This window comes from Neolamprologus brichardi, chromosome 3 (genome assembly GCF_056152115.1).
Source record: "Neolamprologus brichardi isolate AB-2024 chromosome 3, ASM5615211v1, whole genome shotgun sequence".
NCBI lineage: Eukaryota > Metazoa > Chordata > Actinopteri > Cichliformes > Cichlidae > Neolamprologus > Neolamprologus brichardi.
Window position 1 is genome coordinate 21,670,426 of NC_142106.1, and position 51,253 is coordinate 21,721,678.

General features: G+C 40.5%; 8 protein-coding genes and 1 pseudogene across 9 annotated transcripts; 3 read left to right on the forward strand and 6 right to left on the reverse strand.

Annotated features, from left to right (window-relative positions):
* Positions 1 to 4,939: 4,939 nt before the first annotated feature.
* Positions 4,940 to 6,662, reverse strand: LOC148103875 (uncharacterized). Its single transcript, XM_087834565.1, has 4 exons — positions 6,610 to 6,662; positions 5,819 to 5,874; positions 5,363 to 5,722; positions 4,940 to 5,183 (listed from the first exon to the last, which is right to left on the reverse strand). Exons 1-4 carry the CDS (start codon positions 6,660 to 6,662, stop codon positions 4,975 to 4,977), a joined length of 678 nt encoding a protein of 225 aa, XP_087690691.1. The 3' UTR covers positions 4,940 to 4,974.
* A 3,745-nt stretch (positions 6,663 to 10,407) lies between these two features.
* Positions 10,408 to 10,837, forward strand: LOC148103876 (histone H4). Its single transcript, XM_087834818.1, has one exon. The coding sequence runs from the start codon at positions 10,442 to 10,444 to the stop codon at positions 10,751 to 10,753; it is 312 nt and encodes a 103-aa protein (XP_087690944.1). The 5' UTR covers positions 10,408 to 10,441; the 3' UTR covers positions 10,754 to 10,837.
* A 2,769-nt stretch (positions 10,838 to 13,606) lies between these two features.
* Positions 13,607 to 14,111, reverse strand: LOC148103877 (histone H3). Its single transcript, XM_087834752.1, has one exon. The coding sequence runs from the start codon at positions 14,030 to 14,032 to the stop codon at positions 13,622 to 13,624; it is 411 nt and encodes a 136-aa protein (XP_087690878.1). The 5' UTR covers positions 14,033 to 14,111; the 3' UTR covers positions 13,607 to 13,621.
* Positions 14,112 to 14,334: 223 nt separating this feature from the next.
* LOC148103878 (histone H2A) lies at positions 14,335 to 14,849 on the forward strand. Its single transcript, XM_087834776.1, has one exon. It carries the CDS (start codon positions 14,357 to 14,359, stop codon positions 14,741 to 14,743), a length of 387 nt encoding a protein of 128 aa, XP_087690902.1. The 5' UTR covers positions 14,335 to 14,356; the 3' UTR covers positions 14,744 to 14,849.
* Positions 14,850 to 16,317: 1,468 nt separating this feature from the next.
* On the reverse strand, positions 16,318 to 16,982 carry LOC148103879 (histone H1 pseudogene; annotated as a pseudogene).
* A 4,749-nt stretch (positions 16,983 to 21,731) lies between these two features.
* LOC148103880 (histone H2B 1/2) lies at positions 21,732 to 22,112 on the reverse strand. Its single transcript, XM_087834800.1, has one exon. It carries the CDS (start codon positions 22,104 to 22,106, stop codon positions 21,732 to 21,734), a length of 375 nt encoding a protein of 124 aa, XP_087690926.1. The 5' UTR covers positions 22,107 to 22,112.
* A 3,375-nt stretch (positions 22,113 to 25,487) lies between these two features.
* On the reverse strand, positions 25,488 to 27,410 carry LOC148103881 (tripartite motif-containing protein 16-like). The gene has a single exon (XM_087834168.1). The coding sequence runs from the start codon at positions 27,330 to 27,332 to the stop codon at positions 25,659 to 25,661; it is 1,674 nt and encodes a 557-aa protein (XP_087690294.1). The 5' UTR covers positions 27,333 to 27,410; the 3' UTR covers positions 25,488 to 25,658.
* A 7,037-nt stretch (positions 27,411 to 34,447) lies between these two features.
* Positions 34,448 to 35,728, reverse strand: LOC148103882 (programmed cell death 1 ligand 1-like). 2 transcript variants are annotated; one of them, XM_087834549.1, is made up of 4 exons: positions 35,680 to 35,728; positions 35,274 to 35,572; positions 35,222 to 35,242; positions 34,924 to 35,101 (listed from the first exon to the last, which is right to left on the reverse strand). In XM_087834549.1, the coding sequence occupies exons 1-4, from the start codon at positions 35,726 to 35,728 to the stop codon at positions 35,063 to 35,065; spliced, it is 408 nt and encodes a 135-aa protein (XP_087690675.1). In that variant the 3' UTR covers positions 34,924 to 35,062. The 2 variants fall into 2 exon arrangements, with proteins under 2 accessions (XP_087690673.1, XP_087690675.1); XM_087834547.1 differs by having other exon boundaries at positions 34,448 to 35,101; positions 35,222 to 35,572.
* Positions 35,729 to 45,555: 9,827 nt separating this feature from the next.
* LOC118455937 (programmed cell death 1 ligand 1-like) lies at positions 45,556 to 48,745 on the forward strand. The gene is made up of 4 exons (XM_087834877.1): positions 45,556 to 45,731; positions 46,601 to 46,690; positions 47,313 to 47,672; positions 48,358 to 48,745. Exons 2-4 carry the CDS (start codon positions 46,627 to 46,629, stop codon positions 48,495 to 48,497), a joined length of 564 nt encoding a protein of 187 aa, XP_087691003.1. The 5' UTR covers positions 45,556 to 45,731; positions 46,601 to 46,626; the 3' UTR covers positions 48,498 to 48,745.
* The last annotated feature ends 2,508 nt before the right edge of the window (positions 48,746 to 51,253 follow it).

Genomic DNA, 51,253 nt, shown 5'->3' on the forward strand with positions numbered 1-51,253 from the left:
TGTTGTGTTATACTGTTTACCTGCCTGTATGCTTGGCTTCCTTGACTTCCTGGATTTGTGTTAATTTTATAATTTGCACTCTGATTTAGATTTATATCAGCCAATGAAATGGCTCGTGCTTTCTTTGTGAACTCTGCAGCTTTGCATTTGGCTCCTAACCTTCTCCCTCCACAGTATGACAGTTTTATAGCTGCAGTGTAACAGACCATAACAGACTGAGAGCCTCGCTGCTTTTAAATGCTTTAAACAGACAAAGGTGTCAAAAAGGTTGTGCACAAATAAAGAACAGAAGTGGACACAATGATACAGTAAAATATAAAATTCTTATTCCTGCCGCCTCCTCTTGTTTCAGCTGGTAAATGTTTATTCTTTTCAAACATTCGCTGCATCCTTGTTGTCCATGCCTGTCCTGCAGCTGATGGAAACACCACTCTGTGGTTTCAAGTTTAAATGTTGTAAGCGATCAGGTAACCAGCACAACAAAGTCCAGTGTTCCCACTTTCACTTTGTTCAGATTTCCCTGCTCTGACTTGGCCTCAGGACGTCTAGGGAAAAGAATCATTTTGCATCAGCGGCCAGTCCTAGTGGATTTCCCCAAAGGAACAGTTTCATAGGACTGAGATGATTTTATGTCTCAGTACTTTGATGTTATGTTGGTAAGATTGTTTAGCACTAATTACCTCCAGCTATATTAGGACTTAAGTTAAACGACGTTTCTATTGTTTTTACTATTAGCAAACTTTGTGATGCGCTATGAAGCAAATTGTTGGTTGACAGTGACCCCTTGTGGACATTTTGAGATATTATTCGTGTCAAGTAAATAATGTTATTACGATTGTTTTTCTAGTTATCTATGACCATAATCATAGTCACACGTATACCGTAAAGCAATAAGTTCATGTACCGTTCCTGGACTGCTGCCATCTTTCTGACAGAAGACTTTGTCCAGACCTGTAACCCCAACATCCCAAATTATCTTCTTTAACTTCTCTTTTGTTATTGTCGTGTTTGCGTTTTCTGCACAGACAAATGTTTGCAGCCACAGCAGCTAAACTGTTTCTGATCACCTGAGAAACAAAAAATAGATTTCATGTATAAATCAGATTGTTTTTATTGATTATGACTTGAAAAAGGAAATTTGCAAAAATTCGATAACAGCCTTGATGAGCTGTAGTTTAGTTTGTACCAGTGCCAGAGTCTCCATCAGTCATTCAGTTTTAGAGGGTACATTTGGATCGATTCAAACTATTAAAGGTTTTATTGGATCTAGAAGCTGTTTAAAGAGCAGAATTTGTGTTTAACTAAACTTTGAACTTTAAATTCTCAGAAATGAAACTGAGGACATGAAGCTGAGTTGAACCGTTTGATTTATTCTGACTTATTTCAACAAATCACCATTAATCACACTCAGTGATGGACTGCTCAGTGAGCTCAGGAACATTATCTGATGTCCTGATCGCTGAACTTGATCAGTGATGTTAAAACAAACAGGTGTGATCAGGTGCAGCTGTCAGGATGTCTGGAGTCGGAATCATTTTCAGTTATTTCTCACATTTCTTTCCTTAAATCAGGAGTCATTGTCTTCACCAGTGATCATGGACTCATTATTAGGTAAACTGATGCTCACCATGAAAAAAGTGACTTCTATAAACATCTGGAACTACCAAAACATATCATTAGGTATTCTTGTGAACAATTATTTGGGGGAATATTATTGTGTCGTTGGACTTTTGACTTCACTAAAGTCACAGTTCCTCCCAAATCCACAGGGCTGCATCTATTTCTTAACTATTTAAATAACCAGCTCATCAAATTTACCAACACTGACTGTATACTAAGGACTGACAGGCCTGTAGTGACAAATGGAGATTTTAGTATTTTCAAACAACATAAACACTTGAAAAAAATTCCAAGCACAGTTAAGAACACAGATTTCCTTCACCTCTCTTCACTCATTTTTGGAAATGTCTTCCAAAAATACCAAAAAACCAAATCAAAACTGAAAACACGGGGATCTCTCAAAGACTACTACTGGTTTTCTGTGCTTGTGCTTCTGCATTTAATGAAGCAAAAACATTTTTTCTTATAGCAAACACACAGTAGATTTGTTAAATGCAGCTCAACATGACTTCAGAGTGATTACTGTGAGGACTCCTGAATCTCTTTCTCACACAGGAACAGTTTCAGGCTGCACTTTAATAAAGATTTAAGTCGACATGGTGGTTACCTTTGGAAAATGTCTGTTTTCTTGTTCTCTGCTCTACAGCGGGTTTGATGTGACTCAGAGGATCAGTTTGATCAGCAGGTGTTTGATCTTTTTCCGCCCAGTGGAAGCTTTTAATAGCTAAAGAGGTGAAGTTGGAAGAGGTGATTCATTCTGATAAATGGCTTGAAATGGTGCCGGATCATGACCATCTATGGACCCGGTGTTAAGTGGCACAGTGGTTCAGAGGTAAGTATGTATCCTGATTCTATACTGCTCAAAAAAAAGAAAAGAAAAAAGAAATAAATACAGAAACTGTGAGGGTGACGAGTAGAGACAGAAATACATTGTACAGAAGTTTGACAGTCCAATATTTTATTTTTTCCTTTACAACTGATATAATGTGTCGACATATACAGTGGAGCCAAGTAAAAACAAATCTTACAAGATGAAAACAGAAACTGTGAGATCTTCACTATTGCTCAAAGTGAGAATAGGGAACAAAGCAGTGTAAACACGTAAGAACAGAAGGGAGCTACAGCAATATCTATTTGACTCTGAGCTGCTCTCCATTTTAAGTAATGCTCTGTTTTGGTCCATCTTCCAATTTTTCTGGGATCTCCAGAAAATAGAACATTGTGTTCTGGTTGTATTTGTGTTGTTAGTTGTGTTACTGACTCACAGTTTTCCCTGCAGAGCTCACAGACAGATGAGAGATTTTCACAGATTAAATACAGAAATGTATTCACAAACAAAGAAACATTTCTTGTCATTTTTCCAAACTTAAAGAAAATGTTTGATTCCAGATGAATCGACTCTTGTGTTTCCTCCTTTTACTGATCGTGAATCAAAGCTGCTCATCTTTTGTGTTCTTGTGTTTCTGATCAGAATATAAGATCATGTCTGTAACAGAGCAGTAAAAGTGAGTTTAGAGCGCCACCATCTGGACAGACAGGCTCATTTAAGCTCTAACTGTAGCTGAGTGTTCGTGTTCAAACTGCAGCATTTCTGTGAGATTCTTTGAATGTTACTTTGTACATTTGGTGAAGCTGTTGCTGCTGTGATGCTCCTCCTCTATAACACTCATAAGTCAGTATATTACTGTGATTTATACACTGTTTGTACCTGTTCTATTTATTTCCTGTATTTAACTTATTTAAATCTGTTCTGAGGTCAGCTAACCGGTAGAAAACAGATGTGACGACAGAGCTCATATAAGATGCTAAAATACAACCGAAACATTCATGCCACTGTTTTACATCTCAAATGAGTAGACCAGGAAATAGATGAGTCAGTAAAAATATAAAATACAAATAAAAGGTTCAGTTCTCTTAAAAAGAAAATGAACTGGAAGTGATTTTCAAAACTGATAAAGAAGTGCTGCCATGTTTAGTAACAATAACTAACGTTACCTGTCATAATGTTTTTAACCAGCTGTTGTTGTTGACTCAGCTGTCTGGAGACACCAGGGTCACATGTTTAATCCGCTTATTGCCACAATAAGTAATTGTGATAATACTGAAACCTTTGTTAGAGAACTTACACTCACACATTTCTGATCATGAACAACTATCAGTAAATAAAGATGTCCAGTATTGGTGTTATTGAAGCTCCTCTCAGCTACAGTCTGATCCAAAGTGTAGATTTTTACAGCAGAGTTCTTGAACTGGATGAATTTCACGTTTGTTCCTCATGTTTCACTTTTATTTTTGTTTTAAATCCAGGCTGAACTTTGAACTACATGATGCCACAACTCTGAGACCTGCTGCCTGCAGGACACAAATCATCTGTGGAGATTCTGAGGTCAACGAAATAAAAATGGAGGCTGGGGGATGTTCCTGAATAAAGATAAAACATCCACAGTTTCATGTGTATTATGGAAGAGGATGACCACAGCAGCAACAGCTTCACCAAATGGAGAAAATTACAGTATTTATTGGAACTTCAATACACATGTTACATTTTTTCCGTGTTCCTTTGAGGCATCAGTGCTCACAACATCCTGCTCTTTTTCTCTGTTACTGATGTATAATGTAGGTGTTTGTAGGTAAATGTTGAAAACATCAGATCACATTTTTATCACTTCAAATTTATACTGACATATTTTAAATTTGTTTGTGAATGCCTCGTCAAAGGGGTCAAAGGTCATCAGCCAGGCTGGTCAGACACAGATGGAGATCGTTCGCATTAACACCTGAGACCATCCTCGAGCAGAGATCCAGGTCACCATCAAACTCCATTACATTTGTGACTCACGGACCAGAAATCACCATGACGACAAGTCGCTGAGCTGAGCTTTTCAACATCTGAACATGAAGTAAAAATATTCTGATCATTTCCAGCTCTGAGTTTTTATTCTGTGAGTCTACAAGAGTAACTCTGAATGATTCACATGCTTCTTTATATTTGTCTGTGTCTTTGTGAGGAAATGAAAAGAAAAACAGCCTGAATGGAGGAAGTGAGCCGAGGAGCAGAGATGTAAAAATGGTTTGAGATCACGTCTGAGGAAGTCATGTGAAAGAAAGTCCTGTGATGTGATGTGTTCGCAAAGTATGACAAGCATGTGTGTCCTACAGGTCCAGCTAACCCAAACACTACACCACCCTGTGTGGGGAAAGATTTTATCACTATGTGGAAATTATCAAAAGCGATTTAAGAAACTTTTTTATGAACAATTATTACAAAAGAAATGTTATTTATAAGATTGCAGATTATTTCAGCTGCATTAACTTAAATTCAGCAAAAGGAAATTTTACATTTTATTCTACAAGTTATTTTCCGCCACTAGTCAAAGGAAGTTGTTGTTTTTTGATTTTGCTCTTTGATTTCCTTCCTACAATAAACCAAATGAAAGCAGCCAGCATGGCAGACAGAGGAGCTGTTAGTGCTGTTAGACCCTGTATAGTGCTCAGCATGGTTTTTCCCCAACTCTTTACTTCTCCACTCAGAGTTGATCTCTGAGGTTGGACTTGATCAGCAGCTGTTAAAGACCAGAATGAAAATGTCAGCAATCTGGACTTTAATAATATTAAATATTACAGTTATAAATGAATCATACAGTCAAAGCTTCATTAAATCTGTTGTTCAACAGCTCAGTCAGTACAGCAGTGATAAAGATGTACAAAGAATTACTATTATTTTTCTACTTAATCATCTCACCAGTGATGTTGAGTCGACATCTTCCAACGCTGAAGCCATAATCAGTGTTGACCTCACACAGGTACAGACCCGAGTCATCAGTCCTGAGTCTGGACAGTTGAAGTCTGATTCGTCCTTCTCTGAGGGCGTCTTTGTCACTCTGGACTCGTCCTGAAAACTTTGCATCCTGAGACTCTGACACCTCAACACCTTCATGAACCTGATACAGGACTGAGAGTTTATCACTGATGAAGAGTTCACAGAGGATGTTGAGAGTTTTGTTGTATCTGTCAGGTTTGGTGGTGAACGTCCACTCCAGTGTGATGTTGTGGTTCTCCTCTGCCTGATAGCAGGTCTGTGTCACATTGACTACAAATGATCCTGTTGAGGAGACAGAGAGGGAAAGAGAGGAGCAGACACACTGAGAACTGGAACAAATCTGTTGTTGAGCTTCATAAAGTGAAGCTGTAAACTAACCAGAGACACATGAGGTGAGGATGATGAGCAGCAGGATCCTGCAGATCATCTTCTCCCTGTGAGAGGAGACAGAGGTGAAGAGTCATCAACACGTGAGGTCAAAGGTCAGGCAGTACAGGTAGAAGAAGGAAAATCTGTTAAATTAGATTTAAACAATTTTTTTGAAACAGTTTTGTAGTTACAGAGGTTTTTTATTCTCTAGAGGGAAAAACAAGATTTGTTTCATGTGAATGTTCAGAAAATAATCAAGGAAAATATCATCAGATTAAGGCAGCACAATTTTCAATATAGTTTCAAAGATAAAAGAGACTTTATGAAAATTTGACCTTGAAGAAGAGGTCAGAGGTCCAAAGTAACATGATATTTAGAATATTTATAAATATATATTTGCTGTCTATACAAACAATGGAAATAAGAAACAGTTGTACACACACACACACACACACAAAGTTTGAGACCAGCTGTAACGACCTGAAAGCGGTTGAGTGACATCACTCTCTGAACTCCCCCTTGAGGTCTGTCCTATGATAATATTTTAATTCAAAAAGAAAAAAAGTTCTCATTGAAAAAGTCAGATTTTTCCCCACTTGAACTTTTCAGATGAAGAAATTTTCTCAGATTGTCATAATTACCAACAGAGACACTGACACAAAGTTTCTTCTGACTGTAAAACTAAAACTTTTCTTCTTCTTGAACTCAGTCTGAGTAAATGTGCCAGAGACCGTTTGAGTTTGCTTACAAACACAGAGCATCAAGAAGGACACAAAAAGAGATAAAGATGAAATACTTACTGTTGTTGGTTCATTCTCTCTAGGATGATGTTCGGTGGGGCTGCTTTCCTCATAGTGTGAACACAAACTTCAGATACGATACAGACCTGTCAATGAGTTTAACTCAGTGTGCTGCATCTCTGACGTTTCATGCATTTCTTCCTCTTTCAAGATGTGTTTAACAGCTGAGCTGTTATGTAATCTCAAAACTGTACAGTTAATAGCGTAAAGTATAAATGTGGAGTTCACAGTCTGGCTGATGCTGAGACCATTTAGCCCAAACTGCTCATGAAGACTTTCACAGTTCAGTAATATCCTGTTACAGTCTCTCACACAGAAACACTCCCATTACAGAGACGTTTACAGCCAGAACAACATGGCAGAAGCTGTTTCAGGGCAAACCACAGAACAAAAACAGTGACGGCATGCGGCATGTTTTATACCTCTGCAACACTTTGCATTTCACTTTGTGATGACTTTGACAAAGTTATAATTTGTTCCTTTAAAATGATTTAGAGATTAAACTTTACTGACTTTTAATCTTTTCATTCTTTAATGGACATATCATATATCCTGGACAAGCAAACAGATGTTTCGTCTGCCGAGCACTAGATCATCAAGCAAGAGACTGCCCTACCTTTAAGTGCTGCAAGTGCGGGGAGTTGGGTCACAAAGCTAAAGAATGCCAAAATGACAGCGAGTGTTCCATGTGTGGACCGAAGGGACACACCTTCTTTAAATGTCCCAAATCCTTTGCAAATATAATTAAAGCCCCCCAGCAGCCCTCCACGAGTGCTGTTTATACAATTTTTCCATCCACCTCAGCGCTGCCAGAAGCCTTAAATTCAACCTCGTTACAAAAAATGCTCACATTTGGAAATTAATCCTTAACAAATCCACTTATGGTCTCTGAAGCTATTTCAGGACAAGAACCTAGCAATCATACCTCAACAAATCTTCCTGGTGTAACAGAGCCGCAGACAGACAATAACAACATAGAGGAGGAATTGACGCCCCCAACACAACTTAAAGAGATAACAGGACGAAGTAGAGAAGAGCCAGAGGATCAATTCTTCTCAGAAACCTCTGAGGTGGAATGTGAGAGTGATGACGAGGAATACGTTTTATCGGAAAGCTACATAAGCGCAAGTGGTAGTGAAGAATCACCTATTTTTACTCCAGTGGAGATTTTTCCTACGGATGGCCCAGCAAGGCGAGATGAAGCGGATCCAAAAACAGGTATTTTTCTAAACAAACATCATCCCACAATGGAGGAATTGGTCAATGAAACAACGAAAGGAGGTAGGGAAAAAAAAAAGTGTCTAGATGACATGTTATGGCAGAGACAAGAGAAAAGACGATAGCTCCAGCCCTCCACAAGGTAATGTTGAATTTACAATTTTCCCCCTCTCTACTGAGCAACCTCCTACTACATAAATATGAGTACTTCTTAAAATAATAACATGGAATGTTAGAGGGTTACAATCAGAAAGACTAAGAAGAAAGAAAGTGCTTTTTCTGCGACTACTACTACTTTCTGAGACTTCTGACTGGGTCCAAGCCAGTCAGTAGTCTCAATAGGGCTTTGGAGTTGACGTCACGCCGCAATGCATTGTGGGAGCGCGGCACCATTTTCGGGGTCTACAAATCAAAACAAACACACTGTGCTGGAACGACGATTACAAGATGCTTAAAAGCAGCTCAAAAGAGAGCTGCTTTTCGGTCTCGGTATAGAGACCGATTTTGTTCAGAGGCGAAGCAGCAGTACTTGCAGAAAATAGCGTGCATTGGAAATGTGGACCCGTATGAAATACGGCCGTGGAGTAGAAACCCTGAAGACCAACCGCTACTGACGTAGCCTGACATATTTTCGTACCTTATCTGTGGAGTCAGCGCGTACAAATCGTCATTCAAACAAAGGTAAGTCAGCTCGAGTACTGCGAGTGAAATGCGTTTGATTTCCCTGCAAACATTTAAATTAGTGCAGCATAAATTCATTCATGAGGGAAATTATAGTGAGAACATGTGGAGGCTGTTAGAGGGATAACATAGTGAGTTCAGTGCATTGATGTGACATTGTCCTGAAGGATTTAGTTATTCTTTATGGTTAAAGAAATTGCAATGATTTATTCATATTTATTATAAATAATTCTAATTATACATCTTGCTTCCATATTTGTATCCTGTGTCACTTAAAATACATTTTATTTTAGTTTTATACATTGATTAATGACCTGGAGAATCTCCTTATCATATTAAGTGATTCATAATTGTCACTTTATGCTTTCTCCATCTCTAAAGTGATGACATCCTTGCATTACATACTTTAGGTTCATTTTCTGTAGGCAAGTTTCTGACAGAGAACAGGCAGATTTAGAATATAACATGCAGCGTTCTATAGATGGACACATAAAAAAATGAAATGTATGTGCTAACTTTCTAAACACTTTGTTACATTTATGATAAAGTAGTTTGTTACATTTATGATAAAGTAGATAAAACACATTTATGTCGGCCTTGGCTCATTAGTTCTTGTCTTTAAATTAACTTTGTATGTGTTTCAGGTACTGCACTCTCAAAGACTGAATGAACCTGTATTGCAGCCATGGGTCACTGTGAGCATCACAGGGGAGGTTGAAGCTGCCCACTGCACCTGTAAGGCCGGAGTCGTGGAGACCTGCACCCATGTCACTGCTCTTCTGTTTAATGTAGAAGCAACAGTGTTGATCATGGCACAAGGACTGTTACAGATGAACCTGCATGCTGGGTTTTGCTGGGTAATGTGACCAGGATGCAGTCAGTGGTTGGCCATAAGATAGACTTCTCCTCTTCAGCTTCCCAAAAAAAGGCTCTTGATCAAAACATAAACAGACCATCTATATTGAAAGGTAAAAGGAGCCATCCTCAAAAAAAGAAAAACCCCACCTGCTACTGTGGAGGAGTTGTCACTGCTTTAATGCCATAATGTTTTATCTAGGGGTCTAGATTTATGCCTGAAGTGCACTGCCATGTAAATAATTTGCATTCACTGAATATGTACTGACTGAGTATCACTGTTCAAAAATTGAATAAAGAAACAAACTAATTTTTGCCTCTTTTATTTTTTATTAAAACCACTTTATAGAACATCACATCAGTTACAGTGTAGAATCCATATAATTTATAGTTTACAAATGACAAAATGTTTACATAAATCATGACAGTGTTTACATGATATCGCCCACTACTAACATTACTTTATTTACTGTATCTTTAAAGACTTAAGAATATTTAACAGGAGCAAGTTTCATTTTCCCTGGTTTTATTATCACACTGTTCAACAAACGCAGCAAACCTTCACCATCTTATCCAGAAGGGTCACCTCTTCACCCTCACATGGAAGAAGTAATCTGATGTGTTTGGGAGTGCATGTAGCCACTCCCATAAGACACGGCTATTTCCATCTCATGTAAAAGAAGACATAAAAGAAAACAGGAGCGGCTGAAACTACCGCCATCTACTGGCCTTTGGCGGAAATGAGGAAGAGCATGACTGTGACTGCGGGTGGAGTAGCTCTGGTTGTCTCCATCGCAGTTTACTGTACACTGAATAAATACACTTGTAGATTTCCCAGAAATAACACTGACATGACATTGTGGGTGCGATTTGGTTCGGTTAGATTTAATTTGTCATTACCAGAAGACATTGGTTCCACAATAAGAATAGAAGAGTGGGCGGAGCCACTGAGCTTCGAGTCGTCCAGTGAACCTCGCACCGTCTGTTTTCTTTTACGTCCGCCGAGCACACATAATAAAACGGCTCTGTGAGGTAGAACTCTATTCGGCTTTGCTCGTTCAAAGAAGAAACTGTAACCATGAGTGGAAGAGGCAAGGGTGGCAAAGGACTCGGTAAAGGAGGCGCCAAGCGTCACCGTAAAGTTCTCCGTGATAACATCCAGGGTATCACCAAACCCGCCATCCGCCGTTTGGCTCGCCGTGGCGGAGTGAAGCGTATCTCCGGTCTCATCTACGAGGAGACCCGCGGTGTGCTCAAGGTGTTCCTGGAGAACGTCATCCGTGACGCCGTCACCTACACTGAGCACGCAAAGAGGAAGACTGTGACCGCCATGGATGTGGTGTACGCTCTCAAGAGGCAGGGCCGCACTCTGTACGGCTTCGGCGGTTAAACTCATTGACCCCAATCAACAAACGGCTCTTTTAAGAGCCACACACCTCACTTTGAGAGCTTTGTTCTGTTAGTGTTATATTTGTTTTTTTCCTCAACTCTTGAATGAAGTCCTGAAAATATTAGTGAAATACCTGCCAGTATTTCCCTACCGACTGAGTGTGTTAGAACCGACCGACTTTCCAAACATATTATATTGACTCTTTGTTTTGCTAAAGGCTTATTCAGCGGTTTATAATGCATGCTTTTCTTCACCATGTTACAATAACTGAAATGACCACAAACTGAACTTCAGAGGTTACACACTGATTCAATACCACTGTTAATACTCACTGAACAGTCACAGACCAAACAAAAGAAAAATGAAAGATTTCAATGATTCATCAGTTTATTTGTAAATGTCTTCCTGCCACAAATCTGCTTGAAGCAGAAGTGCTTGCTAAAGTTTATATTTTTTTAGGTAACTAACCCACCTTTGATCTAGTAAAAGGTGGACATGAGTCGATGAAGCCCTATGAAGCTTTTGAAACCTTCCTGATGTATGCCTGAAATATCATTTTCACCAATCATCAATATAACAATTTTGATGTGTGATCTTCCGTTCTGAAAGGCTTACTCACTCCCACAATCCTGACATAACCTTCATACAAGCAACATTATCTAAGATATGTTTTAGTACCCAGATTTTATGCACTTGAAATGCAACATGTCTGTTTAAACTGCAAACAAAGTATCAAAGGCAACTGTAAATGATCTGTGATGAAATAACCCACCTCGACCCACAACAAGAAGTTTTGCCAGGTTGTCTACATTTAGTTGGCGTGCTTCCAGGTAAAAATAATAATAATAATACTAATTTTAAAAAAGCTTCTTTGAAGGAGCAGATCAGAATTACAGAAAATACACCACACACAAAGTATGTTTGCATGTAACACACAACTGTGGTTCGCTGTCGGTCTAAATGAATCTCAGACCTAAATGAGAGTTTGTAGTGATTTATAATTATTGTAAGTCTGAACCTCTTTAATCTGTTCAGCTGTCTTGTTTTTAAGTTTTAGTGCAAGTACTTTAAGGAACAAACAATGAGACAATGTTTATGCTTCTGACAGCATAAACTCTGACAGCACTGAGCAGCTCCTTCAGTGGCAGGCTGCAGCACCCACGATGTGGGACGGAGAGATTCCTCAGGTCTTTCCTCCCCACTGCTGTCAGACTCTACAACAAAGACTTTTGCAGCTGATCAAACACACACATCCACACAAGTGCAATAAGACTGCTATATGTGCAATTATTTTTTCTGACAAAGTTGTACTTTTCTATTTTCTTACTCAGTTGTATATAGCATTTGTATTCTATTTTATTCTATTGTATATAGTATTTTATTTTATTGCATACCAGTGTTTTCTAATTTCTGCTACATAACTTTGCACTTTTGCTGTAATGAAACAAATTTCCCATCTGTGGGACTAATAAAGGTCATCTTATCTTATGCTCTTACGACACAGATCTCTGGTTTCAAAGCAAGTTTTTAAAAAGAAAAGTCTTGTCTAATAACTTTACAATTTAAGCCAGTCAGATTTTTATTCATGCAGTAAAACAACTAAATGTGTTGCACACACTGACTGGGCCACTTCAGTTCTAGTGTGAACATGAGTTTGACACCTATGGATTAAAGATTTAGTTTCATTACTATAATCAAGTGTACTCTCAGAGGTTGTGAGTGGCTCTTACAAGAGCCGTTAGTTGGTTGAGGACAGTCGCAGGATTTTATTTAGCTTTCTCAGTCTTCTTGGCCTGGATGTTGTGCAGCACACCACCCTGAGCGATCGTCACTCGGCCCAGCAGCTTGTTCAGCTCTTCGTCGTTGTGAACGGCCAGCTGCAGGTGGTGGGGGATGATCCTGACAAGGGCGTAGATTTGGTTTTGCCATTGGTGGGGACGGAAGATTCAACCACCGAACCCTGCCCCGCTTTTGTCTTCGTTTCTTGATTAAAAAAAAAAAAGAAGAAATATACTTGCCTACATATGCTATTCTACGTGCTTTTAAACCATTTAAAATTACAATTCAAAGTTTTATATGTGAATTACTTAATGTTAAATTTTAGACTTTAGTTTAATGCAGCCAAATTCCATATAAATCAGTTATCATACAAAAAAAAAAAAAAAAAAAAAAAAAAAAAAAAGAAGCTTGAAATAAAGTCATATTCTTTTATTGTCATGACTGTAAGGACTTAACATTACTTCAGTTATAGTGCACCAACATGTCTTACACATTAGCACTAAGGGAACACTGAATGACCTGGTGGCTTATGTCCATCTAAGATTACCACAAAGTAAAAAATCTTTCAGCAAAATGATGCAAAATTTTAGGCACTATTGTGAGCTGGGATTTGTGAGCTGGGATTTGTTATTCTAAGCATGAACTACTGTTACAGCAACAGACATGGACTACTGATGCCCACACAACTCAATGTCCACTATGTGAAGGAGCCAAACACATGCCTGCTCCTCTCATTAACTGAGATAAACAGCTGGCATATTTGTTTTACATCTATGAACAGAATCAACTTTTTGGAGATTTACTTTCCTGGATGATTGAGAATGCATCACGTAAGACGTAAACAGAGCTCACTGAAAGGCACAGCCAATCACATTGACCATAGTGAGTGAGGAAATTCTGTAAATGAAATCCATGAATTCCATATTGATCCCAACTGTAATTTCTGGTATAGAAACAACATGAAGATTGAAGTGTGAGCATTAGATCTATATCATAAAAACAGTACTAATAATACTAATAAAGAAGCGAGCTCTTGGTTTGAGTGAGGTGGCTCTTAAAAGAGCCGTTGTTGCTATGAGAGCGTACAGCTTAAGCTCTCTCTCCGCGGATGCGGCGAGCCAGCTGTATGTCTTTGGGCATGATGGTGACCCTTTTGGCGTGGATGGCGCACAGGTTAGTGTCCTCGAAGAGTCCGACCAGGTAAGCCTCGCTGGCCTCCTGCAGAGCCATGACGGCAGAGCTCTGGAAGCGCAGGTCGGTCTTGAAGTCCTGAGCGATCTCGCGGACCAGGCGCTGGAAGGGCAGCTTGCGGATGAGCAGCTCGGTGGATTTCTGGTAACGGCGGATCTCTCGCAGAGCCACGGTACCGGGCCTATAACGGTGAGGCTTCTTGACGCCTCCGGTGGCCGGGGCGCTCTTACGAGCAGCCTTGGTGGCCAGCTGCTTCCTGGGGGCTTTGCCGCCGGTAGACTTGCGAGCGGTCTGCTTGGTTCTTGCCATTTTTTCTCAGTTTTCTTTCCCTGTGATAAGAGTTGAAAATGTAGTAAACAGGCGAGACTCGCTGCTCTTAAAGTGTGTGACTGGCTGTGACGCGGTGCCGCTCCGGCTCGTGATTGGTGAGAGGCTCCACGTGGAGCATGGCCCCGCCTCGGTGTGTGCTGCTCATTGGAGAAAAGTGCATTGATGTGCGCGCTGCCGCAAGCCTCTCTGCGATTGGTGCGTGACGAAAATGCCCGCGCTCTGCGGAAATATAAGCGAAGCTTTGAGCTGATCGGACCACATTTCTTCTTAGTCTTGATACTACGAAAAGAAGTACCTGTAAAAATGAGTGGTCGCGGCAAAACCGGAGGCAAAGCCAGAGCTAAGGCTAAGACCCGCTCATCCCGTGCCGGGCTTCAGTTCCCCGTGGGTCGTGTCCACAGACTGCTGCGCAAAGGCAACTATGCGGAGCGTGTGGGAGCCGGCGCCCCCGTTTACCTGGCAGCTGTGCTTGAGTACCTGACCGCTGAGATCCTGGAGCTGGCTGGCAACGCAGCCCGCGACAACAAGAAGACTCGTATCATCCCACGTCATCTGCAGCTGGCTGTGCGCAACGACGAGGAGCTCAACAAGCTCCTGGGGGGAGTCACCATCGCTCAGGGTGGTGTGCTGCCCAACATCCAGGCTGTGCTGCTGCCCAAGAAGACCGAGAAGCCCGCCAAGGCCAAGTAAACGCAAACCGTTTGGCTTCAACAAAAACAAAGGCTCTTTTAAGAGCCAAACACTTCTCTTGAAGCAAACATCCTTCTGTCTCTTACTGTGTCTGTAACAACTTGTGTACAGGGAAATGTAGATTATGCATCTTGATTTATTTTCAAATGTACATTAATTCATGTCATGTCTCAAAGTGAGGGACTTAAATGCACCTTTAGAAACCATTGACTACTAAGCAGAGTGGTTTCTTCTGCTTTTGTCATCAGACTAGAATACAAATGGAAATTTAACAAAAGCTCCAAAATTGAAAACTAAAGGAAAAAAGCTTGCAGTCTCCCTCACCATATAAAGTCTCATGCTTTGTCCAATCTGTGTTCTCGTATCTTAATACTTTGGTGTCAATCTGAAGCTTGTTATTAGTGATCTGTTAACTACGACTGTAATAGCATTAATGATTAGCTTCACTCCAGATCTACTTTTATCATAAACTAAGGTCATGGAAAAAGACCACACGTGGTTCATCATGTGGCAAGATCAAACCTTGTCAAACACAATAGGAAATCATAACATAATGAGGGGGAGATGGACAGGTGGAGTTCTTTGGTGCTGCAGGAACTATCCAGGTACAGAGGGAGGAAAATGTGGAGCTGTTAACAACATGTTCAGCAGCACTGCTGCTAAATTTGGGACATTTTCCAAAGTCACTTACATCTACGCTTACGTTTTTGTGTCTATTGTGAGTAGAGTAAAACAACTATTCTAAGAATAGAATGAGTTTAGGTTTGCTTAGATAATAGGGGGCAACTGGAGACTAGAACAGGAAATGATTTGTGGGTTTTGTTAGAATGACCTTGGCAACCCCTGTTTTAAGGACTACAGGACTACAGTGGATGTTCTCAATCGGTGAGGGCAAGAAGTAAACTCAACACTATTTTGAAATAACTGAATTGGCCTCATCTTTCACGCTACAGAACTCCATGGTAAAATAAATAGCAGTACGGTCTCATCTTGGAGTAAAATGTGTGTGTAAAGGTTGTAGATTAGAGCATTTCAAGTGGATTATATTGGATAGGTATCATTAAAATATTCAGTGTACAACAGCCAGTGTAGGCTTTCAAAAAATAAAATAGAAGGGACACACATCTCATATATATATATATATATATATATATATAACATGCATCTATAAATGTAATATTTTCAGTCACATTTGTTGATTTTTGTTAATAAAATATTTTAAGATGTAGGTGATAACTTTTAAAGATGCATTTCTTGCATGATAGCGTCTCATAGAAAAATGAGAAATGGTGTGATGGCTTGTATTACGAAGGTCTGATTGTAAATATTGAGCTGTTAATAGTTGTATTCTGGTCTTCTTCTGGAGTTGTAGACTTGCTTAGACAGCACTAATGTGCACCATGATAGTAATCCAAGTTGTAATTGTAATGAGTAAAATGGGGGGAGTGTGTGCTTTAATAATAAGGACATTATTGTGAATGACAGAGTGGTGAGTGAGTGAGAGGAAGGAGCTCTTGTGTGTTGCTGTGGTGGCTCTGAGAAGAGCCGTTGTTGAGTGTGAGAGTGGTGTCAGCTCACTTCTTCTTGGCTGCTGTGGCCGCCTTCTTGACTTTGGGCTTGGCGGCCTTCTTTGCTGCGGGAGCCTTCTTGAGCACCTTCTTGGTGCTCTTTGCCGCCTTCTTGGGGCTTTTTGGCGCTTTCTTGGCCGCCGCTGCGGGCTTCTTGGCCTTCTTGGGCGACTTCTTAGCGGCTGCGGGCTTCTTAGCTGCTGCCTTCTTGGGCGACTTCTTAGCAGCTGCTGCCGGTTTCTTGGCTTTGGCCGCGGCGGGCTTCTTGGCTTTAGGAGCGGCTTTCTTTGCGGGCTTCTTGGCTTTGCTCTCAGTAACCTTCTTGTTCATCTTGAAGGATCCGGAGGCGCCGGTGCCCTTAGTCTGCACCAGAGTGCCCTTCGCCACCAGGCTCTTGATGGCGGTCTTGACGCGGGCCTTGTTCTTGTCAACATCGTAGCCTCCGGCAGCCAGAGCCTTCTTGAGCGCGGCTGCCGACACGCCGCTGCGCTCCTTGGAAGCGGCCACGGCTTTCACAATCAGCTCGCCCACGCTGGGGCCGACCTTCTTGGGCTTGGAAGCCGTCGTCTTCTTCTTCTTGGCCGCCTTGGCCGGGACGGCAGCAGGTGCGGGAGCTTCCTCGGACATTTTCCTCTTTCGTGTCTGAACAAGATCCACGATACAGTGATGGCAAGTCGGAAGCGCCACGCTGCACTTAAACGCACCATGAGAACCGTGGAGAGTGAAGGCAGCGCGCGCAGCTCTCGCGTGCCCCGCAAAGCTTCATTTTGTGTTTCGTGTCTCGGGATCAAAGAGCTCAAAGTGAGTGTGTGAGCAGCACTGCAGGTCGACAGTGGAGCCGTCCACAGCGGGCTCGTGTCTCCTCGTGCAGGCCTCGTGTCGGGCTCTCGTGCTCTCTGCTCTCTGCTCGTGGAGCTTCCAAAGCTCAGCGACTCGGTGCGGAGCTCAGCGCTGCTCGGCGGCTTCTTGCACTCTTTTCTCTGCTAAAACCGATGGAGCCGCAGCAGAGCTCCGTAAAAAGCCTTTTCCAGCTGATACACATGTTTGTTCACGCACTCCGAGTTAAAAGCAGCATCTGGTGAGCGCAGCTGTGGGACAAAGTGATGCTGCGAGTTCCCAGCAAACACACCGATGCTGCTGCAGGCCCACGGAGCAGCGAGACCTGTGCGACAGCTGCTCACTTCTAACCAAAGCACAGTTTCACTCATTGTTGTACATCAGAAGCTTCATTAGTGACCTTACAGCAGCTCGCTTTCACACTTTGGCTCTGATCTCTTAGTCTGCATTGACTCAGTTTCCTTCTACAGTTACTGACTCTACAATAAACAACAGCAGTGAATGAACACGTGAATACACACATCCACAAACTGAGTATCTCAATGTGTAATACTCAATACCTGATAAAAACATCCAGCCATCTCACTGTGTTTTTGTTGCTACTAGTCAAACATTATTATATCATTGTCTATTTTTTTTTTATTATTGTTGTAATATAATGTTATTATTTGTTATTTATTTTAACCTGCTCTGCCCATGTTGGTGAATTTCCCAGCTCTGGGACTAATAAAGCTTATCTCATATCCTGGATAGCGACCTCAGTTTAATCTAGTAGATTGTCTTTAGTTATGCCCAGTATATCTCTGCTCTTTTTTCTGGAGGATTCTGTGATTCCTCCACCTACTGAGAAATGTGTAACCACAATTTTCTGTCCAAGATAAGTAAAATGCTGAACAATACCTCTGACCCACTCCATCATGTGCTGACCACAGGAGTGGGTTTAGTGAGAGACTGAGAACCAAAATTCACCTCTGAACACCACACAAAATCATTCCTACCGACGTCCTGTACAACTCCTCCATCTTGCAAAAAATAAACTAAAGTAATGATACCAATTCTTTTTTAGTATACATTTTGGCATCTAGTTGCCAATTTTTTGCCCTCTAATAGTCCAACAAACGAGCCCTTTGTATTATAGTTAGTCTAGTTGTGTGTTTATAAAGTTAAAGTGCACATCATCAAGTCAGGTGGGTTTGTCTGCACCATGTGCTGTACAGTACACAGTGAAGTAAGACAGACACAGGACCACAAAAATTGCATATATGGAGAAACTACAACAAAACGAATAGATTTACTAGTGATGTGACGTTCTGTATCGAGGCTTCAAAGCTTGTGTCGAGTAATGGAGGGGGCGTTTCCGCGATGTGCGTATCGAGGCTTGCTTCATTTATGGGAGGAGCTGAAAATGATGACGTCCGAAGCCTCGCTGCCCGGCTGTACCACGTGACTGTTTCAGGAAGTGGTTCGAACTTTGCCGCGAGATATGGCAGCGATAGAAACCCCTCTGACTTCATTCAAAATGTGGGTGTTTGATGGAGAGTTGCGGTTAGTGAGTGTTTGGAGACAGTTTGGAGGTTTATGAGAGTGAGGAGAGAAAGTCAGGAGAGAATGGAGCCAGCTAAGAAGAGGATGATGTCCTCCCCTGTGTGGGAACTTTTTGATCTTATTCCTCCCAACAAGGTATGTAAATTTCTACAGAAGATGTATTTTCATAATACTGATGGTGCAATACAATTTATGTTAAGCTGTCTTTACTTTTGTACAAGGTGAAGTGTTTGCTATGTGCCAGGGAGCTGGGATATAACAACAACACATCATCCATGCTTAGGCACTACAGAGCTTTGCATGAGAATAAGGGGAACACCGATTGTGGAGCAAGACCAGTGAGCCATCAAATGCCATGATAATATAGCATGCAGTAATGTAACTAAATGATATAACAATATTATACAAGTGCAATAAGTTACGTGTGTGATATTTATATCTGTGCTTTGTTTTATTGTCTTTCCTCAGGAGAACAATCTCATAGATGAAGACCTGGTTAGCATGGTGATTGAGGACTCCCAGCCATTTAGCATTGTGGAGGACAAAGGATTTAAAATATTTGTTAAATCATTAAATCCTAGCTATGTTCTCCCCACTAAAAAGGTCATAACAGCAGTGAAAATCTAGTTTTTATGGAATAAAATGTGAACAGGCAGGACTGAACCTCAAAGCCTAAGTGTGTAGCTACACTACACACTGCTTCACAGCCACGTCGTACTTTTAAACAAAATGTTTTTTTCTTTCCTTTAGGCCCTGAAAGTCATGGTGGAGGCCAGGTACCAGAAGATGAAGGAGAAAGCTAAGGCACAACACAGAGGCCTATCTTGCAGTCACCTGCCATTTTGTTGATGAGTCCAGCACATTAAACACTGTTTTAGGAGTGCAGTATTTTCCTAATGCACACACTGCAGAAAACATTGCACAATTGAAAGGCTCACTCATGGCAGAATGGGCAATTACTGACAAAGTCACATGCCTAGTAACAGATGGGGCTGCCAATATGGGGGCTTGTGGAAGGGAACTACGACTCAAACATGCCATAGGCATAGCTCACACCCTGAACTTAGTGGTGAAGAAGGCCCTTGACCAGACCCCTGAGCTCTCTGACATCCGAGCCAAGTCCAGGAAGATCGTGGGATAGTTCAGGAGCAGTACCCCTGCAAAGGTAAGTTCTTAAGTGGCTTAATTACAGTTTCTTTAATGCTACTTAAGTGTATAGTTCTGCTCCCTTGACAATCTAATGTATGCTTTTTTAATTGCATTTTGTAAGGAGAGGCTTTCAGTGGTGCAGGAACAACTAAGGAAGCCTCAACTCAAACTAATACAGGAGGTGGAAACCCGCTGGAACAGCACTTATAATATGCTGCAAAGACTGTTTGAGCAAAGGGAGCCAGTGGGTGCTGCTTTGGCAAGTCTCACAACAGACATCCCACCTGTTTCATCTGAGGAATTTGGTATAATTTCCGAGTGTCTGGTTGTCCTAGCACCATTTAACGATACAACCACTGAGCTCTCTCAGGAAAAAAGGGTGTCTGGGTCAAAGGTCATACCTTTGCTCACTATGCTGGATCATTGCCTCAATGAAAAAATGGAAAAATTACCATCCATTTGGTCTTCTCTGGCTCAGAAGCTGAGGATGCTATTGAGAGAGAATTTGAATAAAATACAAACCATGAGCATTCTGTTCCTTGCGACACTGCTGGACCCAAGGTTCAGAAAACTTAGGTTTCTCAACCCTGCAAGAGTTAGCGAAGCAGAAAAAAGACTGAAAACAGAATGTGCTTCCGTAATGAGGGCCTCCACCACCTCTTCCTCCGCACCACCACCATCAACGTCACAAACTGTTGAGGCTGTTTCCCACGGTGCTATTGTTATTGCATTTGAGTCGCAGTTATATAAACTGATTGTTGGGTTTTCCTCTGTATCTATTATTGTACGATCTACTGTACAATATAAAGCGCCTTGAGGCGACTGTTGTTGTGATTTGGCGCTATATAAATGAAATTGGATTGTTAGTATCACATAAAACTCTCCATATTGTTTAGGTAACAACCTGTGGCATCGCCTGGATGAGAGTGTCAGGCAGACAGACAAAATGTGACAGCAGATGCAAATATTGAGGTCCAACGGTACATGGAGCCAAATACTGGAAGGCTGGAGGACCCCCTTAAATACTGGGAGAGACAAAAATATGTCTGTCCTCACTTATATAAGTTAGCACTGACATACCTTTGTACCCTGCCTCATCTGTGCCCTGTGAGTGAGTGTTTTCAAAAGCAGGGGAAATATTGTCCAAAAAAAAAAAAAAAAAAAAAAAAAAAAGGGAAATTGCCTACAACCTGCCACTGGAGAAACTGTTTTTTTAAATAAAAAACAATGTGTTCCCTAAACACTAATCACTGTCCATACCTCAACGCTACAAAAGCACAACCACTGTCCACACCCCACAGTAAATGATCATTTCCAAATAATCATTTTCCATTCTTCCAGTATAAATATACCAAGTATACTGTCATCACAATAATATACATGTTTTACACACACTCGTTTTGTTAACAGGTTGTGTGCAGAATGCCACACTCTTCAAATTCATGTAGACTAATATTTTTATGTCCAGTAGATGCCTACTAGAGTAAATGAAGCTTCAAGACGCTTTGCACTGGATGAAAAGCCTCAGTGCTTCATGAAGCGTCATCTATCTTTCACTAGATATACGACTAAAAGAATATAGACACAAAACCGTGCAATAGGAAGCTGCAACTTCGCATATGAGGAATAAAAGTAGTATGCTTGGAACTGTCAGATACTAAGTAGTGTTAATTCTGCGTTTGTCTCTCCACAATTTAAAAAGCAGGAATACATTTTAGTCGGTCACTGCAGCTGATTAAGACAACGCAGTGACACACAAGTGCACATCCGCGATTCAAGTTCAGTAGTTGGCAACATAGTAACTGTATGTTGTACAATGGGAAATGTACTCGTTAGTAAAAAGTGTGTGGCTCTGAAAAGAGCCGTTGTGTTGACGTCTGATAGCCAGTCTATTTGGAGCTCGTGTACTTGGTGACGGCCTTGGTGCCCTCAGACACGGCGTGCTTTGCCAGCTCACCGGGGAGGAGCAGGCGCACTGCGGTCTGGATCTCTCTGGAGGTGATTGTGGAGCGTTTGTTGTAGTGCGCCAGGCGAGATGCCTCTGCAGCGATGCGCTCGAAGATGTCGTTGACAAACGAGTTCATGATGCTCATGGCTTTGGAGGAGATCCCAGTGTCGGGGTGGACCTGCTTCAGCACCTTGTACACGTAGATGGCGTAGCTCTCCTTCCTGGTCTTTCTCTTCTTCTTGCCGCCCTTACCGGCGGTCTTGGTCACGGCTTTCTTGGAGCCCTTCTTGGGCGCGGACTTGGCGGGTTCAGGCATTTCCTCTCTTCGACACTTTATAGCAACGAATGAGCTCAGTGACCGAGAGCAGCGCTCTTTATACAGGCTGTATGCTAATACCACTGCGCGGGCCCTCGGATCTCATTGGTGGAGCCGCACAGTGGGCCGGACGTTGTGTTGGAGGGAGTTTGTGAACTTTGCTGAAAGAGGCACGCATCTAACAAAGACAGTGGGCTGTGTGATTGTGTCCTCGTTTGCTGAGACAGTCATTTGTTCTAAATGAGCAGTAAATGTATTTCCAACTAAGCAAATCGCTTTGGCTCCGATTAAAGTTACGTTTCATAACTGCATAGTTTTACTCAAGTTTAATGTCTCACTACAGCACACATGAGACTGAACCATTCACTTTTTTATTATCTGGTGTTCATATATTTTTTAGCCGTTGATTTTGAATTTAAACAAACATTAAAAATCTTAAAAAGGAGGAAAAAGAAGGTGCACTTCCACCGGGAGGATCAGTGTCTGAAGCAGCATGTTGTTCATGTAGGATCATTTTCTGTGGGAGAACACAGACATGGCCCTTGAGTTAGACTATGGCAGGTTGCACTCTGTTACCATTTACGTTTACCAGCTGAGGCGCAGAAAAGATCACAGACTGGGAAACTGTCGGACCAACACAGGAAGTCTCAGATGCAGAAGTTTTACTGTGTCCAGGGCTGGCTGGGCAACACCGGAAATGTGAAAAGACAAAACAGGTTGGAACACAAACCAGTCATTAGAAGGAGCATCGGCTGCAGAACACAAAGTCTTCGACTGTTTGTGCTCCTCAGCACGCACTGTTTTATTTACAACTGTTGATGGTGTGTGGCTGGGCTCAGGCTGGGAAACCTCAGAATTAACAGGCTGAGGAGTAAAACAGTCCAGCGGGGATACAGTGCCAGTAACAGCGTGTAGGTGAGTCTGGGGTGGAATAACAGTCCTTTGTTCAGCTCAACAGCTGGAAAATCCTTATTGGCTAATTCAGAGAAAACACTGCGAGCATTACCAGAGTCTGACGGCTTAGGAACACAAAGATCACTAACGAGGACAACCGGTGAATAACTTGACACCGAGGTGTCACTCTGAATAATGTCTGTAGAGTTCAAACACACAGTAACAGAGTTATCTGGTTTAGGAGATACAGAGTCCACGGAAGACGAAACAGTGTTACTCACAGTGGTAGATCTGTCATGAAGTTCAGGATCAGAAAGCTCGAGCTGAGCGTGTGAAACACAGTCACTCTTTCCCACGGTTGCAGTCTGCTCAGCTGTACTGGAGCGACGGCGGCGTGAACGCCGTTTTCAGCCAATCTGACAATGTCTGATGTTTTGACAAACACCGGTTCAGCGCTCCTCTCCTGTTCAGGTGGAGGAGTTTAGTGGACCCGGTTTGTATAAACTGCAGTTTCCTGTTCTTTGAATTTAAATTGTTGTTCTGCTAAATGCAGTTTGTCAGTCTGAAGATATTGTAGCTGCTGCTGAGGGATATCCTGCTGTTTTGTTCTCAGTTAGTTTTCCTGTTTTGTGCTTCTCGTTTGTTCTCGGTTGTGTTGCTGTAGTTCTTTTTGCTGCTGTGTGCATTGGTTTGTGTCCTCTGCATTTAGTGTGGTTTTGTGCAGTTCTGTCACTTGAGCAGTGACCATGTTCGATGTCTTAAATGGAGCCTTAATAATTTAAAGTGAGTGTGTGTGTAGCTGTTTGAGGTGGGGTTAATTGTGTATTGCTTTTATTTGATGAAGCATTGTTTAATTTTGTGTGTCTTGAAAAGTTGTGAGGTTAATGCGTTGTTGTTGCACGATTTTGCTCATGTAAAGTTTGAGGTATTTGTGGCGGGGTGTGGTTTGTGGCTGCAGGGGAGGAGCAGCGGGTTCAGGGTTGTGGTGTCAGTGAATGCTGCTTTTGTCAGCCGGCTAACATCATCTAATCATTCTTCCCTGTTTCAGTAGCACCCCGAACTGATCCAGGACCGGATTCCCTTCATGATTGAGTGCACGTTCAAAATTGAGTTGATCTATTTTTTATTTATTTATTTATTTGATGGATCCGTCTTCCCCTTGTGTCGACCATTCTCACCTGCTGGTAAGCCGCAGTCCTGAACTCCTCTTCCCTGTATGGTTGAATGTGAAGTTTTTTTTTAAAGTTGCTTTTCCCTTTCTGAATAATAAATCTTGGAAGCACATCTGCCTCATTTTAGTATAAAAAACCTTTGTTCAACGAAATAAACTGTTGGTAGATCCACTTTACAACGAATCATCCATCAGTAAAATTCTAACTCAAATCAAATACAACAAATTCATCATTCATATAAAAAAATCCAACCCTGCAGGGATCAAACATCTGATCAAACACCAGGGTTGGACACAGACTTTCTAATCTGACATCACAAAGTTATTCTGAAACTGTAAATCTAATTAAAAACTCCCCAAAACTACTATGAGAAAACCCTTAAAAGGTTCAGTGATAGAAGAAAAATCGTTTACATGTAAAATCAACAGAGGTTCCTGATAAATAGACTAATAAACAGAGAATAGCTGAACAGTTTCTGTGACACAGACATAAAAATGTATGAATGCTCCATGATTTTCATTTCTATCGATCATCTTGAACACTGACTATGAATGTGTTCACTTCATTATTGTGTGATTTGGTTTCTTCACGTGTCTCCTTCAGTGCAAATAAAGGACTGTTAGAGTGTGTGCTGTGTGTTTTTCTGAAGCATGACAATCCTTTCCAACAAGTATTTCCAGCTGTTTGTCTCCACTCTGCACTTTAGTCTTTCTTCCTGTCATGTCTGTGTTTGTCCACCAGGTGTCTCCCTCAGCTCATTTTCTCCAAATCAGAAGCATCAGCTTTGTGGAGACGCTCTGCCTGCCAGACACAGCTCAGGGCAAAGAAACACGTCTATCCTCCACAATATACAGGCCTGTGTTATTTAGTGTCTGTATTTAAATGTATAAATGATCGAGTGTGATCAAACTTTTCATCTGAAAAATGACATTAAATGTCATCACTCTAGATACAATAATAATAATAATAATAATAATAATAATAATAATAATAATAATATATCAAAAACGGGATTCAGTTTTTTGTTACATTTTAAAAGTTCAAACCTTAAACACATTAAGTTTACAGTCATATATGATCAAGAAAATCAACAATCTTAACATTTCAGAAACTGGAACCAGCTTTAAATGTGACTAAAATAATCAATGACTAACTGATGAATCACTGCAGCTCCAATATATTGTTGCATTTGACAACCCACTACAGCAACTACAGAATAAAACCACTAACCAGACTGATGACAGATTTCAAACATGCTGAATATGAAGAGTAGTATCATTTAAACTCACATGATTATCAGCCAGAAGAACAAATTCAGATTTATATTGATGTAAGGTATATAAATGTAAGTACAGTTTGAATCAGTGCAATATTATTTTCACACATCAATGGACCACTGAACTTCTCAGCTTCTAAAATGTAAAGCCTCATTTAGAAACTACACAAGTACATATAATGGTCAGGGATCAACATGAACCTGTCTTCTCTATTTGACTTTAATCAACTCTGCAGTGGCTCCATTATACAAAAGCCAAAGTCCAGCATAGAGCGGCTGAGTGAATGTGGTCTGGACTCTGTGGAGGAGAGTCATGGTTTCAGAGACGCTGTAGAAAGACAGAATACCTGCTCTGTGATCCAGGTACACTCCTACTCTGGAGGACCGAGGACCTGAGAGGACAGTTTGGACATTGTTGTGAAAAAATATATAACTGTTATTGTCACAATATAATGCCCAAGATTTGTCATTGAATCCAAATCCACATTCATCGCCCGTCCCTGCTCTGCTGATATTCTTGTATGCGACTGCTACACAAACTTCTCCACCTCTCCACTCCACCTCCCAGTAACAACGTCCAGTCAGACTTTCTCTACTCAGGACCTGGAAAAGGTCAGTGAATCTGTCTGGATGATCAGAATAAGACTGTTGTTGTTGCATTCTTGTTACTTTTCTGTTCCCCTCAGATAATAACAGACGTGTGTTTGCTGTGTTTGGATCCAGTGTGATTTCATGTGAATATTTTAAGAATCCAGCTCTGGTCTTTGGCTCTGGTGGTGACAGTAAAACATCCACTTCAGTGACTGTCAGTGAGATGTTTGTCCATTCCTCTCTCAGAATGTCCTGTAGTTTATCTCTGGTCTCTGACACAGCTGCTGTCACATCCTCAAAGTAGCTCAGAGGACGAATATTGATGCTGGATGAGTGTGTAGACTCACTGAGTGCTGACAGTGAGGGGTAGTTGTGTAGAAACTGGTTGTGATCCTCTGTGTGTGAGAGCTGCTCCAGCTCGCCGTCTTTCCTCTTCAGCTCAGCGATCTCCTGCTCCAGCTTCTCCTGAAGCTCTTTGACTCGACTCACTTCAGTTTCCTGCTGGGATCTGACCTGCTGCTTCACATCAGAGCTTCTTTTCTGGATGAGACGGATCAGCTCAGTGAACATCTTCTCACTGTCCTCCACTGCTTTATCAGCAGAGCCATTGATGGCCTCCACCTCCTGTTGAAGCAGCTTCACATCTTTCTCTTGCTCCTGGATTCTCTGCTGGATGTTTAGTCGTCTCACCTCGAGCTCCTTCTGCTTCTCAGTCCTTTCTGCTGCAGCTGGGACTGTTTCATGGCCTTTATGTTCATTCACTGTGCAGAGATAACAGATACTCTGCTGATCAGTACGACAGAAAATCTTCATCACCTCATCATGACGAGAGCAGATGTTCTCCTGGAGCTTCTTGGAGGGGGCCACCAGCTTGTGTTTCTTTAATGGAGCTGCATCATAGTGAGGTTGGAGGTGTTTCTCACAGTAGGAGGCCAGACAGACTAAACAGGACTTGATGGCTTTCAGCTTCCTCCCAGTGCAGACATCACAGGCCACATCTTCAGGTCCAGCATAGCAGTGATCAGCTGGAGCAGCTTGGAGTCCAGTCTTCTTCAGCTGCTCCACTAAAGCTGCTAACATGGTGTTTTTCTCCAGGACAGGCCTCGGTATGAAAGTCTTCCTGCACTGAGGGCAGCTGTGGATTCCCTTCCTGTCCTCTTCATCCCAGAAACCTTTAATACAGTTCATGCAGTAGCTGTGTCCACAGGTTGTAGTCGCCGGATCCTTCAGTAGATCCAAACAGATGGAACAAGAGAAGGTTTCTCGGTCCAGCTGAACTCCTTTCTGTGCCATTTCTCCTCTCAGTGTCAGTGACTGTGTGAGTTTCTCTTCCTTATAACTGAAACTAGTCTGAGCTCTGATCTCAACAACATGTTTCTGCAGTGAATGGAGCCTGTCAGCTCTTACATGTCACCACATGTTGGTTACACCCATCTTCAAAGTGCAGATCTGAAGGGGAGGGAACGAGGAAACACGTGGACAGAGAGGAGGTGCTGTGTTTAAGAGCAGGAAGAAGAGGGAGGGTTATCAGGCTGTGCTTCACTCCAGGAAGAGGAGCAGTTTGAGAGCCATACTGTGTGTTTAACCCTTTTTATTTACTGCTCCAGGGGGGGCAGGTAGGGCATTATCAGGGAAAGGGGGGCACAAATAAATACTTTTCTTTCTTATTCTCATTTAAAATTTCTAGCGTTTAACAAATAATTATCCAAATCTTACAACCAAAGTTTTAATCTGATGTTAAATGTATAGAAATCCATTATTGTACATAGTAATTTTTTCAGGGTCCCAACATAATTTCTTCAGAAGAAAGTACTGTATATGATGCCAGTATTTTCCCACATTTTCTAGATACTGTACCAGTACTGTGTGTAAAATGCCATCAACAAATCAATTAAGTTTTATTCTACCAACAAGACAATGTACATCACTGTCACAACAACGTTTGTTTTCATTCAAGGCTTTATGGTTTTTCCTATAAAACCTGGTGGGCCAGTCCCTAGTCAAAATGCCCGGGCTGATTCTTTTTGTCCCAGTCCAGCCCTGCCGGCTACTCATTGTCAGGTTGTCCAGTCACCCGCTGTGGTAACTAAGCCTTATGTGTGCTCAACTCTTGCTTCATGTTAAATCATGTAATTAGCTCTGTTTCCTTGGGTTCAGGTCCTGGTGCCATCATGTTCTAGATTCACTTGCTGTTCCCCATTAAAGAAATAATTGATATTGCTTTGCCTGCAGGTTCTAATGCCAAACCTGACCTTTTCTTCCTCATACTCTCAGGGTCTCTGGATTCTCCCATTTCTCTGGATTCTGCCCGATCACCTCTGTGGTAAAGTTTGTGTAGTGTGTATAGTTTCATTCAGTTTATTCAGTCTGCTTTTGGGTCCTGCCTTCATGCGAACTCTGGCTAATGGAGTTGTCAACGTCATCCTGATGTTTGTCAAGCCTAGAAGTGAATCTGATTTAGAAACTGAGGTAACTTGCCCAATCCTTTGTCGTGGAATTTTCGGATAAAATAAAGTCTGCAACACGGAAAGCGCTGTGGTCAAGCTATTTATTACTGCATGCATACAGGAGAGCGAACACACACATCAAAACATCACAGGTCTAAGTTATGAGCGCTCTGCCCTTGGGATGTCTCAGCTCCTCTTTTATACCACCCACACACAACTTTCTGTATCTTTTAGTTACAAAAGGTTTCTGTCCCACGGGCTGTGGCTGGGCAGAGAGCAACGCCTACCATCTTTCCCCAGGAAGCTCCTGTCGCTGGCCCTGAGTTTCATCCTTCTGAGCAAAACAGTTAGCAGATAACATAGTGAAACATCATTACGCCTAGCTAAGCAGCTTTTTTTTTGAGGTCATACTGACACATACACATACTTCATCTAAGCATGCAAAGGTTATACAAAATCACACAGTGAAGTTCTAGCCACCTAAATCTAAATGTGAGGATAAACTAGAATTTTACATAATACCTTTTTCCATAATTTATACAATGAACTTCATGTTTTATTCAGTTTCTGTTCTGCGGCACATTTAGCCTACGATGTTTAGGTGGACAGCCAAAAAGCTTTTGTGGTTAAGAGACAAAGTTAGTGAGACAAAGTTTCACATCAGCGCAGAGCTGACTGATAAAGGTGCCAACATACGCTCTGCAGTTGTTACTTCGCTCACCGTCGTGTAATCATTACATCAAGAGTTTGGATTTCTTGGATGACCTCTTTCCTGTCATGGTTTCCGTGTCTCCCTGGTTGGCCTAGTTTCCAGGCCACATGTTGTTTTGAGTTTGCCTCTCTCTAACCTCTCTGTCTCTCACCTGTCTGCCTGGGCAGAGCTCAGCTGGGCTCCCACCCTTGGCCCATGCACCCGCCGTGAATCTGCCTGATTACCTTGACTCCTGGGCTGCTATTTAAGCTGAGGGCTCAGAAGGCGTCTTCGCTGGATCATTGAGTCATACTTGTCAGTACAGCTCTGATAATCTGTTTTTTGTGTGATTTCTCAGTTTGTTTTAACCACATTTTTCCTGTGCATAAACTCCTGGACCTGTCCTTTTTACTTGATCTGTTTCTCTGGCAGCATGGCGTGGAGTGGAGTGGGTGAGAGTGCTGAAGACAAATGAGAGGGGAGCGAACGAGCGGAGCATGTTTGTACTCTCTTCCCTTTTTACCCTGGACCACTGAAGATCCACAGTTTAACAAACAAAGTTAAACTGTGGATTATATTTATAATTTAATCCTTTATAACACAGACTCAGACTAAGAGATCCAATTGTATCACCTATATTTACACACTGACTCAGGAAAAAATATCAAAAGGTTGAATTCTCTCTTTCAGTCTCTATTGCACTTCTTAGAGTAAATACTTCATTCTGATATAGACTGAAGCTACCCATATGGAAAAGATATATATAAATATTATAAAGTTTGTATCTGTCTTGTATGAAACTTGTATGAAAAGCATACAAGAGTGAAAACACATATAAGATTCCTTGAAAAATTATATAATGAAACTTGTATGATTTGTATACTTACTAAAAAAATATATGAAAGTAATGAGAAAGTGGCCACTTTCATGAGTAAATCATGTAAGCCTTATATGATTTATATATGATTTACTCATGAAAGTGGCCTTTCATGAGTAAATCATATATGTTTTTACTATTTCTTTTCCATATGGGTATGTAGGGTTTCAGTTTTGTGTGTGCATGTCTCTGACAGTTGTAATGATGATCATTCAGCAGAAGCCCAACTTCCTCATTTTCATACTTGTGTTCACATCTCCTTTAGCCCACCAGAAAGTGAACATTGGAAACACAAGTTCAAAATAGTAAAATGTAAATTCTTACAGATAGATATCTAGTGTTTTGGCAGTTAAGAATTGAATGTGGGTAACTTGGGTGAGATGTAGGTCAGAGGTTAGATCAGCCGATTCTCTGTTTACTTAGAATCCATGACAAAGAAAACCAGTATAAACAAATAAGCATAGGTGTGTGGTGTATGACAGCAAGTGTATGATGGTTACTACAAGCTGAAGAACAGCAGCCACTCAGCTTTAATTCCATCATGTTTATCATGTTTTCCCAGCCTGTTATGCCTGCGCTCTCCCCGTGCTCTCTGTGCCCCCTCCTGTCGTCTCTGTGTCCTCCCTGTGTTACGTTTAAGGTCCCCATCTTGGTCAGTATTTTCCAGTTCTGTGTACTTTCTTTCTTGTTATGTGTAATTGTCCTCAGCTGTCCTCCCCGTATGTTCCCTTGTCCCTCATTACCTTCTGTGTATTCATACCAGAATCTCCCTCTGTTCCATGTTGCGCCATTTCTATTTACAGAGTTAGAAAGTGCTTTATTTAATTCACTGTGAATCACTATGGAAATAAATGGAAACAAACAGAACAGGTACAAACAGTGGGCCTGTCTCAATATGGGTACTTGTACGTACTTATGAGTCGTGTCCAAATAGGCTGCATCCTCCTGAGGACTCGGCCTTCTCGGTATACGTGGGCCGGGTCTTCAGAAGGTCAGGTATACCGGAAGTAAACGGCTGTGAAATTGGACAGTCTAGCCTTCAGATTTGCATCACCGCTGTCCTGAGTAAATCGGTTTGGCTGAGATTAAAGTTAAGCTTCATAACATAGTAATCACAGTTAAATTAAGAGGGGACGACAGTAAAAACTCTGGACCTGTCACATCATCAAGTACGCTGGTGTTCCAGTTGTACAAATTGCGAGTCCGTGCTCGCTTTCTCGGCGAGTACGGACTTGTGTACTTGAGAAAGGGCCAGTGCATATATCACAGTAATATACTGGCTACTGATAAACTTCACCAAAAGTACAAAGTAACATTCAAGGAATCTCACAGAAATGCTGCATTTTAAACATCAACGCTCAGCTACAGTTAGAGCTGAAATGAGCCTGCCTGTCCAGATGGTGGCGCTATAAGCTCACTTTTCCTGCTCTGTTAAAGACAATCTTATTTTCAGTCTAAGGAATGAAGTGACTGTCTGCAGCAGTGTGAAAGACTCAGATGAAGAAGAAGCTGCTGGTTAGAAATGAACGACTGATCAGAAACACGAAAAACAAGTGAATGAAAACACGAACAGCTTTGATTCACACCAAGTAAAGGGAGGAAGTAATCAAACATTTTCTTTAAGTATAGAAAAATAACAAGAAATGTTTGTTTGTGAACACTGTGAAAGTGTCTGAGTGTGACAGCATTTCTGGTTTTACTCTGTGAAATTCTCTCCTCTGTCTGTGAGCTCTGCAGGGAAGCCAGTAACACAACTTAAACACAAATATAACCAGAACAAATATGATGGACCAGGACACACTCTCCTTCAGCGGTGCTGGAGCATGCTGGGAGATTACATGTAGCTGCTCCCACCATGCTGCAGTATTCTTAGAGAGAAAATGTCCCCACCATCGTTTGTGTTGATTCATTTATTTCATGAAAGCAGACAGAAGCTGAGAGGAGACAAACTCAGCACAATCAAAGTGTTAGAGGGAAACAGTCATTTCAGCTTGTGTTCAGTGCTATTCAAAGAGCTGCTGTTAAACCACAGAGTTAAAGTCAGCGCTGACATTTTATACACAGTATGCAGTGTTAGTGTGGAAACATGTTCACTAAACACTTCCTGATGTGGGACAGGCTGATTCTTTCACTTAGTGCCACTGAGTGAACAGATCATAATGGACTGGATGAACTGGATGACTGGATGACTGCTGTGCAAATATTCTCACGCATGCATTACTCAGATGAGGTTGCAAAGTTTATGATATGCATCTGGCAGGTAACACAGTGTCGATAGTCAGCGACGGGTTCTGCGGGCAATTGAAAAAAACTATCTGTGCAGGAAAAAAATGTTCTACTTTTCTGGAGATCCCAGATGCCTTTCTTGTTTCGAAGATGGAGCATACACTTACATGCATTACTTAAAATAGATATCGATGTAGTTCCTTTCTGTTTCCACAAGTTTACACTGCTTTGCTCACTATTGCGCTGTTGACCTGCTGGAAACTCTTGCACAAAATGACTTTGTCTTTTAAAAGATGTAGGGAACCTCTGGCCGTTATTAATGATATCAGTTAAAAATACATTCATAAATGTGAAATCTATTCTCAGTTATTTTAATAACAACTGCATTATAAAAGTGTTGTAAATTCTTTAAGAGAAGAAAGAAAATCAAAGGCAGCACATGCCTTTGATTGTTGGAATATTCCAAAGTACAACCAGTATGAATCATAAACGCCTCAGGCATGTCGATGAGCAGGTTGTTTAAGATGACAATCACACTAAGGAAGAGCTTTAAAAAGCTGAGCATAGCCAGTTGGTACGTGACAGTACACTGTTACTTCATGGCTGCAGAATGTCAGTGAAAAACAGCCAGCAGCAGTAAATAGTTTATTTTTGACTCCACTTAGTGGATTCGTGCATTATTGCTCTTGAACTGTAAACTGTAAAACATGTCAGTGTCTTAAACACACATTAATAGTCTAATTATTCTTAAATATAATGATACTATTGTTTGTCTGGATACAACTTTGCTTTGATATTTCTGCAGTCTTTCATTGTGTCTTTAGATATTTTAATGAGTGAATGAAATCAGACTGCAGATTTTCCTTCTAGCTGTACTGACTGACCTTTGACCTCATGTGTTGATGACTCTTCACCTCTGTCTCCTCTCACAGGGAGAAGATGATCTGCAGGATCCTGCTGCTCATCATCGTCACCTCATGTGTCTCTGGTTAGTTTACAGCTTCACTTTATGAACTCCAAATAAAGCTCAACAACAGATTTGTTCCACTTTAAGAGTGAATGAGTGAGCAGTTACAGGTCTTACCCTATGATATAAGCAGAGGAGAGTGGATGGATGGATGGACAGCTGCTTGTATCAGCAATGGGGAAAACTGTGTAAGTTCTTGGAGTTCTTTTATCTGCTTGTGAATGAGGAAGAAACTCAAAGAAATGTGTTTACATCGCATGAACCAACGAGAAACTGATATAACAACAATACAGAAGCTTTCTTATCTATCCAGACATATCAGGACACGATGGAGAAGGATGCATTCATGGATGTATGAAGAGGTTTTTAAAACACTTATCTGTAAATGTATAATTTCAGTCAGACTGAACCCAACACCATTGTGCAGAACTCTTGACTCTGGCTTTCAGCTGTCTTAAATTATGAGGCAATAAATCACAAAGAAAGCTGAATTTTTCTCACGTGAGTCAACAATGTTGAATAACCTAAGTATAAAACAAGAAATAGAATCAGCTCCAAAACTCAACTCGAAGTATGTGAGACTGATTTTATTGTTTTGATCAAAGGGCGATTTACAGTTTTGTGTTTTAAACGTGTGTCTATTAAAATGTTGCATTTCTGTCATTGAATATGTGTATAAACATTTTATAAACAATCTATTCACTGACTGTTGCCTAAAAGCTGGAGTTGAACAGTAACCTTTTAACTAACAGGTGACTCACACTGAAAACAGCAGTACATGACCCTGTAACCATGTGGTCCTAACTGTTGTGACACTAATGAAATCTACGTAAAATAAGTATCATTGTAATGACGCATCTTCATACCTAACTAGTTACAATGTAAATTGATAATATAACAGCGAAAATTCAGATCCAGTTACAAATGAAGTATTTGGGACTAACGGATAAACCTTTTGAAAGTTCTCCACTATGACTGTGTGGCAGGATGAGGTGCTCAGGAATAATGAAGAAAAGAGCAAGGAACTAATGATGATGTTCCAAGCACACACCATGGTTCATAAATAATCACAGCACACATAAATACCCACCACCAGGGCCCCCTACTCACCTCCTCTAAAGGCCTTCCTCTGAACAAGACTAACAATTTTTATTTTGAATACTTTATTAAATTAAAAAAAAAATACATCTAAGTGCTGCAGATGGATCAAACAAGAAAACAAGTCAAAAAGCAACGAGGACACAACGAGGTAAAGCAACAGCCCAGAGATTAAACGTACGCCAGAGAAACAGCAGTGGCCATGCTACAAAGTCATCAGGCTCAGACCACTGATCAAACTGCATTGCCCAATTCCTCTCGCTGAGCCGAGTCCATACTGTTAAGGTACAAAAGTTCAATACTGCAAACTGAACAACACCCTGCAGGATGTTGTCAGTGTCATCAGTTCTGCTATATGAATGCTATAAGAAGGAACCGGAAATGTATGAATTTAATCTGAAAGCTTTGGACGACTTATTGAATAATTTTAACAGTTTCGGAAATGTTTTCTTCCATTTTAACGTAAGCTTCTAAGAGTTCAGGGAGGTGAGGTCCTCAGTCAGATGAAGCTAATGGGTGGAGCTTCTGATGAAGAAGCAGGAAGAGACTCAGAAGAAGAAGTCGAGGTGACCACACTACTCAGACTGTGACTGTTTACATGTTTACATTTTCTTTTCTCTGCTTTTAAACTCAGTGTGATGAGCAGAGCTGCAGCAGCTGCTGTCAGTATGAGTGCAGCATAGAGGCCGATCCTTCCTCGACTCTCTGTCTGTGGGTTCATTGTTGGAGTTTGATGTTTGGGCTCATCAGCAGCTGCTGGAAAGGACAGAAAATATTATTTTATCCTGAAAGTTCAATCAATTCATCAAAGTTTATTATCCTAAAGTTAAACTAAAATATGACACTCATTTTTAATGTTCTACTCAATCAACTTACCAGTGACGCTGAGTTTACAATCTTGAAAGCTGCTGCCACTATTTGTCTGCACTTCACATCTGTACAGACCCGAGTCATCAGTCCTGAGTCTGGACAGTTGAAGTCTGATTCGTCCTTCTCTGAGGGCATCTTTGTCACTCTGGACTCGTCCTGAAAACGTTTCATCCTGAGACTCTGACACCTCAACACCTTCATGAACCTGATACAGGACTGAGAGTTCTGGACGACTGCAGCGGATCTTCAGTGAAGTGATGAAGGTGTCATGTTTGGTGGTGAACGTCCACTCCAGTGTGATGTTGTGGTTCTCCTCTGCCTGATAGCAGGTCTGTGTCACATTGACTACAAATGATCCTGTTGAGGAGACAGAGAGGGAAAGAGAGGAGCAGACACACTGAGAACTGGAACAAATCTGTTGTTGAGCTTTATTTGGAGTTCAGAAAGTGAAGCTGTAAACTAACCAGAGACACATGAGGTGAGGATGATGAGCAGCAGGATCCTCCAGATCATCTTCTCCCTGTGAGAGGAGACAGAGGCGAAGAGTCATCAACACATGAGGTCAAAGGTCAGAAGCAGTGATGCAGTTACAGAGTTTGTCCACCAGGAGAAAAAAGTAAATTTTTATGTGTTCATGTTATAAATAAATGTGTGCGCTGAGTGAAGAAATGAAAGCGGATTAAAACAAAATCCTTTGACTTCTTTTGGTTTGATCTGATTGATTGAGGACTATAAATACCTTGGAGTACACATTGGCAATAAACTGGACTGGGATAAAAACACCACAGCACTTTACAGGAAGGGCCCTTTATTATTAAAGGGGAAGAGTTGTTTAACTTATGCTAGCATTTACACTTCGAAACTAGCCGCAGATTATATTAACTATAAATTCTAAAACTGAATACATTTCATAGTGTTAACCATTTTAAGCCCAACAAGTCCACCAGCTTATCTTTACATTCCTACATGCTGCAGGGCCATTCACAAGTTTTCTGTAATTGGAAAGTTTAATTATGTGTCCATTAACAAAATAAGTTATGAACTATATTTATATAAAACATGTGTATACTTGGTGCATTAGTTGTATTTTAACTATAAATAATTCATATTAGAAAATATAAAGCCTGCATATTTGTAAAGAAATGGCTTTGACTTTGCCACTCCATCGGATGTCTTTAGATCCGCCCCTGCTGTAGTAGTGCCATAAATGAGGTAAAACATAAATACTGAGCTGGACTTCAGTGGCTGAGGATCATGAGAAGATTAAAAGGACACGATAAAACCATAATGTGCCGGTGATGGTCCTTATAACAACTGATCGTAGAGCAAACACTCCAAAACAAGATGCCCATACGGCACTCTCTGTGACAACTGGAGCAAATCCTCAAAGGACGAGCAAAAACGGAGGCAGCAGTTTTCCTCCACTTGGCTGGGCCGATACACTTAAAAACTCACCGCTGAATGAAAGTTCTGCATGGCAGCCATCTAGTCATAGAAATAACAAAATAGATTTTGCTCCTAGTTTTGTAATTTGCCGTTGATGGCAAAATGGCGCAAATGCTATTTAGCCCAGAATTGAAAGAAAGCTATATCCACCTGAAGGAATGCAGCTGCCCTCTGCACAACAGCTGGAAATAAGGAATCAACCAGTCTGCAAACAGCGCCGCAAACAAGCCACTAAAACACTTACTAAACAAATTAAGTGGATAAAGGATGGCAAGCACGCAGCATACCTGTGACTTTGTAGAGTCGGATCAAAACCGCCTGGGTCATCCCAAAAATGCACTGACGCCCGATTCCCACGATCAGAAATGCTGAAGGAGCAATGAGGAAATGAACCCCGTGTGCCCTTATACAACAGAAAGAAATAGAAAGAGGGAAAAGTGGAACAGGGAGATAAACCTGTCTGACAGTAGCTACTTACAGAAACTCACGCACCTGCGAATGGGGATGCACAGTACAGTAGTGCAATTCATCCTGATCGGTGATTGGTCAAAAGTGAAAGAAGAGGCCTGTGATTGGTGAAAAATGTGCAATGAAGAAGCCCTCTTTTATTCATTCAATCTGTTGTCTGTTTTTTCTTAATCAGGTGATGTTTCCAGCTGCTTTATCCCACCGGACGCCTGGAATGCTGTCTGTGGTCTTCAGCATGATCACAATGTGTTATTTATGTATTTTGACTGGTTGACAATGACAGGACAGTAAGCATTATCAGTGCACATACAATAAAAGCATCTAGTTTTTATGCCAACATTGATGATGATTTTCCTTCGGCTCTTTTGAACCAAAACAGTTTGGAAAGTCCCCTGAAATCAACAGCAGTTGAGAACGAATTGCTTTGTCTCCAACATGAAAAAAAAAATGTTGACAGGCGTGTCAGTCGTTGCAATGATAAAGCAGAACATCGCAGTTATCTGCAGCACAGTCACTGAAGACAGCGCTGAAAATCTAACACTTTCGTTCAGTTGAGTTTTCTCCTCTAAACTTCTGTTCACAAGCACGCTTCAGTCTTTCGCTTAAGCGAAAGACTTAATAATTATTAACATTTATTTTTTTTCCAGACTAAAAAAAAGGTTTGATTACAGATGAATTGACTCTTTACTAGGTGTGAATCAAAGCCGTTCATCTTTTGGTTTAACCTGGTGTGTATCTTTGTGTTTCTGATCAGTCGTCCATTTCTAACAAGCAGCTTTTGCCTCATCCGAGTCATTCTCACTACTGTCGCAGCTGCAGACAAACCGTTCAATAGACTGAATATAAGATTGTGTCTGTGACGGAGCAGGAAAAAGTGAGTTTATATCGCCACCATCTGGACAGACAGGTTCATTTCAGCTCTAACTGTAGCTGAGTGTTGATGTTCAAACTGCAGCACTGCTGTGAGATTCTTTGAATGTTACTTTGTACATTTGGTGAAACTGTTGGTGCTGTGATGCTCCTCCTCTGAAACACTCATAAGTCAGCATATTACTGTGATACAGTATGTGTGTTTTCTTTAATCCTTCATTGTTTTTTTTTTACACACAGTAGGTGACAGAATTGAACACAGAGGATCAAATGTAGACACTGGAGTGCAGTTCAGTGATTTAAGTCACAGAAAGAGGACGTAAAAACCTCTCAAAGAAAAAGTGCTGCAAATCCACTCTTCTAAGCTGATGTCTTTTTTTTTGTCACACCAGATGCAGCTTTCTGCATCATCTATTCTACGTTCTTATACATATGACCACAACATGTTTGTGCGATAAAGGAGAAATCATTTCAGCTTATACTACTTCTATTTAAGAAAATAATCTTCTCTCTCATTATTATTATTATCTAGACCAATCTAGACTATCCAGTCACTTAAACACTGGACCCTTAAGTGCAATTAAATAAATGTGATATAAATATATAAATAATATATTAATATCTAATGAGAGAAAGGGAGAGACACAGACTGGTGAGCGAGTTCCTTTCACTCATTTCAGCAGAGAGAGAGAGAGCGAGAGAGAGAGAGAGAGCGGCACACTGAGCTGTGAACTCCTTAAAAGTCTCAATAAAAAAAAAACTCAAGGAGGAAGTAAACCTCGAGGAGTTTTTAGCTCAGAGTTCCTCTGTTTTGTAGTTTTTCTACTTTCAAAAGAAAATGTGATTTGCACCATCGGGTGACATTAACATTTCTGTAACCTGCTGCTCTAATACTGCACCGCCATAAAGAAAATAGTTATTGTTAGAGAGTAATCTGTGGGATGCTGGGATGATAGCTCCCTCAGGACTTAAACTCCAGTCAGAGAGTGGGGCACAGAGAGTGATGTCCGGATATACTTCAATGGAAGTTAACAGCAGCTCAACAGTACAGCAGTAGGCATACTTAACAAGTGTGGGAGGGGCGGACAGACGTGTGGTTCTGAATAACAAGAAACAAGGAGAAACAATTATCACATGTAAATATAACAATCATCACTTCCCAACATCACACCAATATAATGAACTGTAACACAAATAATGCTCAGAGGTGAATGCGCTGACACAAGAAAGTCCCACAATCCCATTTGAACAGGCAGGAAACAAGAATACCTGCATATCTCAGGCAACAGAAAAGACCTAGTGCCCTAAAATTAGGAAAAGTCGACAATTACATGGTCTTCAGTGCCCTCTAGTGGCTAAATAATTCAACTGCGGTGCACAGATCCAACCCGCAACAAAGGCTACGGTGGTAAGTCACATGCCTCTCCTAGCCTAAACCCCCTGTAATTACCGTCAACAAGTACAGCCCGTGATATAAGTGGAAATGGACTCGTAGAACTGGAGGGATTTTGACTCACATTTGCGCAGGAACGCACACGGCTGGAGATCGCTATTCCCCCGCACTAAAACATGCCTAATGCTCCCCGGCAGGACCGTCGTAAAAGCATGTGACGTAATCACCGCAGCAAACAGTAAGAACAAAGTGGAACTTATCGGCAGACATTACCAGTGCAGTTATAACTATGCGACTGAAATATAAGGAGACTTTCGAAATGTTCATCCAGGTTGTGATGACTTTTTTCTTTTCCCTTTTTTATTCTCACTGATGCTTCAGGTGTGAATATCTCATAAATAACAGGCAGCAGGTTCACTATGACCCAAACTCCAGACTCAGTAAAACATCATGTCAGTGTTACAGGATACAAACTCCACAGCAGTGGAAAGTTAAAGAAAGTCCATTCATAGTTCAAAGGTTGCTCAGCAGAGGATGATTTAAATGTTATCATTTGTCAGAATTAAAACAAGAAGCTTGAACTTTTTATAAAGATTACATTTGATCAAATTGTTTTTTGTTTATATATAGATATATTTAAAATTAATAAAAAATAAAACCTAATGCTGTGCCAGCTTCTAGTTTAGTTTGACAGTGTGTAGAACAAACCTGATGAAAACTTAAAGTCAGCCAAACACATCCAAATTTTGAGGCTGGGAGTAAAAAAAATGAATCCGACTGAGCCCAAAATCAGCTGCAACCCTGTGTGGTTATTACAGTAAACACAGCGGTCTTTTCTCTTTATTTATTTTTTTCATAAAGTTATTTATTGTGAGCAGCACAAATTTGAACAGGGGGCAAATTTTGTTTTGGCACACTGATCATTACAGTCACAGCTTGTGGTCTTTAACAGACTCAGTGTTTTTCTTTTCTTGCTTGTGTGAGAATTTCCCCAAATCATGCGATGATCATGATTACTGACAGTCTGGTATAAAAAGTAGTTTTGTTTGGAGTTGTGCAGGACTTGTCTTTGTCATTGTATCACAGAAAAGTGTCATCAAGATGTATTCATAGCCAGAGGCCAGCAGGTGTCACTGTGGAGATGGTTTCAGATTGTTTTGACACTTCAATATAATTCCTGCACAAATGTTTCAGTGTTTCACGAAGCCTCGCTTTGCCCATCACTAGTAAGCAGGCACCAAGTGCTGTTACTGCCTGCTGCACACACGATCTTTTGATCAACTGTCCGACCTGTTGATGTACGTGGTTCATTCCCATGTGTCAGTTTAAAGATATATCACTGAGTGTCAGAAAGACAAGTTTGCTTCTCTTCTCTACTGCAAGTGAAAAAACAAACAAACTGCAGAATGTTTTCAGTGTCATCAGTTCAGCTATATCAAATCAATGTGGTGCTAAATTTTGCTGTAAGAAGCAAATGGGAAATGTTTTCATGTAATTTGAAAGCTTTGGATGTGTTATCAAACTTCAGAATTTCTGGAAATAATCTAATTATCTTTTTTACTCACAATTTATTCTAAGCTTATAATTACTTGTATTTTACTCTAAACTTGAAAACTTGAGTTTATTAATTTTAAATTATGTCAAGGTCTGGGGTATGTGACCCACTGTTCATGTGTTTGCACTGGTTGTTTCTGGTTTAAGTAGTATTCAATGTTGTTGTTGTTTTGTGGCCCTGCCAAGAGGAGGCACTCTTTTGAAATGAAGACAAACACAGCAGTTGGAAATCTCCAGTTCATGTGATGTGTATGATGAAGATGGTGATGATGGTGATGATGATGATAGTGGTGGTGGCGATGATACAGCAACATAACTAATAATTGTAATAATACATTTTATTTAGAAGCACCTTTCAAGACACCTAAAGACACTTAACAATAGAATAAAATGCATAATAGAACAATGACAAAATAAAGAACAATAAAAATAAATAAAAAGCACAACATAAAATAAACAAACAGTGGGTTCACAGTGAATATGGAGATATGAACAGATGGGTTTTGAGTTGGGATTTAAACTGGGAGAGAAAAGCAATGTTTCCTATATCAGGGGGTAGAGAGTTCCACAGCCTAATATGCTGAAGTGAAAAGAAGGCAACGCAAGCTGAATAGAAGAAGAACTGCTTTCTTTTGATGAGATTGACAGTTTGACCTACAGGTCAGAGTGTTTTTCCTGATTATGCGTTGAAAAATGCCATTTACAAAGATCTGACAACAACTTTGATGAGCTGCATTTTAGTTGGTACCAGTGTCAGAGTCTCCATCAGCTATTTAGTTTTAGAAGGTACATTTGGATCAACTCAGGCTAAGAAAGTGTTTCTGGATCCAGAAACTGTGTAAAAAGCAGAATTTGTGTTTAAATGTAAAATTTGAATTTTAAATCCTCAGAAATGAAACTGAGGACATGAACTTGAGGTGTACAGTTTGTTTTCATTTTAAAACAAACTATTTTGACGTCATCACCATCATCATTATTAATCGGTGATAGACTGCCCGATGATCCGTGATGTTTAAACAAACAGGTGTGACCAGGTGCAGCTGTCTGGGTATTCAGAGTCTGAATCATTCATTGTTAGTTCTTTCTCACATTTCCTTTCTTAAATCCATAGTCAGTATCTGCAGCAGTGATTATGTCTACTAAAACATGAAATCAGGTACTCTGATGATTAATTAATTGATGTATTATTACTTTGTTGTGTTGAATCTGGATGTTGCTGTATTGGTTGGCACCTTTCTGCAACATAGTGTGGAGATCTGCGGTGGTAGCTCCCATCTTTAAGAAGGCAGACCAAAGGGTATCTGCCCTCTTCCATATAGATAGTGTGAGGAGTTGAATCATTTGGGAGGGGCTCAGAGTAGAGCCACTGCTCCTCCATATTGAAAGGATCCAGTTGAGTTATTTGGGCCTCTGATTAGGATGCCTCCTGGGTGAGGTGTTCAGGAATGTCCCACTGGCATGATACAGCTCACATCTTATGCATGCCTGCCAACAGTAACCAAAGTCAACTGCAGCATGTTGGCACTCCTGCCTGCCCTCTACCCATCTCAAGGGCTGGGGGTGCTCTCCCTGGCCTGGGGTAGCCTGCTGGGTAGTCCCACGTGCTGTGTTGCTCAGGTCTGCGCAGGCTTACACCTTGATGGAAGGTGTTTCTCCACCTCTTTTTGGTTGCTTTCTGCCCCTCTGGGGATTCCCTGGGTGGATCTTCTGGACCCCCCTCTTGCTCCTGCTGGCTACAGTGGGGTGGAGACTCATCTGGGTGCTGGGTCTGCAGGGCAGGTGCTGGGGTGATGGCTTGGCCTTATACTAGATCTCTGTGGGGGCTTTGGACACTGGTGCAGACCTATATGCATGTTTCTAATATAGCACACTGGTTTTCTCGGCTTCTTGGTCTTTGCTATTGTTTGTGAACAAACTGGGGCTTCTTGGCCCATGAGTTCTCATCACGTCATCACCACTCTTTGTTGATATGACGTGAGCAGCACAAGTCAACCATAAATTATTTTCTGTAGAAAACAGAACAAAATATATTAAAAACACACTGGGCAGATTTCTTGTGATAGTAATCCTTTTACATTCATGTCACAAGAAGAGAGACAGCACAACTCAGCACAACTTAGCTAGAAATTATAAAAAAGCACAATGCAAGCTTAAACATGCCAGTTTAAACGTATGACCCTCTTTGAAAGCTCTCTGCTCTGTGAATGAGGAAACAAGAACAAACACATCTGAGACCAGACATGAAAATACAGTAGCCTACTGTGCCCATCCATCTGCCTCAGGAAATGATCCTAGATGTTTGTGGGAACAGTTACAAGCTGAGACAAGAAGTGCATGTGGGAGTTGTATCTTTAAAAATTACACAATACAGAACTTTTTATATTTTCTTTCTGTCCTTAACAAAGTACTCTTAGTAACTAAATATGAACTGGTTGTGGGCTCATATTTGGAATTTGATTCTTAGTAAATTTGAACAGAGTAAAATAGGCTGTAACCATGGTTTAGATTTTTTTTTATTTTCAGAGCAATATTAAACCTAAAACAATCTGAGAGAATGCAAATAAACAGCTTGGGAGAATGAAAGCTGGAGGCTGTCCTGACATGACTTGTGCCTATGCAGTGTTCACCTGGAATGTACACAGCATTCCTTCCTTTATTCCTGTTCAATGGGTAGGTTTTTGTGTAGTTATCAGATTACTCTGCAGCACTGCTCAGGAACATATCCACAGGACTGTATCTGACATGAACTGTTCCCACTTAGACTGGGTTTCTGTGGTGAGGTATTGTGCACTTCATGAAAGTCACAACCTCTAGTCTTACTATTTGTGTTTTCTACATGAACTGAACATTATTTCTATGTTGCTGATCATGATTTTTCATCTGTCTGCTCTCATACGCACTGATTGATGTACATGTCTGCTGGCTCAACAGTTCCCTAACCCTTTCAAAAGATGAGAAAGTCCAAATTTTTGTGGCTTGAGGGGTTGTTGTAACAGCACAAAGACCTTATCGACAATTCTATTCTATTCTATTCTATTCTATTCTACATAGTGGTGAAAGTAATGTTTAAGTCTTTACCTCCCAGACTGCAGGTTTACTTGTGGTTCCAAGAGTATTTAAAAGTAGAATGGGAGGTAGAGCCTTCAGCTGTCAGGACCCTTCTATTTGCTGAAGCACATAGTTAGAGCTGGGTCAGGTGACCCCAAATCCTAAAAGAAAAAACCCACAACAATGGCAACAATGAAGGAACTCTTTTTTTTCTTTATATGTCTCAACCTTTTTTGTGCTGACTATGCAAACAGTCTATATTATGAACAGTTTGTAAAATAACTTTTGTTTCAGTGCATGAAGATGGTGAAAGACACAGAAAGGTCAGAGGTCATGCTGGGTGAACAGAGAAAAGCAGCCTTTTGGACAACCCCAATAACAGGATGCAGGGAGAGAGAGAAAGCTTACCTCTCAGAACCTTCCTTGTATATCGCTGAACTGAGCATCACTGTCTTATCAGTAGGTTGAGAGTAAGAAACAAGTTAAGTGATATAGTTTGGCCAGCAGAGCAGCAGCATGGAGACCTCGACTTCAGAGTTTGATAATTTTTATTTAGTTTGAACAGAGTAAAAAAAAACTGGGCTGTAACCAAAGTTGATATTTTTTTCTCTTAATATGTCAGATTTAAGGTGTAGCTCCTGTGTTTCAGTGACCAGTGGAAAAGACCGCACTTTTGATACAAGATACAACTCAATCAGGACCAGATATACCTTAATAAACAAACAAAGATTTTGTATAGAGAACTATGGGAGATGGAAATTATTCATTCACTTGAAATTACAATAGTGCAAAGGGAAAGTATACTTACTCAGTAGCTCCTCATGAGTCCCACATCCACCAACCCTTCTATACACAACCCAGTCAGGGGCACTGTGGGGCCATAATTTTATAGAACTCCATTCGAGTCCTTTCAAGCCAAAAAGCCGCCTCAGTGACCTCATGACTGGTTATGGCTGTGGTAGGACAAATTATTGCTCATTTTCAAATCAACTTTCAAAATATTTTATAATAATTGTGCAGTGTAAATGTTTTTCCAGTATCATAAAATGTTACACTGAATAATGCACGAGTTAGTGTAGACATTTAATTGAGACACTTTAATTTGATTAATGTTGTTTTCTCTGATGTATCCTGCTCTGAAATTAACTGGCTGCTTTATATATACATTATGTGAGTGTATTTATTTCATATATTTGACCCAGACTGTGTGAAAATGAAGTCTATCAATGTGTTTATTTAGGAGCTTTTTAGCAGTAGAGGTAAAAGGTCAAAGCGATTTTAATGTACTGTCCCTCAGTCCGCTGAGTCTGTAGCAGTGTATCAAAACAGAGAGCTGATGTGGAGATGAAATATTCTAAAAGTAGCACTTAAAGCTTAAATAATGAAGTGAAAACCGGAGTATCTCAACAGTGACTCAGCGCTCTCACATCCACCCACACAGACTAACCATCTTTGCTCATATACAACTCTGAGCGTTATTATCTCTCAGCTATGAGCTCCTTGTGCATGTCTGGGTTTGCCTACATGAGGGGGCGGATAAAGCAGAAAGGTGTGCCATTATTGTTCAAGGAGAAATGTTGCCATTTCTTTCTTTCTTTCTTTGGAGCCATGAGAGAGTTGAACTTTTTATAATTTTAATGTGTTAATTTTAATTGGATTCCTACCGCAGATATTTGGACAATTTTGTTCTTTTTCGGTGACTATCTGCTCCTTCTGCGTCCGACACAGGACTCTGCAGTAAGTAAATGTCCACAGAGGCCTGCATGCTTTGACAGTTTTATAAAAGTATATAACAAGTGTTCCATAAGGTTCCTGTGACATTTGTATGCTTTAAATAGGTGAACTGTACTTTAGAGTTATAATCGCCTAAAGTATGAGTCTGCATTCCTCTTCAGATCAGAAATACGTTAGATATGTTTCTTCAGAGTCATTTGAATCAATGGTTGTTGATCAATGTTCATGACAATTTGTATATCAAGGAACCAACATCACAGCCCATTGTTCATTTAGTGGGCTCGTTTCTGTCATTGTGGAAAATTTATTGTTGATAAAGTTGGAAAACCTGCAGTCGGCTGAGACTGAAGAAGTCACTTGGATGAGTGACGAAAAGTTTTTCCCGCTCAAAACGTTATGTCCAGATGAACAGAATCAAATTTGGGGATTCAGAATCATTTGTTTTCAGCATTTTCAGCTGCATAAAAACATGACTACATCGATTAAGTCTGTGCAATCATAAAATCCATGTTAGAGATCAAAGAGTTTTTGAAGTGAATCTATCGTGAGTGCAAAACCTTCGATATGACAAAATGGTGTTTGAAATCCTTGCATCCGGAGCATTACTTTAAATCCTTGGATTTATTGAACAAGAAATCTGAAAATAGTATGAAGGGAAACAAGTCTCATCCAAAATAAAACTGAAACTTAAAAAAGTAGATTTTTGCTCTCTCCAGTTATTAATGTGTTTCTTCCAAGGACAAAAACATGTGTTTGTGAGAGAATAACAATGAAGTCATCTGATAAGAAATCCCATCTGCAGTGTTCTTCTTCAGTCTACTTCAGCTGTGATATGAATGAACTGAATCTGTTGTAAATAATGCTGTTCTTAGTTTTACTGTTTAGGGTACAATGAAGAATGTGGAGCTGCAGAGCTCTCCTCCTCTCAGTATTAACTGTGAATCTCTTCTGTGCTGCAGTGGGTGAGTAGCTGCTGTGTTCAGCTGATGAAGCATTAGTTTGTAAACTTCCTGTTTCTGAAGTTAAAAAGAAGGATTTAAATCAGCAATAAGTCACAAATCTGCTGCTTGTTACCACAGTCTAAGTCCAAAGACCTGCTTCAGTCAACTTGGTGCTGATATTGATTCTTAGTTTGATTAATGTGAATCTAATACTTTTACACTTTTTTCAATAAGACTCTGATTTCTGTTTGAAATCACATGATTTAAAATGTTTGATACTTCAAAAATCAGAGAGATTGTTTCTGAATTACAGAAAATATTTTCTTCTTTCCCTGATGGAGACCTCGAGTCCACACTGGGCCTCACATTCACCCCGTAATGAAAACTAAGCAAAGCAGACCGTCGCACACTTGTGTACGTGGAAACTAACAAATAGAGCTCTGCTGTCAGCTCATTGCTCCGTCTCAAACAATAGGTTTTATCTCTGTTCTATAACTTTCTTTTGATTAGCTTCTCCTCATAAAAGACAGTCAGAAAGAGAAGCCTGACTCCTGAGATTGTCAGTATGCTTACTGAGTTTCATGAGCTGATTCTGCCTTTTAATATAGTTCCTAATATATTCTGTGTCTGTTTCCTCCTGCAGGTCAAAGTAACTTCACTATGAGTGTAGAACAGGAGGTCTACCAAGCTGAGGAAAAAAGTAACATCACAATAACATGGCTGCTCCATTTCGACACCAACAGGCCTCCTGACCTCCTAGAAATAAACCTAATGAATGTGAAAAGGAAGACACAGGTTTTCTTCTATAACAGTGAGACTAAGACTGAGGTGTATCCAGATGAGCACTACAGAGGACGACTGCAGTGTGATCCACAGCTCGCCAGGAAAGGACGACTTGAATGTGTCTTAACTGATCTCAGGCTCAATGACACGGGGACGTATCACTGCATTGTTGTCCTTAACGAAGAAGTTAGTTCCAAAACATGTGACCTCAATGTTACAGGTAAGATGACATCACTGACTCTTTTGCTGGTTTCCATAACAATAACTGAGTAGTATCAAATATTTAGACTTGGATAATTAAAGGACTGTACTCAGTGTGTTTCTATACATTCATGTACATTTTTACAGCTACATCATGGTCAGTCACCAGAAAAAAATCAGCATCAGTATTATCAATATTATCACAACCATGCACTCTTTTACCATTAGGTACCCTCTCTGTGTCTCACACACATCGATTTTTCTTCACTGGTTATGTCATCCAGTCATGTCCATCCTGAACCAGTGGCCATGATATAAAGTACCACAGGCTGTGAACTAGCATGTACACTCACATCCACTTTATTAGGTACGCCCGTTTAACTGCTTATTGATTCAAATATCTAATCAGCTGATCACATGGTAGCAACTCGGTGCATTTAGGCATGTAGACAAGATCAAGACGACCTGTTGAAGTTCAGACTGAGGATCAGAATGGGGGAAAAAGAGTCATGAAGTGACTTTTGCTACCAGATAATCTGGTCTGACTATTTAAGAGCTGTTACTAATGAAGTGTGTTAAACTAAAATTCATGCTTGATCTTAGTCTTAACCTCTTAAGTCTTAAGCACCTAACTTTGTTAATTAGTCACTAAGTTTTCTTGAAGCAATGATCCCTTCACTCATGCTCGTTCAATTTCTTTGCAGCAACGTTTAACAAACCTGTGGAAGTGACATCAAAACCAGCGAACTCTAAGAGGATCGGCCTCCTCGCAGCTCTGGCTTTGTTTGCAGTGGTGATTATAGCGCTGTCACTGCGTTACCTGTCTGTGACATTTTGTAAATAATATTATTTGTATTAATGTGAAGTAGCAGCCCATTACAGATCACTCCTCAGGTCACCTCTGACTGTAATGAGACTGCTGCCAATATTTTTCAAATGCCTCAGAGCTGTGCCACAGAGCAGTGCACATTTACACCACACCCCACTCTTCTACAATACTATGTAAAAGTCTTGAGCCCCGAATCTCTTTACATTTCAAAGTCCAGTTCTTATACCTCACCATTTTCACAGAAGTCTTTCCAGACAAAAGGTTAAACTCCAAGTAATGCATTAAAAACAATGTTTGCCTTTTTGACAGTCTTTTAATTATTACTACCTCCTTTTAAAATAATAATAATAATAATAATTCACTTCAACAAATGGAGAACAACATCAGAAGGATAAGCTAACTCCAGCTATAAAGCTTTAAACATTTTTTCACCCAGTCGTTTGTTATTAGACTTGTCATATTTAGCACATGTGTGGCTAATTAACTCATTAACTAATTAGCCCTCATTATGTGTGTTTGTATCATCTCCTGTTTACAAACCATATGAAGCACTTTAGACTTTATGAAGGTTTGTGTGCACCACTATTTCAAAGGTCAACATGGCCAAAAGACTTTGCTGTTGACACTTTGCACACAAATTGGTGTCTTGAAGAACACCAATCAATGAGTCGACCAATCAGTGTTTACCCATAGTTGACCTTAAGAAACTGTTTTTTAAACATTTTTTTTTTATATATTTGAGATACACAGAATACAAGATCAGTAAAGTTGATTTAATGTTTAAAATTTTAAATCTCCTCATTAGATATGGGGCAGTGTCATATCTGAATGCACTGATGTTTAAGAGTGGCCACTTTAAAGTTTCAGAGTTCTCATATTAGACATAAACAACACCACTGGAGAAATAACCAGTAACCATTAACATCTTATTGGTTAATAAGATTAACCAATAGGATCCTCTCTCACTTTGTTTGTTTGCGTGGGTTCTCTCCGAGTACTCCAGCTTCCTCCCACAGTCCAAAGACATGCAGTTTGTGGGGATAGGTTAATTGAAAAATCTAAATTGCCCTTAGGTGTGAATGCGGGAGTGAATGTGAGTGGGATTGGTTGTCTGTCCCTGTGTGTTGGCCCTGCGACAGACTGGCGACCTGTCCAGGGTGTACCCCGCCTCTCGCCCTATGACAGCTGGAATAGGCTCCAGCGCCCCCCGTGATCCTGAAAAGGATAAGCGGAAGCAAATGGATGGATATATTATATATTCATATATATATATATATATTTGTCTCTGACCAGGAATTTCGATTTTGTTAAGCAAAATAACAAAAAGAAAGTCTGGCTTTGTTGAACCTGCTGTTTGGGTTTCTCTTTTTGAGTGACCTGAGTCTCATTGACAAAAAAGGTGATCTGTCACTAACTTTGTGGGGATGTAGAGACGGTGTGTGGCTGCATGCAAAGTGGACAGACTCTGAGAGCAGTATTAGTATAGTATTGATATTTTAAGTCTTTTTTTAGGTTAGGTATGTAAATAAATAAAATAAGACATTGGTGCTTTTTCCTGCATAGATGCCAACAAAAATTATTTAATTAGAACAAAGAAAAAAATCAAAAGATTTGCAACAAAATTGTATTTTAAAACAGTTTTGCATAGTAAATAATATTAACTGACTTCTTTTAAATTAAATTTGGTAACAAAGAAGGAATTTATTAATGTTGAAGAGAAAAAATGAAAGGATGTTAAGCATACAGCTTCATGCTAATTTTGTATATTCATGCTTCTGCTTTATTCAATAAACATTTAAACACATTAAGTTTTTTGCAGTTTGTTTTTTAAAAACAATCATTAGTGCATTAGATGTTTTTCACCAATATTTTTATGTTCATATCATCTAAAATATGTTTGTGTGTGTATCTTGTGAAGATGATAGCTGAGCTCTTCTGAACAATCCCAGATTACAACCTTCCCACCAACACACAACACTGTGTGTAGTTTAAAGCTCCAAGTGTTACATGTCTCAGTGGTTTTTCCAAATTCACAATTTTGATAAACATAAAAAAGAAAAACACACATCTGATGTCTATCATGTCTGATTTACATCTGCATTTTGTGTCTTTAAACCTTCCTGTCCATCTGCTTTTGTCTCAAGCATTAAGAATCACTTAACTTCAGATCCGAAGTGAACAGACATTTTTCAGCAGCACATCTTTCATTCTGGTTCCAAACTGATTGAAGGAAGCAGCAGATGCTCTCTTTAAACAGACACATCTCAGAGTGGCTTTGTTTTCTCACCTTTCACTGAGTCCATTGAATACACTGTATATGGTTATAATCAGTGTTGGGGAGTAACGGAATACATGTACCGCCGTTACGTATTTAAAATACAAAATATGAGTAACTGTATTCCGTTACAGTTACAGTTACAGTTTAAAAAGGTGGTATTTAGAATACAGTTACTTTGTTGAAATAAATGGATTACACCGCGGTACTTCCCTGTTTCATATTGTCGTGGGTCAGGACTGTTTGGGTTTTGTTTGACAGCTACGTTCTGTTGTTCCAGGCGGTCCCATGGTTACAGGGTGACGCTCTCTCTCTGCGTGTTTCCTGGGTGAAAGAGCAACTTTTTGTTGTTGTTTTGCTAAGCTAATAGGCAGAATGCTACAGGTATAGCTCTAAAGAATGTAGCATCATAGGCAGTGTAGTCCGTGCTGCAGGGAGAATGGACTGCCATACCCGTTATGTGTCTGTGAGCGAGGGAGGGAGAAAAAGGAAAAGG

Bases quoted from the DNA above. Each gene is read 5' to 3' on its own strand.
- LOC148103875 (XM_087834565.1), bottom strand. From the start codon at position 6,662: ATGAGGAAAGCAGCCCCACCGAACATCATCCTAGAGAGAATGAACCAA. The intron at 5,875-6,609 runs GTAAGTATTTCA...CTCCTCTCACAG, and splicing joins GAGAGAATGAACCAACAACA to GGAGAAGATGATCTGCAGGA. The intron at 5,184-5,362 runs GTGAGATGATTA...GGTCTTTAACAG, and splicing joins ATGTCGACTCAACATCACTG to CTGCTGATCAAGTCCAACCT.
- LOC148103876 (XM_087834818.1), top strand. From the start codon at position 10,442: ATGAGTGGAAGAGGCAAGGGTGGCAAAGGACTCGGTAAAGGAGGCGCC.
- LOC148103877 (XM_087834752.1), bottom strand. From the start codon at position 14,032: ATGGCAAGAACCAAGCAGACCGCTCGCAAGTCTACCGGCGGCAAAGCC.
- LOC148103878 (XM_087834776.1), top strand. From the start codon at position 14,357: ATGAGTGGTCGCGGCAAAACCGGAGGCAAAGCCAGAGCTAAGGCTAAG.
- LOC148103880 (XM_087834800.1), bottom strand. From the start codon at position 22,106: ATGCCTGAACCCGCCAAGTCCGCGCCCAAGAAGGGCTCCAAGAAAGCC.
- LOC148103881 (XM_087834168.1), bottom strand. From the start codon at position 27,332: ATGGCACAGAAAGGAGTTCAGCTGGACCGAGAAACCTTCTCTTGTTCC.
- LOC148103882 (XM_087834547.1), bottom strand. From the start codon at position 35,728: ATGATCTGGAGGATCCTGCTGCTCATCATCCTCACCTCATGTGTCTCT. The intron at 35,573-35,679 runs GTTAGTTTACAG...TCTCCTCAACAG, and splicing joins CCTCACCTCATGTGTCTCTG to GATCATTTGTAGTCAATGTG. The intron at 35,102-35,221 runs GTAAGTTGATTG...TGTCCTTTCCAG, and splicing joins TTGTAAACTCAGCGTCACTG to CAGCTGCTGATGAGCCCAAA.
- LOC118455937 (XM_087834877.1), top strand. From the start codon at position 46,627: ATGTGGAGCTGCAGAGCTCTCCTCCTCTCAGTATTAACTGTGAATCTC. The intron at 46,691-47,312 runs GTGAGTAGCTGC...TTCCTCCTGCAG, and splicing joins TCTCTTCTGTGCTGCAGTGG to GTCAAAGTAACTTCACTATG. The intron at 47,673-48,357 runs GTAAGATGACAT...ATTTCTTTGCAG, and splicing joins ATGTGACCTCAATGTTACAG to CAACGTTTAACAAACCTGTG.